This window comes from Ruditapes philippinarum, unplaced genomic scaffold, assembly GCF_026571515.1.
Source record: "Ruditapes philippinarum isolate M1 unplaced genomic scaffold, ASM2657151v2 ctg1569_1_1_1_1, whole genome shotgun sequence".
NCBI lineage: Eukaryota > Metazoa > Mollusca > Bivalvia > Venerida > Veneridae > Ruditapes > Ruditapes philippinarum.
Window position 1 is genome coordinate 20,138 of NW_026853238.1, and position 72,089 is coordinate 92,226.

At 33.0% G+C, this 72,089-nt stretch overlaps 2 protein-coding genes across 3 annotated transcripts; one reads left to right on the top strand and one right to left on the bottom strand.

Moving 5' to 3' along the window:
- The first annotated feature begins 16,907 nt into the window (after nt 1–16,907).
- LOC132736204 (IgGFc-binding protein-like) lies at nt 16,908–40,465 on the top strand. Of its 2 annotated transcripts, none has more exons than XM_060723301.1 (4): nt 16,908–17,286; nt 33,514–34,051; nt 36,932–37,117; nt 37,574–40,465. In XM_060723301.1, exons 2-4 carry the CDS (start codon nt 33,889–33,891, stop codon nt 38,773–38,775), a joined length of 1,551 nt encoding a protein of 516 aa, XP_060579284.1. In that variant the 5' UTR covers nt 16,908–17,286; nt 33,514–33,888; the 3' UTR covers nt 38,776–40,465. The 2 variants fall into 2 exon arrangements, with proteins under 2 accessions (XP_060579284.1, XP_060579285.1); XM_060723302.1 differs by having other exon boundaries at nt 16,910–17,286; nt 36,947–37,117; nt 37,574–40,462.
- A 3,028-nt stretch (nt 40,466–43,493) lies between these two features.
- LOC132736205 (L-threonine ammonia-lyase-like) lies at nt 43,494–61,620 on the bottom strand. The gene is made up of 14 exons (XM_060723303.1): nt 61,526–61,620; nt 59,861–59,924; nt 58,119–58,215; nt 57,650–57,720; nt 56,887–56,932; nt 55,862–56,047; nt 55,136–55,191; nt 53,805–53,967; nt 53,387–53,477; nt 53,084–53,171; nt 52,182–52,307; nt 51,294–51,461; nt 45,253–45,310; nt 43,494–44,666 (listed from the first exon to the last, which is right to left on the bottom strand). Exons 2-14 carry the CDS (start codon nt 59,896–59,898, stop codon nt 44,553–44,555), a joined length of 1,302 nt encoding a protein of 433 aa, XP_060579286.1. The 5' UTR covers nt 59,899–59,924; nt 61,526–61,620; the 3' UTR covers nt 43,494–44,552.
- Between the last annotated feature and the right edge of the window lie 10,469 nt (nt 61,621–72,089).

Consider the following 72,089-nt stretch of genomic DNA (forward strand, 5'->3'; position numbering starts at 1 on the left):
ATGCAACTTAGTGATTGAACCGTTACTGTTCGGTCAGAAATTCACGTAAGTAACGTTTTTTTCTGCTAGCTTTTATGTACATCAAATTCCAGAGCTTCACCTGGTTTGGCTCGCTCATTTGGCTTGGGCTGAGACCGAAGAGAGACGAGTGCACTCGATGATTTTAACCTGAAACAAGTTGATCCAAGACCGGAACATTGGAATATGACCTCGTGACACCATCTAATAACGCGTTCTTCATCGTTTTATTGAATCGTTCAATTGGCTGACATTTTAGGTTGCTCATTGAATAAAAAATACTAACACCCTTTTTCCGGTGAATGTCATTAACTTGAGTTGATACAAATTCAGTGCCCCTATAAGACCTAACCCGATTTGGCTAGTTGTCATTTGTTGGAATTTCATCCAGTGCTTTGTATACTGTTTTTCTGCTTTTGTTACTTAAAGTTTTCACAAATGCTAGTCTGTTTAACACGTCAATGACAGTGAGCAGGTACTTAGTCCCCTTGTTACCACGGTGACAGCTAAGCTTTGACATGTGTCATAGATCAATGTCGTACTGTTGCTTTAACCCGCATACTGTTTCTCTTATAACGCATATGAACAGATCTGTAAAGGCTGTACGTGATTGTGATTATAAACATTACTTAATATCGGACCTGCTTACATCGTACTTTCTCTTCCCGTCTCTATTTCCCTTCTGTTTCTTTTCGGTCCATATAAACTGGCGGGATGTGCCGGGTCCGTGTAAATTCGCTGTAAATACAGAACCTTTATATCCGGCTATCTAGTTTTCTCGAACATTTTCTTTTTTAACAGTTTGTTTTCGTTAAATCTAAGTCCTGGGTTTGGTAACAAATAGCCTACGGCGGATCTTATCAGTACTATCCAAAGTTCCTGGTTTGATCCTTGACCGAGAGACAGATTCAGCGCAGCTATTAGAAATTATACCGTACACTGCAAACATCTGAGCTACGAATGTTACTCTGTTTTTGAAAATACGTTTTCCGCAGTAAAGATATTCGGATGACACGTTGTCCGTTGTCAACTCTTTCCGGTATAGGAATTGTCACAGGTTTCTTTCGAGCCTTTATCTGATACTCCACTGATGCTCTATCCTGCTTGTACTACACATTCGTTCTCTATAGAACTCATTTTTGTTTCAGTCAATTTTCTAAATGAAAGTTTTAAATTTGATCCGTATTTTTCGCAGGTCCTAATCGCTGGTATAATTTGCCTACAATCTGTATCTAACAAGTAAGTGATACTAATGATCGATAAGCGTCTTTCTTCGTAAACAATCCATCTCTTTTTCGATTTATTGACATTGATAAGCATTTTTCTTCTATGACCAATACACATTTTCTAAATATAAATATTATTCATACATGACACTAATTAATCGTGTGTGATAAGCATCTTCTTTTGGGCGTTCTCTGCTTCAGGATGTAATAATACACGGCTGATGCAATACACATGACGCAATACACTAATTGATTACGTCAAACACCTCTGCACCTACACCGCTACAACTTACCTTTTCTTATAATTGCACTATTAGTGTGGATTCGTGCATATTCGTGGACATTCGTGCGTATTTTTCAGAAATGTGTGGGGAAATGGTGTGTTTTTGTTACATGTTTATTGGAAATTCATGCTATTTTTGGGGGCGTTGTGGGGTATGTTTTGTATTCGTAACACATGTGTTTGAAATGAATGCAAAGTGTCAGAAATATGATCGGAATTTATGTGTATACATATGCTGGGAATTCGTGCATAGACATACGTATCCGTTACAATTGTATGGGGATTTAAATTAGTATAATTATGTATCACTGAGATTACTGCTATACTTTCTCAATGGCACCAGTACTTGTAAGTACCAGAAAGCAAAATGAGAGCTCATCATTATTTGATTTTCCTCTACATTCAAAGGGTGTTGTTGTCCTGACCATGAGAATTCTCCTCCATTAAAAATAATATAATCAATGCTTAATTATTTCATAATAGGAAACTAGTAAACTTCAATTGTTATGGAAGGCAAACATATGAATAAGAAATAGACAAAAACAGGATGACCCAAATGAAATGTTAAAACAAAACGATTTTGTCATAGAAAGAAAATAACTTCTTGAACTTATAAACAGATTAACATAAAAATAATGAACGCTCTGGTAGGGCGAGTGTTAATGAGTGCAGGCATAGGGGTTACTGAGGGGTTACAGGAGTCTTGATTGTATTACAGGTGACTGGATTTTATTACATGTTACGGATTGTAATACAGGTAACTGCATTGCATTACAGATGACTGGATTGTATGTCAGGTGACTGGATTGTATAACAGGTGGCTGGATAATTATACTGGGGACTGGATTGTTATACAGTTGAGTGGATTGTATAACAGGTGGCTGGATAATTATACTGGGGACTGGATTGTTATACAGTTGAGTGGATTGTATAACAGGTGGCTGGATAATTATACTGGGGACTGGATTGTTATACAGTTGAGTGGATTGTATTACAGGTGTCTGGATTGTAATACAGGTGACTGGATTGTAATAGAGATGACAACATTGTAATAAAGTTGAGTGGATTCTATTACAGTTGACTTGATTGTATTACAGGTGACGGGATTGTATTACATGTTACTGGATTGTATAAGGTGATTGATATGAATTACAGGTAAATGAATTGTAATATACTTGTCTGGATTGTATTACAGGTGACAGGATTGTATGACATGTTACTGGTTTGTAATACATGTTTCTGAAAGTTTTTGGATTATATAACATGCTACTGGATTCTTATACAGGGGACTGGATTGTATTACAGTTGAGTGACTGGATTTATTATAGATGACTACATTGTATAACAGGTGACTGGATGGTATTTCCGGTCACTGGATTGTAAAACAGGTGACTGAATTGTAGTACAGGGAAGGAAATTGTATTACAGGGGACTAGATTGTAATACAGGAAACTGGATTGCAATACAGGGGACTTGATTGTTTTACAGTTGAGTGACTAGATTTTATTACAGATGACTAGATTGTATTACAGGTAACTGGATTGTATTACAGGTGACTTGATTGTAATACAGGGGAATGGATTGATTTACAGGGGACTGCATTGTAAATCAGGTGACTAGATTGTAATACAGGTGACTGAATTTATTACAGTTGACTGGATTGTATTACATGTGACTGGATAATATTACAATAGACTGGATTATAATACAGGTGACTAGATGGTTATACAAGGGACTTGATTGATATACAGTTGGGTGGATTCTATTACAGTTTCCTGGATTGTATTGCAGGGGACTGGATTGTATTACAGGAGACTGGATTGTATTACAGGGGACTGGATTGTATTGCAGGGGACTGGATTGTATTACAGGTGACTGGACTGTTTTACAGGTGACGGAATTGTATTTAAGTTTACTGAATTGTATTACAGGTGACTGAATTGTATTACAGGTATCTGGCTGGTATTAAAGTTGACTGGATTGTATTACATCTTACTGGAATGTAATAAAATTTGCTGGATTGTATAACAGGTGACGGGATTGCATTACAGGTGACCGGATTGTATTACAGATGACTGGATTGTTTTACAGATAACTTGATTGTAATACAGTGGACTGGATTGTATAACAGGTCAATGGATTGTATTTACAAGTCAATGGATAGGTTGCTGAATTGCATTACAGGTTACTGAATTGCGTTACATTAGACTGGATGGTATTACAGTAGCCTGGATTGTATAACAGGTGCCTGTATTGTATAACAGTTGATTGGATTGTTTAACAGGTGCTTATATCATATGTGACTGCACTGTGTTACAGGTTACATGATTGTATCAAAGGTCCCTGGAATTTTCTTAAATAACTTCGCACCACGATTAAGGCTATAAACTTCGATAACTTGGGCGCTAAATGTGGGAGATTTGTGCAAAAAATAGATACATGTTTGGATTACAATGCCTGCTAGCTTTCCTTAAAGATAAGGCCATAGCTGCACATACCCTGTGCAATACTTACGAATGTAACATGATTGTGTTAATAATATTGAGTTGAAATTCATTCAGCAATGAGTTGTCTTTTTTACAAAGAGTGTAAGAGTGGTGTCTAATCCTTTAAAAACAAACTGTTAGTCTTATCTTGATAAAGAGTCTTTTTGTCTTACCTTTACAAAAAGTATTTTTGTCTAATCTTTACGATACAAATCTGTTTGTCTTTTTATTACAAAGAATTTTTTGCTTAATATTTAGAAAGAATATGCTTGTCTAATTTTTACAAAGAGACTTTTGGCAAATTTAAACAAAATATTTGTGTCTAATCTTAAAAAGAATCTGTTTGACTTAGCATTACAAATTGTCTGTTAGTCTTATGTTTACAAAGAATATGTTTGTCAAATCTTTACAAAGAATCTGTTTGTCTATTTTTCAGAATGATACGTTGTGACAAATTCATAAAAAAAGTTTTTGTCTTATCTTTACAAAAACATGTGTTTGTCTAATCATTACAAATAGTCTGATATATGTTTATCTTATGTTAACAAAGAGAATCTTTGTCTCATCTTTACAAAGAGTGTTTTGTCTAATTTTTACAAAGACTCTATTAGCCTAATATTTACAATGCGTATGTTTGTTTAATCTTTCAAAGAATCTGTTTATTCATTTTTTACAAAGAATCTGTTGTCTATTTGTTAAAAAACTAATATTTTTATCTACCATTTACAAAGCATGTCGTCTTACCAAAATGCTTCTTTGTCAAATCTGTACAGAGAGTCATTTGTTTTATTATTACAAAGAGTCAATTTGTCTTATCTTTACAAATTGTCAGTTTGTCTAATCTTTACAAATTGTAAATTTGTCTAATCTTTACGAAGAATCTCATTGTGTAATCTTTACGAAGAGTCTGTTTGTCTATTTTTTTCAAAGAATTTATTTCTTCAATCTTTACACAAAATCTATTTGTCTTATCATTACAAAAAATCTGTACAGAGAGTCATTTGTGTTATTATTACAAGGAGTCAATTTGTCTTATCTTTACAAAAAGTCCATTTGTCTAATATTAACAAAGAATATGTTTGTTTAATCTCTGCATAGAATGTATTATCTAACTTTTACAAATATTATGCTTGTCTTACTTTACAAAAGGTATTCTTGTCTTATCTTAAGAAAGCATGTATACGTTTGAATATTTACAAAGCGTCTGTTTGTTTAATCTTTAAATGTATATATTTATGAATATTATACAAAGAGTCGAGGCTGTTGTCTAATCGTTTAAAAGAGACTAATCTTGTCTAATCCTTAAAAACAAATCTTTTTGTTTATTTTTACAAAGAGTATGACTGTCTAATATTTACAAAAAGCTTCTCTGTTTAGTCTTTACAAAGAGTCTTTCTGCCGCCCATCTCGACAAAGACTCTGTCTAGTTTTTGTTTTCAGAAAATGTGATTGTCTACTCTTTACAAAAAGTTTGTTTGTCTTGTATTCGACAGAATTCAATTATCTACTCTTTAAAAAAGGTCTGTTTGTCTAATCTTTACAAAAAAATGTTTGTCTTATCTTTACAAAGAATACTTTTGTCTGGGTTTGTGACCACAGCGGCGGAGAACGTTATCTTAAAGATAAGTTCAACAGTCTGTAAAAAGACGTTTATACTTCTCAAAACTGTTTGTTAGAGTAACAGAATACTTGAGTTGGGTCTCTTTTATCATATTAGATGTTTCTGAAAGATATTATTCGGACTGTTGACAAATGTTTATGAAAGTATCGTTTTCCGGACGCTTTATCGAATTACTAAACGTCGCAACCTCAGACCTACGAAACAGAATTATTGCATTTATTCCATCTTGCTTGTTGAAACTTGCATTATGCTTGACTCCATCTTGCTTGATGACATTGGACCTTGCATTATGCTTGAATCCATCTTGCTTTATGATATTCTAATTTTGCATTTAGCTGGATTCCATTTTTAATATTTTATCCAAACTTTCTTAGTGAATTTTTCTTTCATTGAGTGATAACTATTGAACATGCACAAGCCATTTATCGTACTTATTTGGAATATTAAAATGTTAACGTCATAAACCTTTATGTATAAACTACCATTCTTCATGCTCTATACAAACTATTTACGTTTTAGTTCTTTACAATATTACTTGAAAAGGTCATTTATAATCGACCATTTTTATTCCCAGCTTTCTTTTGTAAACATAAAATTACACGAGTGTTATCGGCTCGCATGGCGTGATTACTATTAGCTTTCGCTTATTTTTATTATTCAGTGTTTATGCTAAATAAAGTTTGGTGTCTGATGCTTTGTGGATTAATGTTTGTCAGTGACCATCTTACATTATATATAAACAATTTAAACAATGTCTAGCGATTGTGAACTGTTAAGGGGCGAGATCGCTGTTATAGAGATCAACGAATTTTTCCACATTTCGCCTATTATCGGAATTTTCCATACATAAACTACGATGACCATACAACGGTATTCTTTTGCGTTTATATAAATACGTACCATGCACTAATTATATAAATTGCCCAGTAAAGACTATAAATATAAGTAGAAAAAGATTATGCAATATAATTCAATGTATGTATACAGTCTACTTGAAACTAAAATATTTTCGTGAACAGTTATTTAATGGGGCAGTTATACAGTGGTGGATTCAGGCCTTGGCTTAATGGCTGCATCCATCCCTAGCTCAGCCCAAAGATAAGTACATGAGCTGGGCTGGAATATATACGAGTCAGTTTCATATAAAAGTGGTTATAGTGTACTCCCTTATTTAAACATATAATGCTGTCATCCAGTTGTTAAGCACTTGCCTTGGTGCTGCAAAAGTCTTAATCGAATAACTTGAACGTTAAAAAGGCAAATTTTATTGACCTTTTAACTCTCCAAATGTCTCAGTGTCATTAATTGTGACAAATATGTGTGTTGCAGTACAATATATAATAAGAAACGAAGGCAGTTGTTTATCATTGTGACATGTGCATAGCCAATTACAAAAAAATGAGCATATGTGTGTATGATTATAGTACACAGACCGATGGGCCTATAAGTCACCAATAAACAGTATCACAGACACGCCTCACGCACCACCACATTCATATACATTTGTGCTTAAAGATACAGTATCCGCATCTTGAGTTATATATTTTTATTACAGAAATTATTGAAATCTATAAATTCTTACTGAATGTGTCTTATTTAAATAGAAACACATACAAACAATATATGGGAATCTGCATTCCTTATCATTTTCTTTTAATAACACTATATATTCATAGTGCCCACTTATATAGGGTATAGATTCTAAAGCAAAATATTTATGTAAAGCCAAATGATATCTATTTTATATTACAAAAAAGTTGTGAAGACTGTGAAGTTTCAAATATCAAGTTTGAGCATAATTTATCTTTTTGAATTCAATTTCACTATTGCACATACGACTACGGCATACGCTCAAAAAGTTGTATAAAGAGTGTACAAGAGGTGTTATGCCGCTTGTTGGATGAGTAATATGAGACATCTATTACATTTTTGATACATGCTGGCCGAATCTTTAAAAACACGCAATTTTCGCCTTTCGCATTGTTTTCTATTGATTTTCTCAAAATCGCCCATTTACGTGTCAGCCCCTTACTAACACTGTTCGGTATACGCCCCTGTATAAAGGGGACGTAACTTTGTTAACTCCACGTGCCAAAATAGCGGGACCATCCGGAATGACGGGATGTACCGACAAAGCGACACCTTCTGTAATAATACAAGTTTGCTTCTTTAAAAAGGAGCATGCGAGAGGTCTTTTTTCAGCTGTTGAAGATTTGTTAATTTCGAAAATATTTGGAGATATAAAAGACACCAGAGATTTTCCAGAACGGGCATAAAGTGTGTTAATCAAACAATTTTAAGTCCCAGATCTACATTCATAATGTATATATCATTTGATTTGAATAAACAATATATACTGCTGCATGCCTCCAAGAAAAAATCAAACTTGAGAAAAAGTTGTGCCATTTTCGCCATTTGCGCCAAAAAATCTCCATTGCGTATTTTAGTCATATCAGTTCAAAAGTGAAAGTAGCAGCAAATTTTCGGTACACCGTTCACTCGGTCATAATTATGATAGTGCTATAATGTTCACTGTTCCTAATTTTCGGAACATGAAATAGTAAAACGCTATTCATAAAACAAGTATCGATTTATACAGTTTAAAGGATTAAAAATGGTATGAACCAGTGGTCGTAGTGTTAAGTAACGTAAATGATATTTTCCGATTTTTCCTTGTACCGATTTGTTCACTTCCATGTTTATTTTTTCGTTTAAGTTAAGTCGTATTTTGAGGCGGAGCATGCGCATAACATTTTTTGTAGACCGATTCTAATGTTTTAAGGCTTAAAATACGATGCATTAGCTTCAATTTGATACGCAATAATGGATGCCGCCAGCGATCATTCTCAACACTGTGCAATTTGCATTATGCTTAACGCCAACTGCTAAGTGCGTAATGTAACATGCGACTACAATATTGCTATCGTTGTCATCTTCGTTGTCGATTGGCAGTGATTGGCGTCCGCGCCGAAGCGCGGCGCACTTATGGAATGAAATCAGATTTTGTAAAAGGGCGACAGCAACTTCTCGAGCCCTTTAGTCGCTCATAATAAAAGCCGATCATTCCGATCGGTATGAGGGTGCTTGATTATTAATTAAGAATGAAATGTCGCGATATATTACAATGAATAGCGAACTGGAGAATTTCGCAATGCAAACATTTTCAAATGAAATAATAACCTTTTCCGTCAATAAATCGCGCTCTTTGGGGTTTTTTATTTATCATTTTGTAGTACACAGTGGGTTATCATGGTCTGTTATTGTTGTACATGTATCCTAGAAAGATCAGTTGATGACCTAAATATTCCAAAAATCTATTTATAGATATATCTATTTATCACTCCTATCGGTAATTACCGGTCTCTCCCGGTCTATTTTGACCGGGATTTACAAGTGACCGGCGAATAGTACCACACGTTTATTGTCCGGTCTCTCCCGGTTTTGGAGTAGATGTTTGATATCGTTACAATTAGAAAAAACAACAACAATAGCATGTTTCATTTTATCTATATGAGATAAAAACAATAAATATTTACACGGATTTATATGTAATATAAATCCGTGATATGTACAATAATTGAGAAAAAGGTACATTTTTATGGTATTAAAATGACATTATCAACTTTGAAACATTTTATTTAATTTGTTATCCATGTTAAGTAAAGATGCCGAGGAATTATTCAAAGTTACAAATTAGATTCTATAAATTATTCAATTGATTGATAATTTAAAAAATTGATAAAGAAAAATACAAATGCACATGTACATGGTTTAAAAATAAACAATATTATATATTCTGTTCTGTTCTATTAAAAGATAAACCATAATTTACTGACTTTTTCCAGTTAAGCTTTGACTTATAATCGTCGGTCAATATGACAATTGAATTCTTAATTTTTTTTTACAATTTTAATAAAAAAAGAGTAGTAAAAACTCAGTATTAAAATAGCACATAAAACACAAAAAAGAAAAGAAAACAATATTCATAAAATTTGTATTTTTTATATTAAAATTAATAGATATTACAATTATTGTATAATAAACAATTATGGCTCAACATGATCAACATGGGTAATATAAACCAGTGTCATATTTTTACTAACTTAAAGTGTGAACAGATACCTTAAGAGGGGGGTCTTCGCTAATAGCGATAACATAATAAGGGACAATTACAAAGGTGTGGTACGTGTTGATCATGCGTTACACATATGGATTATAAATGATTGCATACATGTATATCCGTTGCTATTAATGGCCACGATCATAAAGAAATAACAAGTAATATTCTAATCTCTAGCATGCCATGCAAAGTTCATAATGAACAATGTCTTTCGTCCGCTCATTCATAAGTGATATACATTTCTGGTAGTTTATAAGAATATCTTGTCATCATATATGTACTAGTTCATCTTCACTTGCTGCATTTCTTGCTTGGACGCCCTTTGATGCTTTGCATCAATGCTTTTCTTGTCATGTATTGCATTATATTTGTAATCAGTGAATATATGGAAGCATACGAATGCTAAGACACGTCGAAGTTCTATTCAAAATCAATTATTTATTATGTAATAGAGTCGACAATGTAAGTGGCAGATTTATAGCACATTTAAGGTACTTACAGGAGCTTACCATTTTACATCTAGTAATATCAAGAACAAGCAAAGAATATTTATATCTTAAACACCGAACATAATACGCTGTCCTTAAACAGATGCAATTTAATATATAGCATATTAAAATATGTGAGTTGGATGGTTCGGAAAAGAACACATGGGGCCTCCGTGGCCGAGTGGTTAAGGTCGTTGACTTCAAACCACTTGCCTCTAACCGTTGTTGGTTCGAATCTCGACAGGGACTTTGGATTCTTTCATGTGAGGAAGCTATCCAGCTAGCTTACGGAACGTTTGTAGTTCTACTCAGGTGCCTGTTTGTACCTGAAATAATGCACGGAAGGGCACTTGAGGTCTTCCTCCAACAGAAAAACTAGAACGACGCCATATGACCTACACTGTGTCTGCGTGACGTAAAACACAATCAAACAAAACAAACAAACAAAAGAACACATGAAGTTGCAATTACATGATAGTGGATTCAGTCATCATAATCCATGATTGTATTCAGCAAAACGTTTCCATTGTCATTAAGAAGTATGGAAGCAAGCATAATGTAAGTCCCAGTATCATTAGGCAAGAAGGAATAAATGCACTAATTCTATTCCATACAAACCTGCAAATTTGATTGTACAAAAATCAAATGTTCAATTCACTTTTAATTCTAGCATAACATTTTTTTTGGTTAAACACCAAACTCCGGCAAATTTGGTCAAAATCCAATTTTGTATCCGGCACTTTAATAGTGTATTACAAATGTAAACGAACGTCGCCTTCTTGAGTTGTTAAATATTTATAAACGGCGACCTAGAGTATAAATACAATAAAGAAATATGAAATTTATCAGAACTATAAACAAATTCTGGGTTTTTCTGGATCATCCCTCTAATTCAGTAAAACTCTTTTCTGTCGTACATACCGGATTACAAAAAGGTGTTGATCAGTATGTCCAATATCAGTCGCCATATAAATAGTTAACCTTAAAAGATCAAAGCTTATATGTAATATGGTGTCATCGATAGCCCTTTAAAGTCAAAATAAATACATTTTCGCAACCCGTATCTTTAGCAGGCTGAATCCAATTGGTCATACAAAATGTAAGTGTTAAGGTCATTGAAACTAATTATTGGAAAGTAGTTAAAATGCCAATATTAAAATCAAATTAATGGTTCAAATATTTTAATGTTTCTTAAATTTGTTGACAGGTCCACGAAATAGATGAATGAATAGGAAATTCAATAATATACTCGATTAAATTTTAAACAGTAATTGTGGGGTATTTTATTTTACTGAAGCACAGCTTTACAAAATTACATAACGGACAATATTTTAGCTGAGATGTCAACTGTGATATCGCATAGAATAGATTAGTTGGAAACAAGTTCAGGTCATATAAAAAAAAACTTTCAAATTTGATTTTGTCCCTGAAAAATATTGTAAAATAATCTTTGAAAAAAGCTTACAGTATTGCATTGGCTAAATTCAGAAGTGATACATTGTTCATTATACAGTTTTATACGAGGAGAAATGGTGCAAGAAACTTTAAATATCAATATGAATTGTGTGTATAATATTAAACCACTAAGCCAATTTCATCCAAGCTTCACAGGAATGTTCCTCTGCTAGTCAACTTTCAAAATTGTTCAAAGAATTTTATTCCAAGCAGAACTCTGGTTGCCATGACAACCGAAAGAAAAAACTTAAAATAACTTCTTTTGGAAAACCGTAAGAGCTAGAGCTTAATATTTGGCATGAAACATCATCTAGTCAGTGTCTACCATGTTTGTTCAAATAAATGCGCTGGGGTCAAAATTGGCCCCGCCCGGGGGTCATTGATTTTTCTTATTTGTATTATACAGTATATAGTTAAAACTTAAAAAATCTTCTTTTAAAAACCCAGATAGCTAGAGCTAAGCTATTGAGCATGAAACATCTTCTACTGGGTGTCTACCATTTTTGTTCAAATAAGGGCACTGGGGTTAAAATTGGCCCCGTCTCGGGGATCATTGATTTTCCTTATATGTATATAGTAAAAACTTAAAAATCTTCTGTTAAAAAACCCAAAGAGCTAGAGTTTAGATATTAAACATGAATTATCTTCAAGTGAGTGTCTACCAAGTTTGTTCAAATAAAAGCCCTGGGTACAAAATTGGCCTGCCCAGAGGGGGGGTCATTGTTTTTCCCTATATGTGTATAGTAAAAACTTAAAAAATCTTCTTAGAGCTAGAGCTTAGATATTTATCATGAAACATCTTCAAATTGGTGACTACCAAGTTTGTTCAATAAAAGCCCCTGGATTAAACTTTGGGCCTATATACAGGTGGGCAATTTCAGGGCCATCATGGCCCTATTGTTTACTTATTGTGTCAAATCGGATTTAAAAATTAAAATTTTATTCAACGGTCGTGAAAAATATTTCTGTGTATTAGTTTTCAGCTCTTGCTTGCAAACATTCTACAATGTATCACAGCCTTGATTTGTTTTTGGAGATGTTAAGCATGATAATAACACTGTTTTTTCATCAAGTTTCGTAACTAGTAACTAACAACTTCAATACTGATTGTTGAAAAATATCATACTAGGAGTTTGTATTGTCATTTTTGTTGATAAAGAATCGTAACATGATCGTTATCGTCAACAAATGCTGTATAATTTACGAACAATGATCAATAATAAAAAAGGGCCGTGATCGGAAATCGAACATTTCACTAAATTCCATTACAACAGTTCAGCATTTAAATATATAATATGATCTTCAAAGAGTAAATTTTCAATTTAATTCAATTTCTAAGTTAAAGATAATGTGTGTAAAGTGTACAATGTGTGTTCATTGACTCTCAATGGATTTTTTGTGGGCTGTGCAAATTGTTTTAGTTTTGTATCATTTAGTATCTCATATTCGAATGATTTGCATGAATGCCTCTATGTTAATGTTTTACATGTTATTATACAAACTCTGACATTTAATGAATTAACCTTTTTAGATATGTTATTAATATTTTATCTCCTGTTATTACACGTTAAATTGTCATGTATGCATGATTCCTCACTACCTGTCCCAATACAATTTGACTTCGCGTTTCTCATAAGTTTTAAGAAATGACATGTATATGTAGACCCTGATAAAATGTGTTTTTCTGTTAATATACCACATCTAGTGTTCATCTGGTGTTTTGTTATTGCTTTGGTGTAATTGTTGACCTGCTTCTTCTCGTATTATGTGTGATTATATGTGGTTACATATTTTTTTATACGATGATTGTTTTTCTATGCTTTTTATTTTGTCTGACTTATGTTATATTCTCAAAGAAAAATGGATAGTATAAAAACCGAATTCTTATCAGCGTGATGGTAAATTATATGGTATTCTTGAAGATAAGTGTTTTCTTGTGCCTTGTACATCAGCAATATTACTCTTCTCTATGTATGATATTATGTACTATCAAGCAGAGTGTCCTGATACATTTTGTCATAAAGATGTACATTATACTGATTGTAAAATGGAAGTTGAAATCTCAATGCGTTCCATCATTTATATATACAAGTCATATCAAACTATTGTTGAACATTATTTTATGCAATCTATGTAAAGGCAACTGAATTATAAGAGATAAATCTCTCTAGGTGTTTTAGCTAAATCATGACGCTGTTGTTGCATACATATGTATTTCTTCAGTACCCTAGTCATGGGTACTAAATAAAGCGTTTAAACAGTTAAAAACAAGTATCTAATCGGGATTCGCCGGTTATTTTGACTGAAATATAGGATTTTTGTGACAAACTTATATAGTTTAATTTGGATGTGCAAATCTTATATAGAGGAATTTTTCTTTTAATTTATGCTTAAAAACAAGTTTAAATGAATTTGCCAAAATATGAACTTGAAAACTAAAATGCTTCCCCTTTGGAAGCCTCAATTTAATACGCATTTCTCATAATAATAAGTCTTGAGCGGAAAAATAACGGTTAACGGTAAAATGGCTGTAATATTATAAATTTTAAACAATAAGTATGAATGATCGCTTGTTTTAATCATTAAAATGAACATATCAAAAGGATTAAAAAAGTTATAATAGGCCGAACGTTATTCTGTAATAATACAATTATAAAGCGGAAGGATATATTAGTCTCTATCACGACCGCCATTTTTAAAAGTTGTAAATTTCAAGCCAGGAAAGAATAAAATGTGTTTGATCCGAAGGGATTTCATTTAAATTCGAAAATTTCACATCTATCATAAGTAAGACAACCTATTTGTGGATTGTTGCAGACAATAATTAATTGTTGACATATTAGTATACATGCAAGAAGCGACTAGGAATTTGGAAAACATGGACTCTTTTGAAAGACTGCCTAACAAACGCTGGGTTATTTACTTATCATTCGGGTAGATGACTATCATTGCTTCAACACAGTTTTTACAGTTATTGCTCGTAGAATACTCAAATGGCGTCAAAAGGTAAAATTCTCAACAGCAGGTGTAAGTGCTGTGTGGCAGCTGTAAAAAGTTGCCCCGAATTCACTTCAGTGTTGTTACATTTTTCTGGTCCTTCGGGATCATTGATGCCAGCACTATAAAGTGTTGAGAATTGAGTACCACTCAAGCCGATGTTAGGGGGCGTGAGGGATGTTGCCCGTATTGATTATCCCTCATGTACAGACTCAATCAAAACCCAGTCTGTATTTATTTGTAATTGTGCCCCCTTCATCACAAAGTCTTCATATTTCACATTTTAATTGGTCATAACTAGAAAATGAACCCTATTGATTTTGGGGTCAATAGGTCAAAGGTGGTCTCAGGGGCCTTAGATGTCAAAATAAATTCCGCTTATTATCTTGGATATTATTTTTTCAGAAAGTCTTCATATTTCATATATTGATTGGCCATAACTAGTAGATGACCAGTATTGATTTTGGGATCACGAGGTCAAATGTCAAGGTTATAGGGGCATTAAATGTCAAAATAGTTTCCGCTGATTATCTTGCAAAGTATTTATCACAAAGTCTTCATATTTCACAATTTGATTGGGTATAGCTAGTAAATGATTCCTATTGATATTGGGGTCACTAGGTCAAAGGTCAAGGTCACAGGGGCCTTAGATGTCAAAATGATTTCCGCTTTTTATCTTAGATACTATTAACCACAACGTCTCCATATTGCACACATTGGTTGGTCATAACTAGCAGATGACCCCTATTGATTTTAGGGTCACTAGGTCAAAGGTTAAGGACACAGGGCCTTAAATGTCTGAATTGTTTCTGCTGATTTTCTTGCATTAAATGTCAAAATGGTTTCCGTTTATTACCTTGAAAACTATTAATCATAAAGTCTTCATATTTCAAATACTGATTGGTCATAACTAGAAAGTGACTCCTATTGATTTTGGAGTCACTAGGTCAAAGGTCAATGTTACGGGGTTTTTAAATATTAGTATGGTTTCCGCTTATTATCTTGAAAGCTATTTATTACAAAGTCTTCATATTTCTAATATTGATTAGTCATAACTATTAGATAACCCCTATTGATTTTGGGTCACTAGTCCAAAGGTCTAGGTCACAGAGGCCTTGAATGTCTCAATATCTTGAAATCTATTTATCACAAATTCTTCATTATTTTTCTTTTTTCCATAACTGAACACTTCCATATACCCATTTAGTACATATTTCTATAACAAAATTATTAGTATGAGTCAAGGGCTAGAAATGGGGGCATATGTGTCGTTCGACATTTTTTGTTTTGGTTTGATTCATGCTTCCAACGGATCACTTTGTTTCCAGAATTTTTTTCAATGGCCTCCATATAATGATATATTGGCAGCATCAATTAAAATGCACTTATATCGAAGTAAGTGCATGTAGATTGAATTCATCGAAATTGATAATATTTGTCCTTTTTGGGGGTGCTTTTGGTGTTTTTTCTATCAGATTGTATTAATAATATAACTGTAGTAAATTCAATAATCATGACAATAATGAAAAAGGACGTCGTTTTAAAACGTCTGCAACATTTATAGGCAATGTCCACTTCAAGATGTTAAGATCTACTTCAGATATTCTACGAACAATTTAAGACTGTCTGCTCTAGTTAATATAAATGTCTAAAGGGACAAGGAAATTAACTATGACTACATACATGTAGTGTGTAAACTTGCAGCCAGAAACAACGCCGCCTGGCATTTCCCTTCAAAAGATTTATCTGCAGTTGTAAAAAATAAAATGCATGTATACTTCTATTATTACGTATATTAGACACCATGTTATAATTTGTTAAGATAAATGAGTGTGAAGGGAAATTTAATATGATCTCAAATGACACAACATTTTGTTAATATGTATCTAAAAATTTAAATTTTCTATGGGAAAATGTTAAATCAGATGTCTATTATTTCCTTAAATCACCTACATTAGGCGTTATTAATTTTGGCCTACCTATGTAAGCGTGCGTTAATTTTAATAAAATCCGCGTTCAAAAAACTTAACCTCTCGTGTTTTGTTTGTTTGATTGCTTGTTGTTTTGTTGTTTTTTTTAAACATTTATTCATTCATTTTTATAATCTTAGCGTTAACTTTTTGGCACTTTTCCAGGAGATATTACAGCATCTAGGAAATACCTACTTTCTCAGGATAATAATAATGTTATATTGTAAACGTTCTTCCACTGCTATTTGCACGCTATTATAAAACTAGGTGAAGGTAAAATTCGTTTGAGTAAACACATTGGAAACTTTAGTATAAAGGTGGAGTGTAGCTTTCTTTCTTAGCTACGCAGTACATAATTTGCAGCAAGTGAAATAAGACTTGAACGAAAGTTTTCAAGAAATGGATAAAATTAAACTTGTCAGTATCATGATTACAATTTTTGTTAATGGAATGAATTGTGACACTGACTGTGATTGTAAAACTATAAAGGAGCTTCAAGAATTTATGCAGAAAGAGATTTTTCAAAATAAGTTCGAGATTTCTAAAATGAATTCACGGCTGAGGAGATTAGAAAGTTCAAAGAGGCATTTGACAGGAGTAGATAACAAGGCATCAAGTCAAGGTAATTTATTATTGCCTTCATTATTGTAACATAAAAATATAGTCTATCATGATACAGTCCGTCGGTCTAATGAATAAAATGGCCGGAAAAGATATAATTAGAAAAAAACCTTGTAACGAGATCTCCTTCTTAAGTATTAAGTAGATGTTAATGACTTGTGGATATGTTTCTAACACAATTGCTCAAAATTCTTCCAGTCTGCCACACAACTTGGCGGCTGGAGCTAAGAATAGAAAAAGACTTGAACTTACATATCGGCCTTAACTTTTGGGAAGAATGGTGGATTTGATGAAACTATACTGGTCTGATCCTAAGATAGGCCTCGACATATGGTACCGGTCTGTTGAACAACATAACCGCCAGTGCTAAGAGCAAAAAGAAAAACGTAGATAAATCCACAACCACCCACAATTTTTTTATGAAACTCTACAGAAATGGTTATTGGGCAGTCTCTGAATAACATTGTTAAAATTGTTCCCGTTTGCAGAACAAGGTTACCATCAGGGCTTAAAATAGAAAAATCTTTTAACGAGATCTACTCCTTAATTATAAATTTTTGATAAATTTTAGTGAAAACTTTAAAAGAATGATCCCGTTATGATTTTCTAAAAAAAATGCTCAAATGGAAAAGACCAAAAATCGTTAAACCACATCTTCTTCCTGACATTGAATATTTTGATGAAACTTTATAGGTATGATCCTTGTATAATTTTCTATATTAATTGTTATTAAGGGTTCCGATGTCGCGTAATTATCACACGATTATAATATCACCACGCTTTATATATGTATACAGTGCTTTGGAAATTAGTATAAATCTTCAACATACAACAATTATTTCGGTGTAAGTAAATATACTGGCAATATTTATTTCTACAGAATATATAATCGCCAAATGTTGCATCTTTTGTGGGGCATTTTGCGGGGCGTTTTGCAAGGTTCTAAATGTGTTAAACTCATGAAAATATGTGCCTTTAAAATTTGCAAGGGGTGCTAAACTTTGTTTCTTGTCTATCGTTTTATTCCTAAATAGGTTAGAACTGATCTTAACATGTAGTTGAAAATGGCCAGTTTGTCCGAAAACTAAGCCAAATTACCCGAAAGTGTACTACAAATGCCAAACTTGCCATTCAAAACTAAACACATTCATTATTCATAATAAAGGTCTAAAATCATATTTTACTGTTCACATTTCAGTCATTTGTTGGACATAACATTCGCTATAAATGTGAATAACACGATTTAAAGCGGCTCGTAGATCGTTATTAAAGATGGCGGACAAATCCTGTTGGAATGTGATATAATCAGTTTTTTTACTGATTACGTACGCATGCGTCAATAAATTATATTAACTTTTATATCATAAAGCAACATGTTAATCATTTAAACTAAAAAGACATATACGTTTAAATAGAGAATACATAGTAAAAGTGTTTTATGGGGGATGGATGGGGGTTTTCCAACAGTTGATGAATAATTTACTTTGCATAACAGTTTTCTATTGGCGTCGAAAGAGTGACAGAATGAGACACATTTTTTTATGTTTTTTTGCTGTCGCAGTTGAAGGGGGTGTATGCAAAAAAACACAAAATAACAACAAAAAATAAAAGAAATGAAAATAAAGAGAAAAACAAAACGAAAAGACATATATTTGTCATTTAATCGCTCTTTCCCATTGTTGCCTCCTCAGCTGCGATAAAACAGGCACAACATAATTTTTATTTAGTTGTTAAATACCATACTGCTGCCTGATAAAAAAAGTAAAAAAAAAATATTTTTAACTTAATAGCTTTAAGATGACGTATAACTAACAAAACTATGGTGTCTTAATTCTGCCATTTCGTTTTTTCGATTTGTTGTGGTTGATTTTATAACCGTCAATGTTCAGTGAGGGAATACTTTCATTAATTTTTTGCACTGTGTTTTTGTTTTATGATCCTCTTTTTTCATGTCGCCCCTCAATTGGGACAAAGGAAATAAGGAAACTGAAGAAATCAGTCACCATACATTTAATGAAACAATTCTGCGAGATAAAAAAAATAAGAATTTCAAAACTAATTTGAAATTGAAAAACTATTCTTATGAACAGCATTAAGATCATTTTGAGTAGAATACCAGTTAAGTTATTGTACTGATAGATTTAAAATAAGATAACCTAAGGCAGTTGAAAAAAGGCTTAAAAATCAAGAAAAACCTGTCAGCAGATCCAGATGATACATAAATATGATATTACATTAAGGACTAAATGTCTTTTTAGTGAAGATTTTAAACCGTGATTTCCTTGGAAAACTGTTTAAATACCAAATACATACTGACAATTGTACATCATTACCCCTTTTTGCAATTTAACAAACCCCTCCTGTTGTGAAATCCTAGATCCACATAATTATGCAAACAATTTCTATAATTCAACAGTTATGTTCTAAATATACGGGGACATATGTTCTCACTGTCTCTCAAACAGTATATCTTACACGAGCAAATCAATTTTGTATAATTTTACGCAATATCATTATAAAATGTATAATGCATATAAGAAGTGAACTATTTAAGTATAATCTGAATACATATCTAATTATCAAAAGTCTCTTGTCCTATCAATAAGTAATTTTGTTAAGGGGTGATGAATATGTGCAGCCCAACCGGGACTTGAACATGGCACCATCAGAAGACTGTACCGCAGCTCTACCTTTTAAGCTTAAACTTCTACTCTTGTAAAAAGTTAATAGTTCTAAACAATATCAATTACTTCGATCGCTGCTATACAAAAATTGCCCTCGGATAATCTCAGGGCTATATTTACAGAGAGAAATGTTAAATAGATTCTGAGCTATATCGAGTTACAGCCCCGTGTTGGGCACAAAATGTAAAAGGGTGAAAGTACAGCCTGACAGGGACAGGAATCCTTAACCTTAGCGGTGTCTTTGCTTCACAACCCAACGTTAATAATTTTATGGCATACCAGTCAAATTTGCCTTGCGAGCCGTTCCCGTATAGAAGCAGTACCAGTAATTTCTGTCGAAATGCTTGATTTTTACTTGCATTTTTCAATAATTTGATATCAATCAAGCAGATGCATAAACAAGACAGAATCTAAATGTCAGTTCGGTACTACATATAAAAATTTTCATTTTTTAATCACTTTCACTTTCACGTTGTCAAAACACGACCTTGTTAACTTTGGGGGATTCCGTCCTTGCGCGCATGCGAAAAAATACTTACATGTGAGCCCTGTTATAGGGTTTCCCACTTATACCACCTGTATACAGATAAGAAATTGAAAAACTGAAACTGTTTTATTTAATTAAACGCTTATTTCTATATACATATTCAATGGCGTTGTACAAAAGGATAATAAAAGTATGTACATATAGATAAAAAAACACATATGCATGACAAATGAACTACAAAAAAATAAGTTAAAGATATCAGCCGTGTAAAATATAAAGTATTCAAAACTTTAAAAAAGAGAATAGTTATAAAAAATAATAATAATAAATAATTTAAAAGAAAATAAAAATTAATGGTTATTTCAGTAAACTTTTAAACACATTTCCACATCTCGATCAGTTTACAGCCCAATCACAATCTTAAAACAATGCGTAAAAATCTCTAAAATAGTAGGTTTTGACATTTTTCTTGAACATGTCCAAAGTCGAAGACTGTCTTATATACAGAGGCAATTTATTCCAGAGAGTTGGACAAACGGTACTAAAACTTCTGTCGTTAAATGTTTTCCTTTTGTTAAAGGGGACAGCAAAACAATAATCCATATTATCAACAGATCTGAGATTTGGTCTTTTTATGACAGGCTTGTGTAACAGTTCTGTTAGATAAACCGGAGCATTGCCCATAAAACAGTTATACATTGTACATAGTATTTTAAATTGATTCTAGCTTTAATTGGTAACCAATGCAGTTCAAACAAAGAGTCTTTGGAACTATCATATTTTCCGCGTTGCAAAACAAGTTTAGCGCACATATTCTGGATACGCTGTAATTTCTGTAACTCACTTTCTGAAATGCCAAACAATATTGCGTTGCAATAATCCAAATGTGAGATTACAAGCGACAATACTAGGCTTTTTGTGGCGTCCTGAGTCAGATATTTGCGAATGCTCTTTATTCTCAAATAATTTAACATGGCAGTTCTACACTTGGTCTTAACATGTGTTGAGAATCTTAGGCCCTCGTCTAAGTAGGCACCTAAGTATCTTATGACACTGACATTTTGAATTTTATCACCGGCGATATCAATTTCTTTATTTAAGCATTTACCAAGTTGGGCTTTACTACCAAACATAATGAATTCTGTCTTAGTGGTGTTCATTTTGAGTTTATTGGCATTCATCCAGTCATTGATGATTACAGCACTGTCTTCAAGTTGCTTTATAGCGTTAAGTTCATTGGTCACTGAAGTTGGTCGAAAGCGTTGACTAGCAATGTGGTCATCAGCAAAGCCGTACACAGATATGGTTGGTGGTATCACATCAAATAGGGTTCCCGCATATGTGAGATAGAGCCACGGACCAAGACAGCTCCCCTGAGGTACACTGCATTCCAGCAATCGTGGAGTCGATTCAGTAGAATTAACGCTGACGCGACAACTACGAGGTCGCAGGTACGAGTCCACTCATGCTAACACGGTACCATTGACACCGTACTGACTGTGTAACACGTCGAGTAGAATGTTGTGATCAACGGTGTCGAAAGCTGCACTTAGATCTATTGCAATTAGAGCTGTCACCTCTTGCTTCTCCATACCGTCTAGAAGATCATTGACACGTCTGAGTAAAGCAGTCTCACATGAATGATGTCGCCTGTAAGCTGATTGGTTTTTGGGTAACAAATTATGGGTATCGACATGGTTATTTAGTCTGAAGAGCGCAGCCTTTTCTATCAATTTTGAAAGAAACGATAAGTTACTGACAGGCCTGTAGTTTGACAATTGTAATTCTAAACCAGACTTCTTAAGAAGGGGTCTAACGATCGCCTGTTTCCAGTGTGTTGGAAATACGCCTTTAGACAGAGATAGATTGACCAGTTCGGTAATGGTTGGCAGAAGTTCATCAAGATGTGACTTGAATATATGTGTGGGTATTAAGTCCAGCTCACACGATTTGGTGTTTAGTTCACAAATAAGGCTCTTTACCTGTGTTTCTGTAAGATCCTCGAAATTTTCTAAAGGTTGAATTTGTTTGACATTTGGAATGAAGCTTGGACAATCCTGAAGTGATTTACGATTTTTAGCTATTTTGTCCATAAAAAAGTATGCAAACTTCTCAGCTAGCTCACCGTCATTTGTAGACTGTGGCATAGGATTTTCAGCTTTAGTACCAGTTAATTCCGAAATTATACCATAGAGTTTTTTTGAATCACCTTTGGCATTTAGAATTTTCTCACTTATTACTAGTTTTTTCTCAAAATCAATTTCTTTACAGTATCTATTCCGTGCTTCTTTAAATTTCTTGAACTGTTCTGGCTCTTTGTACTTTCTCCAAATTCTCTCTTTTTTCCGGACAATACGCTTAGATTCTAATATTGACTCATTGAACCAAGGTTTTTGAGTTCTGCATATCCTAGTTTGTTCCTTTGTTGGAGCATGTTTGTCGATAACAGATTGGATTTCTGATTCAAACAAGTTTACAAAAGTATTGACATCTTCACTATCAACTGAAATCTTCGTCAAATCATCAGAGAATTCAGAATGGGATATGCTTTTCCAGTTTCTAAATTGTACAGTTTTACAGGTAATGTTTTCTTTCTTCACATTAATGACTACGTGGACAGCACAGTGATCGGAGAGAAAAGGTCCTTGTTCACATTTAAGTACACATACACCATTAATCGATTCAGTGATAACCAAGTCTAAACAGTTTCCAGCAGTGTATGTACTAAAGTTGACATGTTGCTCTAAACCCATAGCATGAAGGCAATTTTGAAAGTTGTAGATGCACCACTACCATTGTCAAGGTGAAGGTTGAAGTCTCCCATTATCAACAAGATAGAGTATGTAGGTAAGATATCTTCTATGAAATTTGAAAAGTCAGTCACAAATTGCTCACATGTGGCTAGGAATGGAGGTCTGTATAAACCAACTACGTGTACTGTTATACTTTTGAAAATGAGTTTCCATATGCCAAACTCAAAACTTTGTTTGGTCCCATGTTCCATCTTTCTCATTTTAATTTCGGTTTTACAAGTCAAAGCAACACCGCCACCAATTTTGTTCTTACGGTTTGCAACACTGATTTTGTAACCGTGTTGATTGAGATCAGACGTTTCATACTGATGTTGTTTTTCGTCAGAATACCATGTTTCAGTCAACAAAGCAAAGTCATTTCTTTGTTCCCTCAAATACTGGCCAACAAAATTATCCTTGTTAACAACAGATCTACACTTAAGTGTAAAACATGACACTTTTTCACCAATCTGAACACGCGTGTTTTTTATTGAGGGGTATTTCAAATTGTGTAGGTTTGCACAAGAAGGCTTAGTCAGGATTTTAGCTTTACCACCACGTTTGCTCCTTTTGTGTGTTTTGGGTTGAGAGATGTTCAGCTTATGTATAACACCGTGTACACAATGGTCTAATTTTATTAAGTTGCCTATTACTCGAAACCGTTAATCCTATTTTCAATAGCTGGTCACGACAATACCTGTACTTTTGATTTATGGTTGGCTGGTTATTGATTTCAATCATGTGCGAAATATGTATATTTTGTAAATATCTGTAACTTTCACCCATCATAAACAATTTAAAAAGTGTTATTGTTGCTAGTTAAATACACATAAAAATCAACAAAACATTCATTTACAATGTGTCACAAAATTGCACTTTTCAGCACTTTCAATCCGCCATAAAATAACAAAAATCCAGGAGCACAGAAAAACAAGTCTGCCTTATACGGCGACAATACAAATACAAAAAGATAAGTAGGCAATGCGATGATAACCTGTTTAATTATAATACTTTTGACATATATTATTATATTAAATAATTTTATGGTTTTAATGAGTAAAATATCATGCATACACGCATGTCATTGCACGTGATTGCGTTTCGGTACAGGTACCAGGTAGTAGATACCAGATTTAAGTCTTCGCTTTATATCCTGAATTACCTTTGGCGTATGGTCTCTCAGCAATTATAAATGAATACTAGGTCTGATATAACAACATTGTATAATTTATCATGATGGGTTTTATTTTATGTACGGGAACTACTTCTCTTTATATAAAATAATGGATAATTTCGGTATCCGATATGAGGCCTCGTAACTGAGGTTATTCTATGTTTAGAATATAATGGAATTTCCACAATTTGTGTGCCGAACGGAATATCGATGTGTAATAAGAATTAATTTTAAGTAATTACGATTTTTGTACGCGAACTACTCGCATGTCAGTAGTATGGAATGGGTGTACAAATTATAGATAAAATACAGCATGAGGCAGCCAGAAACAAGCAACTTTGTCATTTTTTAATCACTATTTACAAAAAACCAACTTATCTATCTACATACACTCCAAATGGTTCTTAACAGGTGAAAAAGTCTCTGTTTTACACTGTAGACTAAGAAATGCATGCAACAACTTAAATTTTCCACTTATTCTACAATCATTCGTCACATAATGCAAGTTGTTCTTGAATATATGAGGTAGATGTTAACCATTTTTACATGTCCGAATTATCGAAATGAAAGAATTAATCTTTGAACGAATTAAGGCCGTTTCTTTCAATAAATGTCACTTTAAGTTTGCAACAAAGTGTTGTCTTTAGAAAATAATAATAAAATATTTTTCTGACTGTTCGGAATTTCAAAATAACCAAACGCTTTTAATCGCAATAAATATGAATGCAATTTTCATTCATTTTTTGCAAAACAAGTCAAGATTAATTTTCTCTTTTCAATTCTTACTGTCTCATTTTCTCATTTTTTTAGTGTCCGTATTCTGTCTGTTTTTTTTTTTTTTTTTTTTTTTTTTTTTTTTTTGGGGGGGGGGGCTGTGAGTGTGTGTTGTTTTTTTTGGATGTTGTTGTTTTCGGCAATTGTACATGTTTCCTAAGTCATTTATGTTATATAGAAATCAGTAAAACAAGTATAATCAATCAATTTTTAATTGTATTTTCTTTCCTAGAATCATCTTTTTAAAGCCAAGTACTAATCCCTCAGATTACTGTACCGCAGATCTACCAAAGGGGTTTATTATCATGCCGCTTACACATCTCCTCCCCTAGATAGTTACAGATCTAAACCATATTAATTACTTCAATCCCCTGCCATATCAAAATTTACCCTTGACCCTCAGAATACCATACCACAGGTCTACCGACTGAACATTTCAGACGATTACACATCTACTCCCCTAAAAGTGAACAGTTCTTAACCATGACATAATATATCCTCGCTATATCAAAATTTGTTCTCGAATTGCTCAGGGTTCACAGCCACGTAATGGGCGCAAAATAGAAAAGGTAAAAAAAGTGTGCAATTTGATCGGAGCACGAATCCGGGACCCTCAGAACACCATTCCGCGGCTCTACCGACTGAGCTATCCAGCTGTTTACACATCTACTCCCCTAAACATTAAACAGTTCTAAACCATTAAAAAATCCTTCCAATTAAATACAAAAACGTTTTATCCTTTAAGAATAGTTCTGTAATCTTTATCAATAAAATAAACGTTCAAATTAAGTAAATGGAAATCTTACCCAAGGGAGAATATCTGTTGTTGGGTTGTAGCATCCAAGGATCATGGGACTAGTTGGATCCCACTTCCACCACATGTCAACAATCATACAGATGGGAACAAAGTCCCATATGTTCTGGATTAATAGAACCAGGTAGGGTATGTAAGTCTCGTCGAGTGACTTGCGAGATTTCACGATATTTTTCACTTCCGGGTACAAACAAATATCAACAACATTGCTTCTCTATATTGGATCATACTTGTATGCCGGTGGGAAAGTAAAACTTACACGGAAAAGCAAAGGATATGTGGAAATTGGCAGAGTTTTTTGTTTTGTAACGAAATGCAAATAGTTTCATCTTGTGAACAAGTATCAATGAAAGACAACTTCGTATAATCTTCAGGTGGGTGTGTCATTTCGAATTCAGTTTATCGCAATAAATGTTCTAATATTTTCATGTCCATGTAAATCTAATAAATTTTTTATTTGATACATCATCATTCGCATCTGACTTCAGACTGGTGAATTTGATTTTATCAATTTCATATAGCGCTATCGATTATCTCTCAGAAGTATATAATGTTTAGAAATTTCGGACAGCGCATGTTTCGGATAAAACATTTCAATATGATTATCAGTGTGTTTTAGTTGAATATATTTTCTTCTAACTGAAAATATTATTTATTATTATCTTTATATAGCACAAACAGTCAAGCTGTATATTACCAATTTAAATTTTCATAATTTGTAATTTAATGAAATATTTTGCTTGTGTAGATATTTAGACTGAGGAAAGTGGTGAAATGAAAGACGTCAACTGGTATCCGATGTAAATACACATGCATGCTCTGCTGTAAAATTGTTTTGGTAAGAAATATATTCTTAAAGCTACTTTAACTACATTAATGAAAAATAAATATTCTTGTATAACATAATGTTCTCGTTTTTGTAAATAATTACAGTGTAGCTAAATAAACAAACAGTATGGCATATGTAGTTAATTCATGTTAAATACTGTTTAAAGTATTTTTCTCGAGTAAGTGGGTCATATATTTTAGTTAAATCATGTTCAGTAAATGGTTAAAATCACTTAGTCACTATCACATTTTTTTTAATATCAGTTGTCAAAGCAAATCTACAAAAACTAGGACACCAAGAAGTGTTTCTTCCTTTTCAACATTATTTTCTATTCAAAACAATATGAAAATGATTAAAATTTATAGCTGACCAATTATTATTGCTTTCAACTCATGATAAATTTTCTTTATATGCAGGTATGTGATTTCATGGTTGGATCCTGAGTACTTGTCAGTGGTTCTTGATTTATTTTGGAGTGTTCACCATCAGATTAGAAACCAAATAGTGATACCAACAGACATAGTTGAAAGGAAATGTCCATACACAGTCTTGAAGTACACAGTGGTAGAGACATGGCAGTCCATTGCAGATTTTGACTGAATTAAAGCTTCTTAAAGCTCCATGTCTTGTGTAAACTGTCTGACTGAATGTTTTTATTCTAATAAAAGCTAAGGTTGAAGACACTTCAAAGATATATGTCAGTGTAAAAATGTTAAACAAATTCAATATCTGTCTTTGTTAGAAATAAATAGCCTGTCTTTGTTAGAAATAAATAACCTGTCATTTGTAACTTTGTATTAACTTAATTATTCAAAGATAATTTATCTTCTGCATATGGCTGTCCAAAACAGTTTCAACCAGGCATCATGTGGTTTCAAAACAGTTAAGATAAAATTGTTTTAAATAGACTTGTAAGGTGACAAGAATGGTAAAAAGATAAATGATCTGCATTAAAATGTTTCTATCTTGATCGAGTTTCATTTTATACTATCACCATGATCACTGCAATTGTAAAAGTAATGTAATCTATAACCATCATTTAAATATCATAAAAATCATCTCAAAGAAAAACTTGTTTCTGAGGCAAGATGTGTAAATTTCCTTCCAGTAATAGCCTTTCACTGCTCTTAGAAAAGCCATGATTTGCATTGTACATGGCATGTAGTAATACCAGAGTAAACGATATTAATGAAATTCATCTGTGTTGAGTTTTCTGTAGCAAAACACTAGCTTGCTAGCGATTGAAAGCCCAAATCTGTCTCTTAATCACAAAATTGGAGAAGACTTGCAATTCTGCATTCCTTGAAAGATTTTTGAATCAGAGGGGCTGTTATTTCATACCATATACTTCTTTGGGTTTTAAATTACCTGTTTTATAATGTATTGAACCTGTTGACATTTGACCAAAAGTGAATTATCTATACAAAACATGCAAAACTTAGGGTTTGCACTTGATACAAAACAATTACATCACTGATACATTAATATACCCATTGGGACTGTTTCAAAATGTTCAATGTTTCATAAAGAAACCACACAATGCTTTTAACTTTTGTCCATGTACATATGTGTAAATGTAGTCATTGAAGAGCTGTCAAGAACTTTTCATCAATATTATTTAGATAGTGTCTGTTTCGATTTCAGAACAGACAAAATTCAAATGACATGCATAGTATTTAATATAGTCAATGCTTGCATATTCAAGCAATCTAGCCATTGCTGTTAGAGAATTAAAGTACACAGTGACACTTATTTTGCAGATGAGCCCTTATGATCAAGCACTGCTATAAATATATGCCAAATAGTAGAAACAAAAAAATGTTCATAAGTTTGATAAACTTTTATTTTTACACAATTTATAGTGCACTGCTTAGCATATATATCACACTGATATTCCAGTGGAAGAAAAACTTCAGGAAAGCACTTGAAATTATTATAATGTAACTTTACACTGTGAATGTCTACTGATACAAGAATATTTCCTTTTACAAATGTAAAGACTTTGAAAATTAACATGAACAAATTATCATAGAGTTATAAATCATATTCTAATTGAAAAATGGTCAGCTTGATATCAAAGCTTTGAATGCAAATTTGTGAGCTTATTTATGATTTCCTCACAATATTAGTAGTAGATGATATATAATATTTTTGCTATTTCTTTTTCATCTTTACCTTATAGTCATTTCATGTCCATAATGACATATGACTATACTGTGATTTCATGAAAATCCTTATCTCTGGTGTGTTTTCTACTTTGGTATATATAGAGTATCTAGTTTTAATACTTAAAACAGCAATGAAATGTGGATATTTTACTCTGTTTCTATCATTGTGACATTATTGTAACAAGATTATGGAATCATAGTGTCAAACACCATAAAATCATACTCTTTTACATTAAGATTTTTGTGCTGGATGTCATTCATCTTCTTCAGGAAAGTACATTTGACTATTCTCAGTGGCTTATATTAAACTAATATTTCACTGTAACTGTGTGCTCTCTGATATCATTCTCAAATTAAGGAACTGGAAGGTGGTTGTTGCAATAAAGGTCTTCATGGACAAATTCTCCTTCATCTTTTTCCTTTTTATCTGCAGAATGAAAAATCAATAAATATGTTGTTACAAGTGTAAGACCTGAATATATTTCACTGAGTAAAACACTAGAAATGATATATACATTAGTCTTAATAAGCTGGCCATGATTGACAGAAAATTTCATATTTGAAGTAAATAAACATGAAAGATAAACAACAACACATAATTTATAACAGTCAAATATATTGATCTTCTTGAATGTGAAACATGACTGTTTTTAATGTTTTATTTACTTATCAATTATCATGCAGTGTATTCCAAAAATTATTAAAATATTTTGATAATTGTTTATCTTTCCGATCTCAACTAAGAATTAATCAATTATTTTACATGTATTTACCTTTGATGTATAGATATTTCAGGATCATAGGCAGTGCAAACAGTTGGTTAATGGTCCATAGTGAACAACTGTATATTCTATACTTGTCATATACCTCCCTGTCTACACATCTGAAATGGTTTATTCAAATATTATATTTTTTAATTCAATCATAATTTGCTAGGTACCATATTAACATGTATATATAATTGAAAAAGGAAAAGAATAAAAAAATAAGTGTAAGTGCCTTGATACTATATTCTCCATAGTTAGAAATGGAACAATACTATTAAACTTTGCATAAATCTATTATCTATCCATCTAATTATTTAATTATCAAAACACTTTCTTGGGACCTGGGTGTTATTATACTAATGTAAGTAATTGAAATCTTGAGAAAAAGGAAGGGAAAAAATATCCGAATTACTGTGCAATGTCCGAATTTTGTATAACTTTAATATACACTAGAATTAAAGTGTTTCTCTATTGTTTATTTCAATAAGTTAAAATGGTTTGAATAAATTTCTCACATCAGTAGTTTTAAAACAATACTACAAGCTAAACAACTAGAATTCACTACCTTGACAAAACATCCGAAACGTGCTTTCCATTCCTTCAAATCTGAAGAGGACCGAAACAAATTTAACTTCTATATCTCTCGAGTTCTTCGGGTTACCTATATGCGTAACGGTAAATAAGTCTGCCGATGTACCCGGAAGAGGTAAATCGAAAGTGAAAGTAAACGAGACTTACGGGCCCTATTAGGCAAACTATGCAACTAATGTACATCAAAGTTTTCATTCATGATATATCTCTCTTACACTTTATCTAGATCCTTTTCTCTTAACATATTGACCCTTTACTCTTATAATGAAAATGATGATATAAGTGTGAAAAATAATGTGTTTTATTCTATTATCCTATTGCAAAATATTTTGCAAGGAAGTGGTGACTGTTCTAAATTAAATATTCTCAGATTTTTATCCAATCAAATTCATTAAAATAGATAATGACTAAATAAATGAAAAAACATTCTTACACTTAAATTTAAAAAATGAACAGTTTTCTCTTAACATAATTTTTGTTGAAGTTTTGAAATTACCATGTTATGTTTAAACAAAAGGGCCAAGATGACTCTAGATCGCTCACCTCAACCATCAAACTTATCCAAGCAATTACTTAGACAAGCATCCTGACCAAGTTTGATGGCAATTGAATAACAAATTTTACTTATAGAGTATAAACAATTTTTTTCTCCATATTTGGGCAGTATAATCTAGTTTTTGACATTAAGGTGACCCATATTCGAACTTCACTTAGAAATTGTCAAAATTAACTTGCAGACCAATTTCCTGAATATTTGGATAACAACAGAAGCTTGTAAAGAGTAATATCTTTCTATATTTAGCTCATGTGACCTTGTTTTTCATTGAAGACAATCCATACTCAAACTACTGCATGAAATTAAGTAGAGAACCATTCTGACCAAGTTTGATAACAATTGAGTAAAAAATGTGACCATTAGAGTGGTAACAAGTTTTTTTTTTCATATTTCGCTGGTGTTTACCGTATTTAAAATTGACCTAGAAATTAATAAAACAAAAATTAGTAACACAGTAACCAAAGTATTATTACTTCCCTAGGGAAGTATTATATAAAGCATACAATCGTGCTACTTCAAAAGATTGAACTTTGTCTGTGACAAAACTCTGACACTACAATAGGTACACACTCCTTTGTCCAAAACCTATGGTTCAACATGTTCTTGTGCTTTATGTTTTGTTTAGAGTGTTTTGGCGGAATCTGATTAATGTAAGACCTATGTATATTTACATTTGGCTTATATAGTTTATCATGGATTGTGTTCTACATGTTAGTTCTTACATTAATCCATTATAAATTAATATTGAGTTTAGTTTTTTTAAGGTGTCATATATATCAATAAATATTTTGGTACATTATTTGCTGGAGTTTGTTTCTTGTTTTGAGACAATTGTAACACATTTGAGTAAAAGGTTCACTGACAGATTAGTTTATCAAGAACACCTGGCATGATAAAATGCTGCAATCAGGTAAATGTTCAACTGTAACCTGCTACAAAAAAATCTTACCCCACAATCTATATTTAAATATATTTCAAAACAACCGGATCACGTTCGAAACTGGGTTATTGTCAAATCCAGAAAAGTCCATATGAAAACAAGAAATGTCCATTTTGTACACACAATTACATTAGCAATGTTTTTAACATTATTATTCCGCTGTCCATTTAAGGTCATATTTCATCTTTAAAATCACGTGCATAATAAAAAAGATATTTATTTCAACAATTTTGCAATCCTTTTTTATTGACGGATGTCTTTTCTATCTGACATGAAAAAATGTCGAAACCTTCTACCTCTGGATGGAGTTAGGGGTCAACGAGACCAAGGTCATCAGTGCTAATATAATGTTAACACTTTTCCTCATACAACCTTCATTTACTGGCAAATGTTTTTTATATTTGGTGAAAAGATTAATTGGGTGGTATTCTTCCTTTGGATGGAGTAAGAGTCATTACGTCAATGTCACGGTTACCAAAAATATTTTTCTACACATTTATTGATAAAGCCTTTATTAAATGAGTATTGTGTTATTAAATTTGCATTGGTTGGATAAGAGTTGAAAGTTACAAGGTCAGGTTCACCTGTGCTAACCTCATTTAAAAAATCTCTTTCGTGTTTGGAAAGAACAGACTCCAGGTTGTCCTTAAATTTTGGTGAAGTTTTGGGTCACTTGTTTGAAAGTTTATGTCATGCATTTTAAAGTCTGATTAAGTTTTATTGGTAAGCTGACAAGATGTTTAACTCATTGACAAAAAGTACAATAACAAAAGGTCATGTCTCTGCTTAATTTTATAACTATGTTTGCAATTTATTTTTCAGCAAATTTCCGTCTGTTACCATCTGTAAGTATCTGAGTCGGGGCATTTGTGTTTAACAAACACGTGCTTGTTTTATTTTCTGATTAAATATTTCTAATTCAATTTTTTTGGACTCGGATAGGAAAAAATTACATTTAAGAATGATCTAAGAAGAATTTTAAGTATAATTCCTTAAACAGAAATGAATACGAGTATTTTAATACAGAAAAACTAGATCTGTTTGAAAATGATTAACTAACAGAGTTAATGTATGCTAAAACATTGTGAAGTGACAGAAATACCATTGGATTGCAAAACCGAAGTTAAACATTTTTGAAGCTTTACAAAAACGTTTCTTTGTCTCTTATACGAAATACTAAATTACTATAAAATTACTTATAATCAAACTACAATAAAGCAAAGGATAGTTGACCGTTATAGCCAAAAACTGTAACAGGACAGCAAAATTAAAGTGTTCGAGAAATAAAATAATAGCATTTCCAAGTTTGAAGCATGGGTAAATAACTTATTGTTATCCTTCCTGAGCATTTATGAAAGTTGGCTGTTAATAATTCCATCAAATGACAGCTCTACTGAAACAATGAGGACAGTTTACACAATTTGGCAGAAATATATCATGATAAAAATTTACAAAGTTTGTTCAAATGTTGCTATAAATAGATTTTCACGGTGCACTTTTTAAAACATCTTTGAGCTCATATATATATATATATATCAAAAATATCATTTAGAGGGATTGCTAAAACAATGGCATGCCACGAATACGAAAGATATGTTATCGAAGCTAGTCACTCTTTATACAGATAAAACATATGCTATTTCATTTTACAGAACCTGACGGGCAATCAACACCTGGTGATCAAGATAGATACAATCAAGATTTAGTTAGAATTTATTCGTTAGAAGATAAAGTAACAAGTATTGCATCCCTCTTGAAAATAAACGATGTGATTAGTACAAACGTTACTCAAGCCACTGAAAGATCTGGAGTTTTAGACCAGATTGAAACAAAACTTTCGATACTTTCTCTTCAAGTTCAAGATTTAAAGAAAAGTGATGCCGACAAACATTTGTTAGGGACGATTGTGAAGAAAACATTATCAACAGAAAAGCGGAACCAGAAAAAAGTTTGTGACGCTGTTGAAAAAATCAGTTGAAAACGTCAACAATTCTATTAGTGAAATCAGGACAGAAACAGAAAGCATAATGGAAAAATATAATGAAACGTTTATCAAAAGATGTGACAAGACTATTGAGGCGATGAAGGAAGTTACGATTAATATTAACCAAACAATTAATGAAGAAATTAACATCATAACCGAGTCTTTACATGATCTAAAGGAGGAATTGTCTGATGCAAATAGAAAAGGTAATTTTTGAATCGAAGCTTCCCGATTTATCAAACACATACTGGGTTGTTCGTTCCAAAGTATTTTAGGCCCTTTTGATCATTAGGGTAACATATTAAATCAGATAAAAAAGAGGTATTTTGATGTTTCGAAATTTTCCCGCAACATATATCCAGTTTTTTTTGTGTGTTGTGTAACAAAATCTCATGTGATATAGCAATTGCTTAACACATTTTTACAGGAATAAATATAATGTTATCTACGGTAACATAAGCCTTGTTTTAAAATACCCTCCCTATAGTTATCCGCAGATATGTTTGTAATATTGAATCGTTTTTATTTTAGATTAAATATAATAATAGTTATACACAACATATTAGACTAAATATCACAGTGGAAAAGCATACTTATGTAATTATAATGTTGCGACCTGAAATCACTAAAAGTTAGAAAAAGAGGTATATAGTATATTCGAGTGTAAGTATTATAGTTCTGTATATAAGATGATTGTTTATCGAGTGTTATTTAACGTTTAAGTCGGTGCATCTTTCTATATTCAGAAGTAACATGACACATTTGATGTACCTTGTGACGTTCCCCTTTTTTTACAAAAACAAATGATTGTGAATATTTCATGTTTTAATGTTTAACCCTGCAATACAATCTACTTTCTAATTCAAGTTATCCCTCTTTCGTCTTAATATATATGTGTAAAAAAGAGTGTACAATATTTGCATATTTTTTCACATATAAGGTCTTGATTTTAAACATTTTGCTCCTGACCGACGTATTTTCGAATCCCGCAAGGGATTTTGGAATCTTTTACGTTTAGCAGCTATTAGTCAGTGGTCTAAGTCAGGTAGTGCGTGCCTAAAATAATGCATTGAGGGGCACCCGCAGTCTTTCTCAAACAGTAAAACTAAAAAGTCGCCATATGACCGCTACGGTGTTGGTACGACATAGACCTGCACCCCCCCCCCCCCCCCAAACAAAAAAGAATATATACATTACACAGATTATCCATGTTTAACCTCATGAAAGTTAGATTGAATAAGAAATGTTTCAATTCGGCCGGGTATGAATAAATATGTTTTTTCAAGAGTATAAACTTAATTTGGTTAATCTACATTTCTTCATTTGCTGTCCGTATAAGGAAACTATGATTTTTACATGCCTGAGCGATGTCATTTGACAGAAAACTTTTATCTTTTTATAATGAAACTAACTTGTGTCAATGCAGTAAGATATCTACATGATGTCCAGAGTATCTCTTTAAAAAAACGGAAACAACGGCACATGCTCAAGTGATTGTATCCGTTTATGTATATGTTCTGCCTTGTATACATACTTGTGCAGAATTAACAACAAGAAAGTTTTAAAAGATAATTTGTAAAATGAAATTATTACTGTTTTCTTTTCTTTTTCATTATAGTTATTTTTGGTATAATGTCATGTGATTATATTTAGAAAAAAAATACTTCCGACAAACTCCTTTTACGTTCAATGCCCCCAAATGACACAAGGTTCGTTACAAATTTGTTTATAATACGAGAGGTGTTCAAATATGAATGCAATCAGGATAATATCTAACATATAACCACATTTTGCGCGAACTATGAATAAGTGTCGCATAGATGGTTGTGTAAGCTCTTAATTGATAAAAACAAGTGTACATCAGTTCAGTCAAGCTTTGACAATAATAGCTCGATTAACTCATGTATATTTAAGCTAAAATGGTTGGAAAATGTCTCCTTTCACTGACCAAATACGTCCTACATCAAGAATCGCTGATACAAATTTAATGAAATATGTCGTGTTTATGGGAACAATGAACTTTCTTTCATCTGTCACACGGTGGTGTAAGAAATTTAAAGGTGGGCAGGTGTGCATTCAGTAAAAGTTGCACCTCATACACACCGTCCGAAAACTGCAACTTCGCCAAAAATGGTTAAAACGTAAAGGTTTTGGTTGCTACTGATGCCAGATATACAACTAGGTTCATAGCTAAATGAATTGGTATCTCTGTAGGAGCCGGTCATTTAACTTTCAGACGTGATTTAGAAATGAAAAGAATAAGTGCCTGATGGATTAACCTATCTCTTTACAAAAGAGCCAAAACTTGCTCGTGTAAGAATCTCCAATTAATTGTTGAAACAGTTTCCGTGAATCAAACTATCTATATTTCGAAAATATCATTACTGGCAATGAGGCAGACGAGGGTTCACTTTTATGAACCCAAGCGAAAGATACATAACAAGATATTGGCAACCAAAGGAAGTCAAATACCTTGCATATCAATACGCACCATAAGCGTCAAAAAGTTCATGTATCTGATTTTCATTTTAAATCAAGCTTCAAGTAAATAGCCGAACCAAAGGGTAAATCTGTCAATGCCATGTTTTACAAAAGCAAGGTTCTTAATAAATTAAAGAAATATTTCAAAAACCGTCGACAAGCAACTAGTCTTCGTTGTGTCAGGTTGTTGCATGACAATGCTTCGTCACACAAAACGGTCATTGTACGATAATATCTGAAACAGAAAAAGGTTGTCGAGCTACCGCATCCTCCTTATTCGCCACATCTTTCCCCTAGTGACTTTTTCATGATTCCGAGGGTCAAAGAACACCTTCCTGGACGCAATAAAATCTCAGTTCGGCTATTTTGCAGTGTCTGAACAGTATACCTCGAAATGTTAATGAAAACGAATTAAGAAGTTGGATTAAAAGACTAAAACATTGTATATCACATGATGGTGAATATATAGAAGGATTGAAATAATCTATTTGGCATTGTTTTTTTAGCACTTCGGAAATTTGACCCAGTTGCATTCATATTTGAACACCTCTCAGATACACTTAAAAGTCTATATGATATAACAATTTCTTTAAGATATAATATAGTGTCTTCCCTGTTAGATGGTGACTGGTCAAGTTGGGAAAACTGGGGTCCATGTAGTGCCAGTTGTGGAGGTGGAATTCAAAGTCGGCATAGAACATGTTCTAACCCAAGACCATCTTTATTAGGAAGATATTGTGACAGAAGTCCGGACGAAACAAGAACTTGTAACAAACGACGCCGGTGTGCATGTATATGATTTATATACTTCACTACGCATTTAATGAAATTATTTCACACATACAAATTTATCATTAGGAGGAAATATCTACCGAATCCCTCACGCACATTTTAATCACTCATACGAATGCATCCGATATTCATGAAAACTACGTTTGTGTTTTTATCTCTATGAAAGCCGAAACAGTTTCTTTTCAGCTCAACTTTCATAATAATTCAAACGTTGCGCTTAATGGTGTACGAATATTTTGCAGGATGTTGTGCCAGCTTCACATCTCATCTTGATATATCTTTTAACTGTCGTGCTGGCTAAGTTTTTTACTACCACAAGGTTTAAGCTCAACATAATTCAGAACTATAATGATGGGCGAAATGTATAATGTTTATGTTCGTGTAAAATTCACACAATTCATTTAAATGTATTGTTTGTAAATGCTTATCATGCAGAAAATGCATTTTCATTTCAGTGGGATATTATGGAACTAGATTCATATTTGGTTATATGAAAAATTTTGAATCGAATAGTTCTCCTACATTCTATGTCATCTGTGCACAAGGTGAGGCCATCGTCAGAATTTCCATTCCGGATCTTTCCATTGATGAAGAAGTTTCAACTGTTGGCGGAGTACTTAAAAAACAGTATACAAACAGGCTTTTTTCTTCTTCTTCTGGAAATATTTCATCAAAGGCCGTTCTTGTAACAACAAATACTCCGGTCGTCATTTTTAGCGGAAATTTTGGAGAAGCAGGAGCTTCTTCTGACGGCAGTTTCATATTACCGGAGTCTTCTCTCGGAAGTACTTATCTGATTTCTGGCCATCCATCAACGGCTTTTGGTTTAGACGAATTTCTTGTTGTTGGAACTTCAGATACTCAAGTCACTTTCACATCAATTTCAGGCTTTTCAGAAACGTTTGCTTTGAAAAGAATGCAGACATATTATAAAATGGCCTCTGATATGTCAGGTACAATGATAAGCGCCAGTGCACCGTTGTTTTTGCTGTCTGGACATTCATGTGCGAACATTCCCGACATTTCTGTAAAGTACTGTGACTACATTGAAGCCGCCATGCCACCAATAAATGCGCTAGGTTCTATCCATATTATAAGCTTTATGAAGCCTCGTCCTGATTTCACAGTCAGCATTGTTGCACCTTTCAATCAAACGTCAGTAACTATAACAGATAAAGTTGGAAACCAAATCGAGATTTTGTCTTTAAATGAAAGAAATACCGCGTTCAGAACGTATACAGGCTCTTCAACTATTTCTGTCCTTACAGATTTGCCGGTTCTGGTGACCTTATATGGCCATGGTGGGTCCAAATTAGGGTTTGGAGATCCCTCGATGATGATTGTTCCGGACATCACTTTCTTCGGCCACGTGTATGATTTTTTCGTGCCTACAGATTTTGAAAGTTCTTTGCAAGTTATTATATCTGACACATATCCAGTGTCAGGATTGCTGCTGAATGGCAAACCAATATCACCAACAGAGACTATAGTTACAACAGTTCCAAAACACGGCACGTTCACAGTGGTATATGCCGATGTTGTATCGGGTAAATATCGAGTAACTCACTCTCTGGCAAACGCAGTCTCGTTTGGAGCATGGTTGTACGGTCGGACATATAAACAAGAATATGCTACAAATCTTGGAATTAATGTTTGATTTAAGGATGAGGGAACATTATAACACGATTACCGCTATTGTTTAAAATTTTCGCTTTCTTATCATGATGGAATTTCTTTTTTACCGTTTTGTTGCAATGCAGGAAAAGATAACATATTAACCATATATACATGCGATTGTGAGAGGATACAAAATATGTCCATATATATTTTTATACTCACAGAAGACATATCATATTCAAATTGTCCCTTTCATAACTAGCATCTTACTTTCGAAATAACTTTTTTTCATGCGAAATAAAACGTTTCTCATCGCAATAAATTTCAGAATTTCTTACTAAAGGTGTTTGCAAATTGGTAACACTTGGACGTCATGCTTATGAAGGCATCTTCCATATTGTATATTTATAAATACTAATAAAAAGTTCCAGTTGTTTCATATATAACGGCATTGTTTTAATAAATATTTCAATTTTCACTTACAGTACTTCAAATTCTTTTCATAAGTCATGTTCATAATAATATTCTGATAAATATAAAATGTATTTCCACTAAACCAGCAGGGGTAGAGTGCTCGTCTATCAAAAGGTAGACCTGTATTCAATCCCTGTCCTTTACTTTGATAACTGTCCTAATTGTCGAGAATGCTGTCATCGGAGAGCTCTGATTTGCTTATTTCCAAATGTATGCCCCTTTTTATATTCAATGAAATACATAGTTTACTTTTTGCTTGTAAACTGGTATCTCCCTAACTACTGAAGGGAATAGAATGAAACTTAACATACATTTTCACTGTGATTTTTTTAATAAGAATGGCACAGGTCCAATAATTCTGATTTACTTATTCACATATTTATGCCCCTTTTTATACTCAATGAAACATCCTTGTCACAACTCTATCGAATAGTCGAGCATTGCTGTCCTCCGACAGCTCTTGTTCATTTCATTAGGCAATAAACTCATGATGGTGTTACATGCATGGCATAATTTATCATGGCAAACAATAACAGTCACTTAAACGTTTGGAGAATTTCGGACAAAACATTTATTGCTTACATTTGAATATATGTATGACATGTCTAAAAATGATCTCCCTAAAGAAATGCTTACGTGCGCTATGCGCAGATTCTGTTGATATCTTCTTTTTCTTTTCTTTTTTATAATTTTACCATTATTTAAGGCAGTAGTAATGGTCTCGATAATTACCTTTCGCAAAATTCAAGATCAATAATTAATGTACATGTATCATAAATACTATAGGAACTGAACACAAAGTACTTCCGATTGTTTAACAAAACTTTAATGTTATGATAAAAAATCAACATGACCAATGCGCTATATGTGTTTAGCGGTATGATGATGTATCAAATAAAACCATTTATAACCTAATTGTACAGAGTAAACAACAACAAGAATCTGATTTTATAGACTTGTTGTTGGTCAGAAAAACAAAGCGTTGAATGAACACATTTTAACCTTTTACCACATAACATATTGTGAAAAATGGCCTTTTTCATTGAAAAGCCTCCTGTTACAAGTTTAAACTGCTGTAAAACTATGAAAAAAGCTTCAATATTGATGAATCATTATTTTGCAATGTTTTTCAAAGTGCTGCAACTTCTTAATGCATTGAGATAGATAAAAAGGCTTTTCAGCGTTGGTTACACGTTGCTTTAGGATCAACTTGAGGTCATTTTCAGCCTTTCACATGTCCAAAATTTTCTTGGCGATGAGGGGGACTGCCGCCACCTTCAAAACCCCCAAACAGAAGGGGGCACATCCCCCTTCTGGCAACCCCCTAATGTATCATTTTGATGGGGGCCGCGCAGAAAAAGTAATCACCTTTTAAATAACATTTCTCAAACGAGAAACTGTGTTTGGGGCCTAAATAGGACATTTTTCATTGTTTGAAGCCTCAAAAAGGGGGAGGGGACAAAAGCTTTCAAAACACACCTATTTGAGGGAAAAGGCTAACAATAAACAGACCTCTAAGTCAAAGGTCAAGGTCACACTAGGAGGTCATTAAAACGCTTATCCAGAGCAAAAGTTCTACATGTATAGAGGGATTTCAAAATAACAGATGTTCACCATTGTAAGGCGGAGTGTTGCGCCCTGCTTCCAAGGTCAAGGTCAAACTTGGGGGCCATAAACTACATAACAATATGTTAATGTGTATTTGAACTATTTAGTAATTCTTTATTGAGGGATTGAAACTCAAACGGTCATTATCATGACAACTGGTGTGAAACATGTTATTTAGGTTAATATATGCAAGGTCAAGGTCACTAATTAAAAATATGATAGTCAAGGTAACTAAAGATAATAAAATATAGAGAATTTGTCCGGAGCATATCTCCTACATGCATGGAGGAATATTAATGAAAATTCAAAGAAATGTTTGCCAATCTGAAAAGCTGCGTCATGTGTATAAACTAGGTATCCGAATCAAAGTTCAAGGTCACACTTAAAGGTCATTAAAAAACGCTTGTCTGGACCAAAAGTTCTGCATGCATAAAAGAATTTCAATATAATTACTTGGCACCAATGTTCACCAATGTGTGAGGGACTGTCGCATGCAAAATTTAAGGTCAAGGTCACACATTGGGGTCAAATTCAAGTGTGTATTCGGACCATTTAGTCAACTTTTATTGAGGGATTGAACCACAAATGGTCATTTTCATGACTACTGGTGTAAATCATTTTATATAGGTTAATATATACAAGGTAACTAAAAATAATAAAATATAGAGATTTTGTCCAAAGCATATCACCTACACAGATAAAGGGATTCTAATGAAACTTCATATAAAATGTCTACAACTATGAGAAACAGTGTCATGCGCATGAACTAGGTCTATAGGTCAAAGGTCAAGGTCACACTTAGAGATTATTGAAAAACACTTGTCCGGAGCAAAACTTTTTCATGCATGGAAAAATTTTAATATAACTTGGAACAAATATTTACCATTGTGAGACAATGTGCCGCGTGCAATAATGAGTTCCCTGTGACCAAGATCAAGGACACATTTAGGGGTCAAAGTTCTGACAAAAATATGAAAATGTATATTCGGATTATTGACGGATTGAAACGCAGATAGTCAGTTTCATACCTACTGGTGTGAAACATGTAATTTAGGTTGATATATGTAAGGTCAAGGTAACTAAAGATGATAAAATATAGAAGTTTTGTCCAGAACATATCTCCTTCAGGCATAGTTGGATTCTAATGAAACTTCATAGAAATGTTCACCACTATAAGAAGCAGTAGCACATGCATGAACAAGATGTCTTGGTTAAAAGTTAAGGTCACACTTAGAGGTCATTGAAAATTGCTTGTTCGAAGCCGAACGTGTACATTCATTTGAGGATTTTGATTTAACTTCGCACAAATATTCACCATTGTGAGGCTTTTTGCGGACATTATCCATGTCCCTTCTACCAAAGTCAAGGTCATATAGAGAGGTCAAAGTTTGTATACGGGGACCATTTAGTCATCATTAATTGATGGATTGTAACACAAATGATAACGTTCATGACTACAAGTGACACAGGTTATTTAGGTTAATATTTGCAAGGTCAAGGCCACTAGAGATGATGAAATATCCAGATAATTTCAGGAGATTGCGCAGAGCATACCTATAAAGCCAACATCTCTGTCAAAAGCTTTTGTGACGGGCGTATTTTGCGGCAATGTTGCCCTTGTTACAGGTAGAAAACAACGTTAAACATTTCTTTTAAACCATTAACATTTTCCTTTCTAAAAAAGTAAAAATTTAATGGTTTTGGGGCATAATGTGTCTTGAAAAAAGCACCTTATTGTTATTATATTAAAATCCTTGTCCTTTCTAACGCATATCAACAACAACTGTTATACAAATGTAATTGCTATCAAGAGTCAGAAGAAAAAAATGAAAATGTCTAAATAGTACTTCTTGTGATGATAAACTAGATGCGGCTTATTGTTTTATTTGTGTGAACATTGCAGCATATATTTGAAAGGGAGATAATTGGACTGTTAGGTTTGGATAATTATATCCATAGTAAAGGCCCCATTCTGCAAGGACAGTGCAATCAAAGCCTCTGTAAATGCACTCGTACTAATATCCCAAGTCAATAAAAACGCCTGATTGATAAGAAACGGTAGAATATAACAGCTTGACAAAGTTTTTGCACTTGCACTGCTTTAAAACAAAAATATCTCATTCATGACAAAGCTGTGCAGTGACCGACGCTAATTTAACCGTCTGATGTGCTTCAAAGAACATTTTGAAATAATCAATTATCAATTTTAGGAACATCAAAATGAAATAGTTTAGTCGACCAGTCAACAGATTAAAGACTGCAATTTACAGACTGGTCTGATTCTTTTCTGGTGGCAAAGATTGGTCACTTTCCGTACATTAATACTTGTACGGATAAGGCATATAAAATATACAGTTTTTTGACATAAGCATAGTAATCTCAATAACTTAAGAAACGAATGTGGACTCTTTAACTGTACAATGCTTCAGATATACGTCTCTCAATATTCAAACTAAATTGTAACAATTTAACGGTGTATGAATAATGAGAAATTCTTAGATATTCTGAGATATTCATACGCTGATAAAATTCTTCACATGAAACAATAGAAGCGTAAACGTAACTGCTATACACCAAAGTATTGAAACTATTTAATTGCAACACAATTTTTCTGACTTCCTGTACATTTGGAAATGTTTCCGCTTATCATTACAAAATACTCACATAAGACACATATAAGATGTTTATTTTTATTTCCGAGACTAGCAAACAAAGAAATCACTTTCAATCAGAATATATGTATCTTTTAATATCCCGTATGTTGAAATTAAGGATGTTACATACAGTTAATTAATTGAGATTATACACACGCTTCCTTCTAACAATTTTTAAAATTCAAAGAATTTGTTACATTTATACAATAATTTTATATGCATCATAAATTATAATGAATATTAAATAAATAAATAATGTATGTTTGATATTTAAATTTTGTCAAAGATTTTATCAAATATATTTCTTATTACCTCCCTTTGTTATTTATGAATTGTTAAATTCGGTGAAATCTTAGTAAGATAAATTGATAATTCTTCATTTGAGCCTCAGGTTTATCATATAATGTTTGCGGTACAGGGACTTTATATCATAATATACAAACGCAAGAATTGACATTTGTGTTGGGAATTATCAAAAGTAAAGTTTAATGATTTTGATTTTGTAAAAAGTTATTTATTTTTATCCATTCCATTTTTGTAGCGTATGGATATAAAGTACGTGTAACAAAGCAGTATTTTGACTTCACCAGACGAACGGACCTATAACAGTTGACATTCTTCCATAAAATGAGTACAATGCGGACTATATCCAATAATGATTAACCTTGACATAGTATGAATGACATTGTTCTCAAACTTTTCAGCTGAGCAAATCTATAAATCATAAAATAAAGATTTTATAACTTAATGTAACTTGCACTTAACATTACCGTTCATGAACAGACTCCAACAAACCGAGCCTGCAACATCTTCAATTTTGTGGTTGTGTGCATTCTTTAGGGATTCTTTATTTCTCTCTTTCTTATCAAACCACTTCACCTTTTTAAGTGGTATTTTATTACATGTATTGTCTTAATGTTAATTATCAAAATCTGGTTACAAAACAATCAAAAAGATATCAGAAACTAATATTGCATACAACATGGTTGTGTCAAATTACTAAACTAAACTAATTAGTTAGAATATAAGTAGTGTCCTCCTCATTTATCCAAAACAGTGATTCATCAGAAATAAACAGAAGTTAATCATCATACAGTTGACCCCAAATCAGATGGTTATTCGGGTATTTTTTCTTGATGGCATCGTGCAATTCTTTGCTGTGATCAGCATCACGCGTTTCACACACCACTTTTACCTGAAACGATACCTTGATGAATATTATGATTTTGAAAGAACAAACGTTAGCACAAACATACACACCGTCAAAGTGGATGTCTTAAAGTCGTCCGACATATCAACACTAAGACAGTTACAGGCACTGATTATGGATGGCAAAATATACTCGTTAATAATCCAATTCCTCGAGTAAATCAATACTTCCCTTGTGTCTTGGTGAATTAATCAACTCAATGATTAAGTTTATAAATCGGATTTTGCTTACGATACCATTTCTATCCTAAAATTTTACTTTACTAAAATTCAGATGAAGATTGAAACACAACTGGGCGTTTAGTCAAAGATAAAAAAAAAACTGAAGAATCATGGACCTCCAAGTTGAGTTTTGTACGCTCCCGTTGTGTTCTACGGTCACATGGGATATCTTGTTGACTTTTATGCAAATTTGTTTAAATAACACATTGATTTCTTGTCATGGTTTTCATTGTTATCATGATTGCACTCTTTAAAAGATCGACACTTGAAAAGTAAATCATATATGGCTAGAGTTGATAAGACGATAGAAATAAGCCAGATATCAATAATATGAAAAATAAATGTCTCACCATAACAGAAAATACGTCATGTTTCTCCCAAGGTCTTTCTTGGAAAATGTCCTTGATACTGAAAAAAGATTGCTAAGATAAACAACGTTACTCATACAGAACCGAGGGAATAAAACCTTATATCTATATGTTGCAGTTTACTTTTACGATATGGGAAAGGTGCTGCTAAGAGGTTTTGGGCTTGAGGGTTGCTATAAAAATACAGAAATACGCTTTTAGAAAATATTTATTATTGATGAATACGAAGTTTGGCTTGCGCCATGAAAATTTTTAGTAGGAGTGCAAAGACAAAATAATGACAATTCACATATGGCACTCAAGTTTGTGAAAAATAAGCCTATATAATAATAGTACAATATGAGGCGCAGCTAAAGGAACCTTAAAAAAGTCAAACAAAGCCAAAACTGCATTCACCGTAAAACCCCTCGGTTTCTATAAATGTAATCGCATGGCCTTTAAACTTACAAACGCCCCCGCCACTTTTCAGCAACTTATAAAGCGCTGCATGGGTAAACTCAATCTCAAAAAATGTCTCATTTATCTTAATAATGTAATTATTTTCAGTAATACTGTTAAAAAGCACTTTAAAAGGTTAGCAGCAGTGTTTTCCAAACTTAAGCATTATGGCCTTAAACTTAAGGGTTCCAAGTGTAATTTTTTTCAGCTCAAGGTAAAATATTTGGGCCATGTGGTCAGTGCAAATGGCGTTCAAACAAATCCTAAAAAAACTAGTGTCCTAAAAAATTGGCCTATTCCAAAGTCCATTAAAAATCTTCGTTCTATCCTGGGTTTTGCAGGGTATTACCGTCAATTTGTCAATGGCTTTTCACAAATCACTAAACCTTTAAATAACTTACTTGTTGGTCACTCAACCAACAAAAAGGCTAAGTCAACAAAACCAGCTGCTCCTTAAAATTGGGGTCCAAGTCAGCAAAAAGCTTTTAAAACTGTTATTAAAAAGTTAACTTCAGCTCCAACATTAACCTATGCAAACTATTCCAAACCCTTTATCCTTAACATCAATGCAAGTTGTGTTGGCTTAAAAGCGGTCTTGTATCAAAAAGTCAAAAAAAAGTGGTAGCCTATGCCAGTCGTAAACTTAAACCTAGTAAACGCAATTATCCCGCTCACAAGCTTAAGTTTCTTTCTTTAAAGTGGGCTGTAGTAAAAAAAATTTATAATTATCTCTATGGTCATAAATTCCTTGTCCGTACTTATAATAACCCACTCACTTATGCTTTTACTTCAGCCAAATTAAATGCTCAGTCCCATCGCTGGTTAGCTGCTCTTGCAACTTTCAATTTTTCTATCCAGTATCGTTCCGGCAAGCAAAATGTTAATGCTAATATTTTATCAAGGTTACCAAAAAGTGTTCAAATTAATAGTGGTGTAAATCGTATTATGTATCCAAATGTTTTAAAGGCTTTGTTTCAAGCTACTTTGGCTAATGTGCATAAACTCCCTGCGTTTAAGTGTGTTTCCATCTCTCAACAAGTACTTCATACACCTTCCTCTAAAAAAGTAAATATTGGTTCCAATTTAAGTAACATCAATTGGTTAACAAAGCAGTGTAATAATCCTACCATTTCTAAAGTAGCTAACATTGTCAAGGCCGGTCATAAATTAACCAGTCGTCAAAATTCCCATAAAACAAACGCAGTACGTCAGTATTTACGTAAGTGGCCTAATCTTTTCTTAAAAAAAGGTATTCTTTACAAAAATGGTTTTGTTTCTAAACACCCAGTTATTCAGTTATTAGCCCCCACTGTGTTTCATAAAATTATATTTTCAGGGCTGCATAACAAAGCTGGTCATCAGGGTAAAAACCGTACCCTTTCCTTAATTAAATCCCGGTTTTATTGGCCTGGTTTAAATCATTTTGTTAACAGGCGCATACAAAATTGTCAAAAATGTATCCGGCAAAAAACAAAAGTCAGTACCGCAACACCCCTTGTCTCTGTTAAATCAACTTTTCCACTAAAATTAGTCTGTATAAACTATTTATCCCTTAAAATGTCTTCCGGTGGGTATAAGCATATACTGGTCATTACCAACCATTTCACTCGTTATACTCAGGCTATACCCACTCAAAATCAAACAGCTCACACTACGGCCAAAATCCTTTTCAAACAGTTCATCTGTCATTACAAATTTCCCAGCCGCTTACACAGTAACCAAGGTCGCAATTTTAAAAGTGCTGTTATACTTAAACTGTGTAAGTTGGCTAACATTAAAAAAAGTAAAACCACCCCATATCACCCACAAGGTAACGGTATGGCAAAGCGGTTCAACCAAACCCTGTTAAATATGTTAAAAACTCTTAAAATTCTCAAAAGTCCAATTAAAAGGCTTATGTACCCCCCTTGCTACATGCTTACAATTCAACTAGGCATAAAAGTACCGGGTTAACACCTCACTTTCTAATGTTTGGTAAACATCCACGCCTAGCAATTAATGCCTTCCTTGGCATTAAACCTAAAAATTTTAAAAAATCCAAAAATCATTCCAACTATGTCATAAACTTACAAAAACGCCTAAGTTACGCCTATAAAGTAGCCAGCCGTAAGTCTAAGCGGCAGTCCCGCCGCCATAAGCAACAATATAACTTGAACTTGTACCTAGTTACATTTTGAAGTTTATTATTTTTTAAGCCAGACCATAAACGGTTGCGCAACATATTATTTTTGGTATGATGATTTAAGTTTAAACTGGCATTGGTTAATAACCTTTTTAGTTTTAGACTGTACTTAGCTACAGACTTACAAGGTTTCTGTTTGGCACAGTAAAACTTCTTTTTAAGTTGCTTAGATGTAGCCACATTACCATATATTGCATTAAGCTTTGCAATAATATTAGCAATAGAAGCCCATTTACCTAAATGGAGTAGAACAGTTTTAGCCTTACCCTTTAAACTACTACGTATGGCCTTGTGAAGTAAATGGTTAGGGTATGCACGGCCACGTATTAAACAATTGAGATTATATTTTTAGACCTTAAACTTACATTTACCAGGACGGCCTTTACCAGAAAATTGGGGAAGTTTGGGAACACGGATATGGGCAAGACCAAGAGATGAATTTAAAAGAGACTGTGGATAGAGTGCGGAAGGAGGTGGGGGAGGTGGACGTGTTGGTGGAACACCATATGCATTTGCCTTTGGTAATACATTTGTGTTTGTTTTTTTGTTGTACTTTTTGATGGGAGTAGGGGTAATATTTTTGGTAATATTTTTGGGAGGAGGGACAGGGGTACTAGTATTTTGAGGAATAACAACATACCTGCCTGATTTTTTTACCTGATTAAGAAAATATTGCAACTTAGCCTTTTGAATATTAGTTAAATTTGCTGTTGTATTTTTTATGACTATATAGTTTAGTTACAAATAGTTAGGAAAATTTAAAATAAAAATAAAAGCTTAAACTTAATACAACCTGTAATATTTTAATTTACAGAAAATAAAAACTTTATGACAATTATAGCTGAGAGTTACAGTGATATATTTACTGCAAAAGTTTGCTATGAATTATTTTTTATAAGACGCAATAAAATACCTTTAAATACTTTTAAACCAGTAAATATAACCAAGTGTTTATATAATAATTTAGTACTATTTACTTTAGTTAATTATGAAACTTACAGCACACCATACTATTTTAAATGTGACCCTTTACAAAAATACTATTTACTATTGTATATTTAACTTTAATATAATTACATAATTAAATATATATATTTGTTAAATAACATTAAAACTTTACCTGTAGGTTAATGTTTTTAAAACTTTACCATACAATATTAATTAACTTTACCTTTAATTTTTAAATTTACTAGTTACAAAGTGAAATAAATATGACAAACTTTTTTAATACCTTGTAAATAAATGCAATTTTGTATGTGAAATAATGTTAATAATACTTCACCATACAAACTACAATTATTTTATAAGGTTAAGGTTATTGTTTAATACCAGTATTAACAACTTAACTTACTTTTACTTGTTTACATATTTAGTATTAAACACAATTTATTTTTTAAAGAATGCTTTCTTTAACAGAACACTATTAATAGGTTTTACCAATTTTGAATGTACCGGATAAATTAAAATATAGATTAAAACAAAGTTATTTTACAGCAAAACACTTTATTTGTATTTTGATATTACCTGTACACAAATTTAAAACAAAACTTAATTTTCTTTTTTGCAGATTTAGAACTGGTAGCAGTTACCAATAACTAAATGCTAATAATATACTTAAACTTAATTACAGACAACCATAAATTATTACACATGGGAGATACATGTTTGGTATATAAAGGGTATATAGGATATGTTTAGGATTATACAGGTTTTAAATAATAGGGATATGAAATGAAGTGTTAGTTAATGCTTACCAATTACCAGAAAAGTATAAACATGCAAGATTTTTTTGCCAGACTAGACATTAGAAATTTGTGATGTTGTGAACCATGACAGCCAGTAACACACATTACAACAAGTTAAATTTGAAATTTATAAAATAAAAGCAATAAAAAATAAAACAATATTAATTTATACAGAAATTTACATGTACAAAATACCTGTTAACTGTTAGAATGGAAAACTTACAAATATTAAGATTTGAATTAAAACTGTTACTTTATATTAACTAATAATTTTTAAAATAAAAGTTAGTACATGGAAGTAGATAAGTAGAATTACTGGTTTTAACAAATTTTACAAAATAAATAAATTTTAGTTACTTTTGTTGCACTGTTACTTTAAAACGAAAGTACATGTAGGTAGAATTACATTTTAAGACTAATTCGAATTATTTGACAATGAATAAATAAATTTTGTATATATTGACGTTTTTTAACAAAGATGATGTTTGAAACAGTTAAACAAGCTTGATATATTTATGAAACCTTTGTAAACAATAAATTTTACCGTTGTTTACATTTTTACTAGTGATACATGTATACCAAATTTCTGAGGAAATACGGGGAATTCACACAAATGTTGATGACGTGTACACAGTGGAAAATACCAATTTGTCCCAGGCCAATTTGTACCAAACAAACATTAATAAGCGCCTTTTACAACTTTAACCTTAAGGTCCCCCGTTGGGAGCCATTTTTTGCAGTTTACTTTTACGATATGGGAAAGGTGCTGCTAAGAGGTTTTGGGCTTGAGGGTTGCTATAAAAATACAGAAATACGCTTTTAGAAAATATTTATTATTGATGAATACGAAGTTTGGCTTGCGCCATCAAAATTTTTAGTAGGAGTGCAAAGACAAAATAATGACAAATGACACAAAATTATGAATGGCAAAATGTAGAATAACAAGTATGGGATTAATACAGACGTTTATATTTACCTATAAAAATACAGAAATACGCTTTTAGAAAATATTTATTATTGATGAATACGAAGTTTGGCTTGCGCCATGAAAATTTTTAGTAGGAGTGCGTATGAGTGAAGGTACTTAGTGCGGAAATAGAATATTGAAGATTGAGGCCCGTACCAATGGTTAGTTCATACTTGTTAATAAAATGAATGAATAAAGAAATGAATGAATGAGTAAATGAATAAAAGGATGAATGTATGGAATATAGGAAAAGGACACAAATATAGGACTTTACATAATCTACGGTGTACAATACGGGACATACATTTACAAATAACATTTAACATTAATACATTAATATGACCCTGCGACATATATAAATACACGTACATGCAAAATAATTTCCCTACTATACATACATTCTGTGACAAATAGAATTATCAATGTCTGGTAAAATTTGATCTACGTTTCTGAAGGGGCTGTTTTAAATTTGATCATTTTACCGATCATTTCTATTACTAAATACTAACATTGCAATGTTTTTGATTTTGATATTTCAATTTATTTCAGAAACGTCCCCACTAAGTGCTTATACAATTATTTCAGACCAATTGTATACAACAAATTACAAATACATGAAATCTATAAAATAAATAAGCTGCTTGATTGGTTTTCAAGATTGCGCAAATACTAGTATGTATTGAATAATAACCTGACGCCAAGATCTCCAACAAGTTTTGTCAACTCTCCTATCCCGCCAGGTCTGTCACTGACAGACACTTGAAATTTGACCAATCTGTTATCTTCAGCTAGTGCTCTCTCAATCACTCGATCGAGGACCGTGGTGTCGATATTCCCGCCACTCAGAATCACCACAACCCTTAAATACAATATCAACATTATTCAAAGAACAAGTAAAGATTTTATGCGCATGGTCATAAAGTAATTGAACCGTCGGTCTGGGCCAACATCAAATTATTTATAAATGATTTTCCTTTTGTCGTAAAGTAGGAACTCACAAATACAGCCGATTTAAGTAGACATTTTCTGGGAAATGTCACACAGAAAATGTCACATAAAGATAAGAAAACCCCATAAAACAAAAAGTGGGGTACTTACACCCGTCTGTCTCTTCGTTCATATGAGGTATTTTTTGCATTTTTTAAACATTATTTATTTTATCACGTCTGTCACTACACTTTTATCACTTTCTTTTATGTTCTATTCTTTTATGTTAGTTTTCACTAGAAGAACTATTCCCTTATGAGAAAATTATATCCACTTGAAGTCATGTAAAGCTACTCTATACAAATACAAGAAAGTGTGTGAAAAAAGATTTATGCCAGTAGGATTTATATTGTCAAAGTTTGCATTAAATTTAAGTTTAGACATTGTTATTTTAGCTCCATTGTAACGAAAGTTTTACGTTTTATTTGTACCACTTACGAATCCATTTCCTCAAGCTAACCAGTAGTGATGTCATTTGAGAAAATATTATCGAGTTCGAGTAGGTATATGACACGTGATCTTTGGATTGAGGGACAGTCACATTGACCTAACTAAATTACATTGTCATTCAAGAAATAAGATATTTAATTACTTCTTGCCCTCAAGCCCTGGAATAATCCCTTGTAGTATTGCTGCCAATCCTGTTCCCCCTGCACCCTCCACTACCGCTTTTTCTAGCTCGATACACCTCAAGATAGCCAGCTCAATAAATTCTTCCCTGCAATAAAGATATCGTATAAAGCTCTAAGTCATGCTTATGTCCATACAAGAAAAGAAATCGATATACTGTAATTATTATAAAGCATGAAAAGAAACAGAGATGAATATTTCTCAGACATAAGTTTTAATTAATATTTCTCTTCCTCTAATGATTCAAACTCTCCCTCCGATACTTTTCACGATAAATGTTAATTTATGATCGTTTTTTTTTCTTCCCATTCTTGTTAACCCTACAATTTGAAAACCAATCAGAAATGTGCTTCAGAAAATATAAAACTTTGCTAAAACAAATGTGATCGATGTGCTAACCATCGATACTCAATGAAAACAATTACATTGTGTTTGATATCAGCTCAAGCAAATTTACAGGTATTGCTACTCAGGAACAGGTTTATATCGGCAATGCTACTCTGCCTGAACCACCAATTTACATTTAGGAAAAAAGATCAAAATCATTAAGTAATTGTGTCCATGATCCAGGCATCAAAATCTTTAGTTAGCGGAGTATAGAGAACGCCCATCTTCAAAGAAAAACTGTGGTAGTCTTGTGATAAGAAGTAGCTTAGCAAATTGATATTGTGCAAGTCATCATCTATACACATATGTTCTTACATTAAACGATCAAAACACATCAAAAACACTTTAACATGCAATACAAAACGAAATTTCCTAATTTATAAAGCTCTTAGTACTGTTGTTATCTTATTTCTTTACATAACCTCATTGAAACAAGAACAAAAAAAAACAAAGACAACAATTACAATATGTACATACTTTACTAGGACCATGTCATTAATATCAATAAGTTTATTTGCAAAGACTGTTTCAAAGGCGTTCACTCCAACAAACGGAACAGCAAGCCCTGAATAAATCATAAAAACCTGTTATTGGAATAATGATAGTTAAAAAATAACGATATTGTTATTATCTCTTTATACACTTAATATAACAAACCATTCATTAGAAAAGATATGTGTCCATGTCTTATATGTAGAAATGAATTCAAAGACGTAGTGAATAGATATCAAAAAATAAAATATGGTACACATATTATCAAATTAGGCAATAAAAATTCACCATCTGCAAGCGTGGACATGGTCTCTGTATAAATGGGTCGACCAGCTTTCATGGAAGCCTGAAAACTTGGAGAGTGTTCCGGTTCAACACCCTAAAATACCAGTTTTTCTTCATTAGTAAAATAATGTCAAGAAACTTCCATGTACAAATACGGGGCAAACATGAATTTACATTAACACAAAAAAATAAAATAATTATCATACATTAAACAATTTTGATGACTGCTATCAATTCTGTCTAAATTTGACGTTCTAAAAAGAGCTTTTTAAAAAGCATACAGGTCTTGATAATTGGGTGCATTTTAAGAAAATATATGTATTGATAATTGAAAGTCCTCTAAAAGACATATAAATCTTGATAATTCAACGCTTTTGAACGAGAGCTTAGTACTGCAACGGACAATCAAAAGTAAACTTACAATGATTCTGACGTCTGGACGCTTTGATTTGATAGCCAAAGCGGTGCCAGCTACCATGCCTCCCCCGCCTATTGGTATAATACAAACGTCCAGATCTGGTACCTGGTCCAATATTTCAAGTCCAATCGTGCCTTGTCCAGCTATTATATCTTCGTGATCATATCTAGCAATACATAAATAATGTTTATATAAATATTTTCTACAATATTTTCTTTGTGTCCATTCTTTCTTAAAATCATCAATCTTAAACTTGAAAATTTAAGACTGACTATTGTAAGAACGATAAATTGCTGTTGAGGCCCGGCGCAATCGTTTCCAGAAGGCTATTATGTTTAAAAAACAGCTTTCATAATTTTTTCAACTGTAAGGGTATCTACCCAGACAATAAAAAATAGATTGCATGACCAGACGTCGTGTCATTTGTGATTCTTTGACAAATTACCACATCAGAAGACGCCTACATTAGACCCGTGGCCATTTGCAATGGAGGGCCCATTTACCGTTGAGTATAGATTTTGCCTAGTTTTCACGAATGGACGCGCCAAAGTGTGGAGATGACCTAATGAACATTTGAAACTGCTTGTATCTCGGAACACTATCGATATCGTGAAAGGTTATTTGTGGCATTGGGGGGGGGGGGGGAGAAAATATGTCAATGGCAAAACGGGCCCCTATAGCTTTTACATCGGCATCTTGATAGCAGAAAGGTATTGCCCCGAGATTCGTGAGATTCTTGACGTACATGTACGACCATATGAAGGTGAAGTGGGTCCAGATTTAATTCCAATGCAGCACATTGCTCGCAAACACACTGCCGCCTCTCTTCCAAATATTTGCATGTGTTACAATTGTGTTACAATTGAGTTCTTTTCATTGGCCTGCCAAATCACCGGACCTTTATTCGATATTTCAGCTAAAATGTCGACATATTTTTGTGAATCATTGGATGTGGGTCTTAATCAATAACTTTTGTGTACATTTTTAGCTCATCCCATTACACCATTTTTGAAGTATATGGATTATAATTGTGCAGAATGGTCCAAAAATGAAAGCATTGCTGCGCTTTTCACACAAAATTTGCTTAGGATCACACAAAAACATTGGTTTTCAATTACATTCTGAGTTTCTTTCTTTATCTTTGCTTTTTATCTTTTGCAATGTTTTCCACCAGTGTTTCATTTAATCTAAGTGAAACTTTGAATTTATTTTTTAAGTTTTACTTCTTGGCCTTAGTGAAGCTTCTTTAACAGGGATGGTGTGACCTCAAACCCATGCAACCATCTTTAACACAAACTCTCAATGAATGTGTTAAAATAAAAAGACATACTTACCCATTGATATACGCTAGTCCCATTTCTTTAGACATTTTAAGAGCAACAGCTTTTGACTGGAATATAAACGTTAAAATGATGAAATACTATCATTATCTTTATCTCATTTTACATCAGCCATGTTTTTACGTTAGCCTTTGTGTGTTTATCAGTTACTTGCAAATTATCTTACAGTTTAATTTAACTACTTTATGTCCATGTTAGGCCTTATAGGGACCGGCACAATATAGCCATACCAAGAAAAGTAACCTTAAAAGTAACCGTAACATGAAAACTGTCTTAAAGTTTAAAAGAATGAAACTCAATGAGATTGAAAAGTGAAAAATATTAAGGGCAATCGTAATATAGCTAACATTCATTGTTATAAAAATGTCTGGGTAAATTGTAGATTTGCCAGAATAAAGGAAAAAGTCCAGTTTCCCCATCAAATATTTATCCCTACTAAGAAAATAGTGCCATAGCTCGTAAATTGTTGACGTTCAGTTTGGTAGATAGTGTTTACGAAAGCCAATACTTCTTTTATAATGGAGTATCGAGAAACTATCATGAAAAGGAAAATTCACAAACTTAATAAAATATTCCGTAATTAAAAAAATATCCGCCCTGTCATAGTCATCACACGCACACGCCTAAAGTAGCCACATCGTGACATAAAATTCGTCCCTTGCAAATTCTTCTTTTCAAATTAATCAAACAGATTAAACTAGAATAACTGTGTTTGTATACCTCGACAACGTCGTGCCCTTCTATTGTTATTGTCGCCCCATATTTCTTACACGCCGTGATTTTCATCAGCGGGGCTATCGTTGGCATGACAACGTTCACTGGTATTCCAAGAAGTTTACCATGATAAGATAATGCCAAAGCATGGTTCCCGGCACTTGCTGCTATCACACCTTTCTTTTTCTGTTCCTATCAACCGTTTTGTAATGGATAAAAAGCAAGGATTGCATTATGTTTATAGAATGAAAAGCGTGCAATTATTGTAAAAATGGAAAAATAAAACAAATCGATTTTTAATGTATAAGAATGGAAATGAAAGGACTTGCAGGCAAATAGTTGAAAGGGAAACCAATTCATATGTAAAAAGAAGGGCAACTGTATCAACAAGAAAGGCAATTGATTTCTATATCAATTAAATACGGCAGCCGTTTTAAATGAAATTTACGATTGTTCTTTTATATTGTTACATATAAAACGGAAAGGCATCTATCTGCATAGGAGAAAAGCAACTATTCATGAAAGAAAGAAAGAAAGAAAGAAAGAAAGAAAGAAAGAAAGAAAGAATATTTAGAGGAAAGGCAGTTTCTGTTGGTGAAAAGAAGCATCTTGTATAAGGATTATCCCTTGTGAAAAAGCTATCCGGCTAACTCAAGTAATGTGAAGGTGGTTGTTGATTACTCAATCGTAACAATGCAATGTGGGCCATCAGAGGTCGTTCGTCGACAGAAAAGTAGGAAAGTCGCCATATACATATATATTACAAATTATAAACAAATTAAAGCGACTTTTTAGGGACAATTTTAAAATTAAGTTATAAAGAAACTGGTTTTAAGATATATGTACGAGCTAATGATGAATAAACCAAGGCTTCAACATTGAACTTATTATAATAACTTATTTTATCACCAATATGTACATTTGTAGTTTATACTAGTATTCAATTTAATCAAAAATGAAAATAACCAATTTAGTAAAAATACAACTTGAAAAATAAATATCAATTTCAAGTTTGAGATTTGTTTATTTACCGACGGCAGGTTCTGTAGGCAAAATCGTGCTCCTCTTTCTTTGAAACTGTAAACAAAACAAACATTATTTAATAACATGTTTTATGTTTTAAATGATCTTATCTCATCATAATCATCATCATCTTCTTCTTCATCATCATCATCACATCATCAACACAACAGTCTCAGTATCATCATCAACACCACCGTCGCAACATCCAGTGCCATTAATGCCGTCGTCAGTGGTAGTGTCGTTAACGTTGTTGTCATTATGATTTTCAAAATAATAATAATAATAATTATCAACAAGTTCAATTTCATCGTCGTACATTATTATTGACCTTATCATCATCATTACAATCAAACTTATCACCGCTTTCTTCGTCCATTTCTTTATCAATATAAGCATCCATATTCTCTAAACCAGCCACATCTTGCGTATCAATCATATCATACTTTTTATAGTTTTGATATATGTTTAATATAATATTCTTTAATTTACGGATTTTTGCAGATTGAAAGGCATGTAGTACAAATGACTGTAGGTAAAATACAAATGTGGTAGTTAGGGGTTGCAATTTTGTGGTAGAGGAACGTGACTCTCGAAAAGGGAATTTTTGATTTCCAGGCCTATTTTGGGGCATGATTATTGTTTCTCAAACATTACTAGTACTGGTTGAATTTTTACAACTTAGTTAAGATAAATTATATATGTCAAAAGTCATTTGTTTGAATGTCATTAATATATCAAAAGACACAATCTTCTTTATGTTTGTTGCATTACCTTCCGGTGTATTGAGTGTATTCTTTCTTGAAATAAAGTTCCATGTTGAACAGGTCAGACATCTGTGAACGCTAATAAAGGAAACAAAACAAATTTAAAAAGACAAATATAAAAAATCATAATCAAAATTATTAGAACTTTTTGAAATCTGTGAAAACAAACCATAGAAATTTTTTTAAAGTACCATTATTGTATATTTCAATCATTGCCCTTGTACAACTTAGCCTCATTTACATAAATAATCAATCAGTTTCGATATCAGTTTGTAGAGATATTTCAATGCTTTGTAATATATTAACCTGTTTCAATCATTCTGCTCACTCATCAAAAAGGTTTTCAAAGTTACAATTTCCAGTCAAAATATGATAATAAATAAATATCAACTGATATTATATGATGCAAACTCACAAAATGCCGCCGGTGTTTCAAAATTGTAAAATAAAACTCTCAGAAGATAAGCATAACTTACTCGACATGGCGTAACTTCAATCGCACCTTCGATTGCCTCCCTTGCTTTTAGAACCTTTTCAAAAGAGACTGAGATCGGGTTATTCGGATCACAGGCTCTGAATCAAAAAAGGGAAAATGTGGTATTTTCATTTGCCATTTAAATTGTTATCTTCACACATCCAATTCCTATTGGTTTTCAATAAAAGATATTTTGTTTGACTTTCTTTGATAATCTAAATCTTTCTATATCTACTTATTTGTCAAGTTATTTTTCTCTAAAGAAAATCTAATTCATGATGTATTCATGGACATTAAAAGATTGTCTTAAATTACTCAATGTTGACTTCTGCTGTAAGGCGATGAAGACATCTTGTTTTAACCCTTACCTCATATATACGCGAAACAACGCACTTTCAGCCCCCCCCCCCCCTCGCCTTTTTAGGCCTCAAATAGTTAAAAAATGTCCTGTTTGGGCCCCAAACACATGTTTTCGTTTGAGAAATATTGATAAAAAATGATCACTTTTTCGGCGCCGTCCCCAATCAAAAAGGTACATCAGGGGGTTGCCAGAAGGGGGATATGCCCCCTTCTGTTTCGGGAGTTTAAGGGAGCGGCAGCCCCCCTCATCGCCAAGAAATTTTGGACATGTGACAGACTAAAAATGGCATTAGGTCGATCGAAAGGTAAAGTGTAACCAACGCTGAAAAGCCTTTTACTCTATCTCAATCCATTAATGGAAAAACCAATGGAAAATAGTGATTTTTGGCAATTCTGAGACGTCCCCCATTGCCATGGTAACAGGAAATTAAAGATTAAGCATGCTGTTACTTAGGCTATGGTCCAGGTAACATTTGTGCCAAGTTTCATCAGTACTGAAGCATTTTTCATAGTTTCATAGCAGTTTGAACTTGTAACGAGAGGCTTTTTAATGAAAACGGCCACTTTTCACAATATGCTCATGCGGTAAAGGGTCAAGTCTTTGGCTATATCAAAAATTTTGAAAAGTAGTGACCCCTTCGAAAGAAATATGAGAACAGCAATATTATATCGAAATTGCAGACTCGGTTTGATTTGATTTGCTCACGAGAAATAATGTAAAAGAGAAACATCTCACAAGCTCCATTACATCGGCTTCAGTGGTCCTCAAGCCGAGTCTGGAACATTTTCAATTTTGCCATTTTGGGCGACATTTGAGATGTGCGGCTTTTTTCTTGCTGGGTGGTTCCAGTATTCCTGACTTGGGTACTGTTGAATCAGCCTTTGGAAATGTGACCTGCTTATTTAATTTATCTTTTGACGTCATATCTGTGATATGCAGGCTTCATAACCTCTGATCCCCTAAACTCCATTTTATTTTGTTCCGCCAATTGTTTTCTCGTTTAGGGTGCACGCATTTTTTTTACTTGGGGACCATATGCCGCTTTTCATGGAGTGGCATAACGTGTCACATTGAAGGTTCCATAATAACAGCCATATGAACACATCTGCGGATGTTTCACAATCCCATATTTTACCAGTTCGTGTTAAATGTTGACTACTGCTTGCGCCGGTGCTAATGGGCGTGGACGGTAGTTTTCATTTACCAATACCGTCCATGTACAGGCTCAATCAAACCGAGCCTGCAACATTTTCAATTTTGTATGTTGGGCTTTCTGTAGGGATTCTTATTTTTTTCTATTTTTACATTTTTTCTTAAGATATTTCTTTCAAATCAATTAAGAATTTTTATTAATAAAAGGAAGTTTCATTGATAATACTTACGGATCTTTGACCTCTTGTTCAGGTGCATGATTCGCCATGGTGACAGGGGCGTGTATAGACGATTCTGTAACAGTACAATCAAGATTTTTTTAAGTATCCCTCTTTCATGATATCGGCATGAATAAAACATTGTAAAGGGTTATTTTTGCAGAACGTTCTTAATTTAAGTGGATGATAAATGAATAAAAAATAGATAAACATGCAAGTTTACTAAGAACACGCAACATTTAAATTGACAATGGATACGCTATAAACACAATCAACTAATCAAGCTGACAACGTTGTCTAACACTTTCGATTCCAGTAGATATATGCACAACACAGAAAGCTACACAATTTCTCTGGTCTATGTTATATGATATTCGAGTAAATTGTATATGACATTTTTATGCAAATCATCAAACGGAAGCAGTAATGTGCTGGTTTACAATATGACTTATAAATCCTTATAAGACTATTGATGTTTGGTACAGAATGACTGATGAATCTAAAAAGACTTAAACAGTTTGAATCTGATACATATGGAATTCTAAAATTTATAACTTTCATTGTTATATCATTTGTATACTCCTTGTTTTTCTTCTTTTCTTTACACAACCATACTTTTCCTTTGTATATCTTGATTAATTTCTTTAGAAAAAAAAGTTCATTCACTGGACTAGGATTCGCAACCCCAGACCTCTCACATCATAAGCAAACACCGTTTATTTCCAATATAGTTAACAGGAAAAAGTCAGAAGCAAACCAACTAATTCTTAAAGTAAGAAATTATAATCGTTGTGTGTGTTTTTTATCTTCAATTAGATATTAGAAATAGAAAAAATGCAAATTCTAAGCAGGCTTAAAATCATGTTAATAATATGATAACAATATAATAATAATAATAATAATAATAGTAATACTATAATGCAATATCATGCGAATTCTTTTAATGGTACAAAATGCAATCGTGTAGATTTTATATTCATCGACAATGTGATGTCAGTCCGAACAAACGTGTAGAATTTATTCGCGATAAATCATTTTAAACGTATACAATTTGGGAAAAAATGAATACTTGTTAATACCTTTCAAAATATTTATTCCCGTTACACGAAAAAAAAAACATTACTAATAATCATTTAGCATTTGGTTAAAAACTTTTGAGTATTCTTTAACCATATATCAGAGACATATTTCACAATCACTGCTAGAAAGAAATTCACATTCTGCAGACAAGCATCCAATGCATTCCTAAAGGAAACCGCGGTAGCTTCTTATAAAACAAATAATATCAAACAAAGAAACATAGCATGTAAGAACATAAATACAAGTTTTCGTATCAAATTCTGTCCTGGAATGATAATAGAATATACAAAAGATCTAATGCTACAAAGAATCGAATATAATAATAATAATAATAATAATAATAATAATAATAATAATAATAATAATAATAATAATAATAATGATAATAATAATCATCATAATCATCATCAACATCAACATCATCATCATCATAATGAATTTTAATAATAATAAAATTAATAATAATGACGCGGAATACGTATAATAATAATAATAATAATAATAATATTTTACAATTATTATTACATCTTACTTGTAAATAGTTAATAGGAATAAATATTTCACGAAGTATATTTATTTATTTTTTTAAGTCCTTACCGATCCGTATCCTGAAGATAACAATATTAAGATACAATATAACGAAACTGTCTACCTAATCGAAGAATTTGTTTGTTTAGAAAAACATTCAAAATGCACGTATGTTTAAAATGCATGCGTTTGTTTGAACATGGTTTTGGACTTGGTTTAGTACAAGAAAAAACGAATATATAAAACAATAAATAAATGTATACTCAATGAAAAAAACGTTTTTCTAGGAACAATTTTTTTATCTATAGATCTAGATAAGAATATCAATAGCCATATTAAGTTTTATCAATCAAACGACTTAACGCTTTATCTTAGATACCTTGAGGAGTTATTGTACGCTTATTTATTGCTTTGTTTTTACAGTTTAAGTCACGTAGACAGGTTTCTGTTCAAATGTCGAGGTTGGGAGATCCTGGAGACGTATTATCTATTGTATTTCTCCGTCAACCGCATAAATCGGTCCTTTCCGTCAAAACTCGGAAAAGGGATGATGTTCCTTATATTTCTCCGTATGGCTTACTTCTCTCAAGAGGGCACCCAAGTCAAAATTCCTACCTGTAGGCCGTGAACTTACTTGGTCTTCCCAAAAAAGCTTGAAGCCCGCTTTGCTCAATACGGAGAGCATCGAAGGGGTGGGTCATTGGTTCGATCATTGGTAATTCTACGTGATGTCCGTGATTCAGTTGATCTCGGTCATTGAGTTTAATGGCCAATTGTCTCTCACTGCTTATTCAAAAATAATATTGGATTTGTTGTTGGTCACGTGAGTAGAAATTGGTTAATTCTGGTTAATTATTCATGAAAATTAGTTAGGTGGACCGACCCTGAAAGATTTGACCATATTTGTGTTACAATTGGCAATAAAACCAGACAAACAAACAATCCACCACAGGTAAAAAAAAACATATCTTCAATTTACCTCAAGGACGTTTTCGGGAGTTTTTATATAGACATATAGGCACAATTAAAACTGTTCTTAATTGTTCTTTAATTTTGCCTATATGTCTATAGGAATACTCCCGAAAACGCCCTTAACAAATGCGAATGGAAACTCCATTTGACTTTAAGTGAAATGCTTACACACTTGATATACACTTTACTAAAATTCTTTAAATATATCTGGGAAAGTTTCTCGCAGAGCAAATCTTTCCCCTTCAAGGACGTTTTTATTGAAAATAAGTTTACATAATCATGTTGTCGTGTTTGGACATATAGTTTTTCACTGGGAATAAGAAAGCAAAAATCAATTTAGTTAAAGGCACATTATGCCTCAGAAATGCAATCATTTTTATTACTCAGAAACTTTTATATTTTGGTATCTTGTTACAGTTTTACAAAAATTTACTTATTTGCCACTTAATTGAACTAGCTGTTGTTCTTTTGCTCTGTTGGCAGTATGTATATTTATAGTGAATTAGGATTTTGTATGGAAGTCAAAATACTAATTTGTTTACATTTTCCTACGTTTATGTCACATTACTTCTTATTCAGTGCTATTGTTTGCATTGTTTGGACATTTAATGTGTTCTAAATCCATTATTAAAACATTATTAAAACATTATTAAACACATGCATGAAATGAAAACTTTGCATTTCTGAGCTATAATGTGCCTTTAAGCCGTCGTTCAACGTGATAATAACTGGCTTTCGCAATGATTTTGCTTAGTTTGCAAATTTGAATGAGTCTATCGTAAAAATCGCTTGATCTATTTATAGAAGACAGCTCATGCAGTCCTTTCCCTTATCTATCGGAAATGCAAAAAAGACACATTATTTAATAAAACCCTTAATCACAAAATACCTTTATTACATTGAAGTGTTTGCATAAAATGCTTAATTTGCATGCGCACTAAAACTCGGGTCGATAGATAAGTATTGAGCAAAAAAATCATCTAAAAACAAATATTGTCAGAGTAAAGATTCACAAACAAAATTTGTGTTCAATGCGCCTTGGAATATCTATCATTGGCAAAATGGAAAACATTGCCCCGTAGCTCCTTTCATTTCAAACTTTCAGTCACTGCATGAAAACAATTTTCCCAATACATAGTACATGCACATACATGCCATAGTACGTGTACACACATGCAGTAAATCAAACTGTTGACAATGTATGAATTATACATGTGATAGGCTGCTGATCTAAGTTAAGGTGATCCGTTGTCCTGTGTTAGATTCAAACATGCCTCAAATGTTTGTATAATTTTTTGTACAGGTTTTTTATCATTTAAGGGGATCAAACATGCTTCAAACGCCTGTGTTATTTAACTCACTTAAGTGATTATCAGTGGTTCACATCACTTTTAACTTACAGAGTTCCAATGGATGCAGGTTTTTGTCATAAAAGTGGATCAACTACTTACTGTAGAGTTCTAGCCTTTAATGAAAGAGGTCAAACATCTAATTCAAGATACCCATCTTCTTATTAAACCAAATTACTTCTAGATTACATGTACCAGGCTCTTAAATAATGCAACAGTTTCCATGAGGTAAATACGGTTGATGAATCCACTAATATATTTTATAATGTATATTTATATAACAAATGGTTTTACGCAAAAGCATCAGTACTGTTTTTTTTCACGATTTACACTATTTTCTCTACACAACATTCTGGCAATGCACGAAAATCACGTGTATCAAGATAACAATGGTTAATTACATGTAAATAAATCAACGCTATAAGGTAAGATTTGAGAAGCAGAGGCAGCATCGCAGTATTTTCACGGTTTGCACGATCTTTCGTACAGTTTTCCGATGATGCTCTAAAAATCAGGTGCAAAAAATGCCAAGTTATAGACTTTAGGATAATGCACGAGTAACCGTTGTCAAAGTGAGTGCAGTAAAAATTATAGGACCTCCATGTGTGTCAATAATAACATAAACATAGATTAAGTGAAGCAATTAAAAAATATAGAAATATAAAAACCAAGAATTAAATTCAAAATAGATCTTTTCTACGTTTCTTAGCGAGAAGCGTTGCGACGCTTTTCATTTTGGGGCTATTTTGCACAATAGAAATGATTTACAGACAACTTTCAGCCTGCTCATCTGTCAACCTGTTCGTAACAGACAGCCGTCAACATGTTCGTTACAGACAGCTGTCAACCTGTTCGTTACAGACATCTGTCAACCTGTTCGTTACAAACAGCTGTCAACAAGTTCGTTACAGACATCTGACAACCTGTTCATTACAGACAAATGTCAACCTGTTCATTACAGACAACTGTCAACCTGTTCATTACAGACAACTGTCAACCTGTTCGTTACAGACAGCTGTCAACCTGTTCATTACAGACAGCTGTCACTTTGTTCGTTACAGACAGCTGTCAGCCTGTTCGTTACAGACAGATGTCAGCCTGTTCGTTACAGACAGATGTCAGTCTGTTTGTTACAGACAGATGTCAGTCTGTTCGTTACAGACAACTGTCAACTTGTTCGTTACAGACAGCTGTCAACCTGTTCATTACAGTCAACTGTCAACCTGTTCGTTACAGACAGCTGTCAACATGTTCGTTTACAGACAGCTGTCAACCTGTTCGTTACAGACATATGTCAGTCTGTTCGTTACAGACAGCTGTGAACCTGTTCTGTATAAACAACTGACAACCTGTTCGTTACAACAGACAACTGTCAACCTGTTCGTTACAACATACAGCTGTCAACCTGTTCGTTACAGAAAGCTGTCAACCTGTTCGTTACAGACAGCTGTCAGTCTGTTCGTTACAGACAGCTGGGAACCTGTTCTGTATAAACAACTGTCAACCTGTTCGTTACAACAGACAACTGTAAACCTGTTCGTTACAGACAGCTGTAAACCTGGTCGTTACACACAGCTGTCTATCTGGTCGTTACAGACAGCTGTCAACCTGTTCGTTACAACAGACAATTGTAAACCTGGTCGTTACAGACAATTGTAAAACTGGTCGTTACAGACAGCTATCAACCTGTTCGTTACAACAGACACTGTCAACCTGGTCATTACAGACAACTGTTAACCTGGTCGTTACAGACAGCTGTAAACCTGGTCGTTACAGACAACTGTCAACCTGGTCAATACAGACAACTGTCAACCCGGTCGTTACAGACAGCTGTCAACCTTGTCGTTACAGAAAGCTGTCAACCTATCCGTTATAGACAGCTGTCAAGCTGCGTATTGCAGACAACTGTTAGCCCGAACAATACAAACATTTGCTATTAAAGGGCTATTTTAAGCTTTATTAGGGCGAATATAAAGTATTAATGAAGTAGTTTTGGTACCAAACGTACTAAAAATGCCTGAACTAAAAGCGGAACGAAACTCAAAAACAAAAAGTGTTGATTTAGATCTTCAAAAATATGAATATAATATCTCTGATTGAATTTTGAGAATTGTTTCCTTTGACTATCAATAATATTTTTAAGAATTTTGGATTCTTTCATTATTTCTCTAGATTTGAAGTAGCTAGGCTGAAATTGGCAAGGCAGCAAAGGCGAAGTTACAAAAATAGAAATACATGTATAATGTTTCAATACTAATTTCATTGCAAACAGGTAACGATTGTCTTAACTTCACAAAATACCTGTTTAAATCTAAAAAAAACATTTTTCAATGTATATCTGGCATTTGGCTTATTTTTTTGCAATTCCATTTAATTTGTTTTTAATAATTCATGTATATACTAGAGTTGTATTCGGCCTTACTTAAATCAAGCCGAATAACAAATCTTTATTCGGAGAGCTGTTTGTTACATTAAACGATAAGAAAAAATAAACAATGCTTTTAAAGTTATCATAAATTAGAAAAAACGATCATACATGTATTTAACATTTACTTTCGTGAAATACAATTGCAACACAAATTGTTATTTTGTTTGTCAGCCTTCTTATTTAAATACACGTATCAGTCTACGAACATCAGTCCTTGAAACAATTTAGATTATTACCTCTACACTAGATAGTGTAGCTTTGGGCGCGACATTGATATTGTCAACCAAAACGAGCACAAAAAAGAGAGCGCGTTGTCGCATTGTCGCTTCGCGTTGTCGAGTGTCGGAGTGAGCAGAAATACAGACCATGAAACGCGACAATGCGATACGACGCTTGACAATGCGATACGACACACGACACACGAAGCGATATTTTATAAAATCGCGATCTTTTTTCTGACTTTAACACTGCGACACCCGACAATGCGAAGTTTCTAACTTTAACACTGCGATACCCGACAATGCGAAGCGACACACGACAAAACGAAGCGACACTCGAAAATGCTAAGCGATACTCGACAATGAGAAGCGACACTCGACAATGCGAAGCGACATTTTGACTTAAATCGTATCGTATTGTCTTGCCTCTACCGGTTACAGATCAAAACTTAATACCACTTGTCGCATCACATTGTCAAGCGTCGTATCGCATTGTCGCGTGTCATGGTCTGTATTTCTGCTCACCCCGACACTCGACAACGCGAAGCGACAATGCGAAAACGCGAAGCGACAATGCGACAACACGAAGTGACAATGCGACAACGCGAAGTGACAATGCGACAACACGAAGTGATGTTCAACAGTACGAAGCAACACCCGACAACGTCTAGCGACATTTTTTTAATGCAGCCCTTTATTAACATAATATTACTAAACGACATCGCAATATTTCGTTTGACAAGGTCGAGCGTTGTCGAGCGTCCTATCGCATTGTCGTAATGTCACTTCGCATTGTCGTGCGTCGACCCTTAAACGCGTCTGACGACATAATAAATGGCACGATAAGGACACCGTAGAAGTAATACCCGAAGCGGATCACCCGAATCAACACTAATGTAATTTTTCACCGCTATGCATTATTACATTGATTGCAGCCAGGGGAGAAAACAAGAATGTTACATTTTAGTTTAAACATATTTATTCCCGAAACTATATATAATGTTCATACAAATATATAACAAACAAAACATTTTTACACAATGGAAAAGGATGAGAATGAAAGACAAGTCTTATAGAATTCTTCTCCTTTGGCGAACTATATGGTTTGTCTAATAAGTTTATAGTTAGTATATACTAGCCAAGGGAATAAGTATTAATTATGCACACATAAAAATATATATTTATATATAAACTTATATAGAATAGATTAACTACAAGTAGATGTCTAAAATGTAAGAATATATATAAAAGAAGAAAACAAAATAGTGGGAAAGAGAAGAAAGAGGGTGAGAGAGGATTATAGTCTCAATAAGAATGGATCTAAATAAACTTTTCGTTTTTTCTATATACTTTTGTACATTTGTAAATATAATAACGTTGTCCTGGTATGTAAGAGATGGGTCACCATAGAGAAGTTTATGAAGGTTTATGCTGAAGTATTGCAAGTTAAGGAGGAGTGTTCTGCGGACGGCATCGTATGAACAGCACTCGAAAAAGAAATGTTGGGTAGTTTCAATTTGCCCACAATTACACAAAGGGGTAAGAGAAATGTTTTTCAAAAACAGGTGGTGATTTAATGCGCTGCAGCTCGTTCGAAGCCGAGTGTGAAGGACCTGCAGTTTACGACTACATGTATAAAAGTATTTTGGTGTATATTTTCTGTCCTTGTTTAAGAAAGTTTTAAATGTAGATATTGTAGGGCTGTTTCGTATTATAACAGGCAAGTTGCTCCAATCACGAATAACTGATGGCAAGAAAGAATTGTGGTACAGAGTAGTCCTTGATGTAATTCCTCTGATATCTTCAGAGTTTCGTAAGCTGTATCGGGATTGATCTGGATTTGGTATTAATGATGAGAGATAATCTGGAGTTTTGTTCGACTGCAAATTGTAAAACATAATTAGTTTGTGTTTATATTTTCTTTCGGATAACGATTCCCAATTAATTTCTTTCTGCAGAGTTTCTAGTGAGATAAGCTTGGTTGCACCAGTTGCAATGCGTGCACATTCATTTTGAATCTTATCAAGCTGTTCGAGTTCATATTGGGTACAATTACACCAAATTACATCACCGTATTCCAAAATAGGTCTAATGAATGCTATATAGATAATTTCCAAAGATTTACGATCCAGAGAGAATTTCAGTTTACGCATTATATTAACCCTTTTCCAAGCTTTATCAGTTATGTATTCAATATGTTTGTGCCATGTGCAGTCAGAAGAACGAAAGATGCCTAAATGTTTGTGTTCAGAAACTTCTGGAATTTGTTGGTTAAACATATGCAATGAAGGGTGATGCTGACGATTTCGCTTTCTGGTTACAAGTAGGGATTCCGATTTTGAAGGATTGAAGGTGACTAACCACCTTTCTGCCCATAAAGAGATTTTTTGGATGTCAGACTGAAGAAGTGTGGCTGCTGTGTTAGGATGTTCAACTATAACATAAAGACTGGTATCATCAGCAAAGAGGTTTTTTCATTAACAATATCATTTATAAAGATAAAAAATAATAGGGGACCAAGTATAGAGCGTTGAGGGACTCCTGTTTTGACAAAAGCCCATGATGAGTAGGCGCCAGGTAGTATGACCCTTTGTTTTCTATCAGTAAGGTAACTATTGAACCAAGATAACAAAGATCCAGATATACCTGCGTGCTTTAGTTTCCAAAGGAGGCCGTTATGCCAAACCTTGTCAAACGCTTTACTGATATCAAAGAAAACCACACAGTTTACAAAAAAGTTTGACTTGGCTTCCCGTATCAATAATATTGTTTCATTACGAATAGATTTGAATCTTTGCCAGTAATACTGTGAATTTGTCATTCTAACTTTTTTATACAGACGTTTTCGTTTACGGATATTAACTCTGATTGAATTTGTCATCCATGGAACATCTAATGGTCTTACTTTAATCAATTTGTTAGGTATGTTATTTTTAGCAATTGTTTGTATCTGATTGATTACGTTATTCGCATATATGTTAACATCTGCATCAAAGCAGTTTTCCCATGTAAAGGTATTTATATCTTCACGTAATGCTTCGTAGTCAGCATGTTCATATTCCCAAACAATGCGGTCAAAACACATTTGTCGCGGTTTACGGAATTTCAGAAAACCAAATATAGGAACGTGGTACCTTAGTTCTTGTTCTAGAAAGTGATCGCCAACACCAGAGTGAATAACATTGTTTTTGTTTGAAACAAATATAAGGTCGATCAAAGAATTTGACTGTTCAATATAATGTGTTGGTTCATCAATTAGTTGTTCTAGATTCAATTGATGAGTGATGGATGTAAAATATGCGGTTTGATGAATAACAGTTTACATTCAGATTGAAATCACCCGTAATGATGATGTCAGGTATATTAGTGTCAATGGGTAGACCAATAGAATCTTCAATAAGATTGCTGTTTATGACATCTGAGTTTGGCGGGCGATAGAAGATACTAAAGCGAATATGTTGATTGTTACAAAGAATCAACTCGATCCAAATTCATTCTTATTCTAGATCTGTTCTACGATTGTAGTGTATATTGTCTTTAATGTACAAAAGAAGACCACCATGAGCATCCCCAATGCGATGTTTGCGTTCAGGGGAATGATACGAGGAAAGTTATAAGTCTTCTGTTGATACAGAACTTTTGAGCCAAGTTTCAGAGAAAGCAAGAATATCAAAATCGCAGAGTTCTGAAAAAAAGGATATCGAGTTTATGTTCAATACTCTGAACATTTAAATGTACGAAAAAAAGATGATTTTGAATATGATTAATTTCCGATGGAGTAGAGGTCATGGATGAAATTGAAGAAGTAGCTGAGATTGGACCAGGATTCTGATGAATGTCTCCAGATACATGCAAGAGTACTACTAGCCAGGAATAGTACACCAATACAAATAGCAAAGTTAAAGTATTACTGGTAAATTGTATGTTATTATAAACTCTAGTGGTGAATGTCATTACCTTTTTTGAAGATAATCTGACGATAAACAGTTTATTTGAGGATAGCCAATAATGCATTGAAAACACAAACAATGGGATACTACAGATAAATACCAAAAGCAAAATATGAAAAGTGATCGGAAAATGAAGTGACCTATATATTTTGTATGGTTTAATGAAGGCTTCACAAGTGTTTCGTTTCATATAAGACTTATGAGATAGCTATTATAGCGAGTAAGAACTTTTGCAAAGCCAACATTGACAACTTGTATGTACAAGGGACAGAAAAGCATACGTATGCAGAGTGATGAACAACTAAAAAGAAATGTGGATATGAGACGGATAAAAAACATAGAGTTAGGAAAACAAAAGAAAAAGAAAGTACTAGTATCATTAGTAAGTAATAAGTAGAAGGGATTTTAAGGGACATTTAAGAAGTAGATAGGAAGTTATTTGTTGTTTGAAGCGGAAGTCCGATAGGACAAGTCTGTAAAATATTGAGCTGGATAGATTTAGGTAAGTATGAATGTATTTTTTTATCTAAAACGAGGATTGGATGAGGTAAGTTTGATGAGATAAGTGTGTAAGTTTATTAGGATGATCTATTCGAGGTAAGTATAAAATTAGGTTGAAGCTGATTCAGAATAAGGGCCGTTGAAGTATGTATGCAAGACAAAAATGATATTAGACTATTATTTAATCAAGTTTATCTTAGTCTAAAATGATAATGAGTATATAAGTTTGTCATTATTTGGGTGTGTCTGCAGTTATGTTGTTCGTATATAATAAGTTATATCAAATATATTGAGGTAGTTTTTATAAGAAATTTTGATTCATAAAAACGATAATAAATAATTTTGTTATTCAGATGAGGTAAATAATATCGTCAAAGGAAAATAAAAAAAACGTAAATGATAAATTCCAATAAACATTAGTATAGATAAAAGAAATAGGAAAATAAGATAAATTGATAAACAATAGAGAAGAATTCTATGAGCCTTTAAAGATGAACATGTATGAGGTATTTTTTTACGAATAATCTATGCAATAGAAATTTACAAAATGTACAAGACGCATACGCAAATACTTATCATAAAAGAGAACGGAGAGCAAACTTTCATACTGGCAAATAGAATATCAAAATCATTATTATTTCGAAGAAAAATCAATACTCAAATCAAATATTGAAGTATGCATGCAAAACAATAGTGGTTATTGATATATTAAAGTTTTAATTCATGTATTGTAAAAGTAGATGAAAGCATATTTAACATGCATACGTTTTAGCTACATAGCACTGATGCAATAAGATAACTACGGAGATGTATTGCGCTCAGTCGACTTATTTTTATTCGCATTGATAAGATGTTTTTGCATTTCTCAATAAAATTTACTGACAAAGATGATAAGTTTTTAGTCATTGCAACTGATTTTTTCTCGATATGCTTGAAGCTTTTGACTCTTCGACAAAAAAACTGTCGAAACTTCTTGATTTCATGACTTTGCTGAAATATTTTGTAAGACGCAAAGACGTTACTCGCATTGACAAATAGCTCACGTAATTCAACAAAGTTTTTTTGCAATAATTGAAAACTTGTACTTATTACGTATTTTATCATAACGTCTTCATGTAATGTTTTATGTATTACGAATTAATCATAATGTCTTCATGGAATGTTTCTGGTCAAAACGAGAAGAAACAAGTTGACATGACGTGAACCTTTTAGATA

Excerpts from the sequence above, each read along its gene's own strand:
- LOC132736205 (XM_060723303.1), bottom strand. The coding sequence starts at position 59,898 with ATGGCGAATCATGCACCTGAACAAGAGGTCAAAGATCC. Across the intron at positions 52,308-53,083 it reads AATGACATGGTCCTAGTAAA|GGAAGAATTTATTGAGCTGG; the intron begins GTATGTACATAT and ends TCTTTATTGCAG. Across the intron at positions 44,667-45,252 it reads ATGACGTATTTTCTGTTATG|GTAAAAGTGGTGTGTGAAAC; the intron begins GTGAGACATTTA and ends GTATCGTTTCAG.
- LOC132736204 (XM_060723301.1), top strand. The coding sequence starts at position 33,889 with ATGGAAAAATATAATGAAACGTTTATCAAAAGATGTGACAAGACTATT. Across the intron at positions 34,052-36,931 it reads GTCTGATGCAAATAGAAAAG|TGTCTTCCCTGTTAGATGGT; the intron begins GTAATTTTTGAA and ends GATATAATATAG. Across the intron at positions 37,118-37,573 it reads CAAACGACGCCGGTGTGCAT|TGGGATATTATGGAACTAGA; the intron begins GTATATGATTTA and ends TTTTCATTTCAG.